The 71,674-nt window shown below is 53.9% G+C and overlaps 4 protein-coding genes across 5 annotated transcripts in view; all 4 read left to right on the top strand.

Annotated features, from left to right (window-relative positions):
• The window catches only part of LSM2 (LSM2 homolog, U6 small nuclear RNA and mRNA degradation associated), a 5,583-nt gene extending 2,095 nt beyond the window's left edge, over nt 1–3,488 (top strand). For both annotated transcript variants that reach the window (XM_032976389.2, XM_076053090.1), the window contains exons 2-5: nt 759–826; nt 1,246–1,276; nt 1,714–1,773; nt 2,338–3,488. In XM_032976389.2, coding sequence (XP_032832280.1) covers nt 759–826; nt 1,246–1,276; nt 1,714–1,773; nt 2,338–2,463 — 285 coding nt within the window. In that variant the 3' untranslated portion in view covers nt 2,464–3,488. The remainder of the gene's footprint in view (nt 1–758; nt 827–1,245; nt 1,277–1,713; nt 1,774–2,337) is intronic.
• Nucleotides 3,489–8,953: 5,465 nt separating this feature from the next.
• On the top strand, nt 8,954–14,503 carry NFKBIL1 (NFKB inhibitor like 1). Its single transcript, XM_032976488.2, has 5 exons — nt 8,954–9,424; nt 11,606–11,903; nt 12,439–12,548; nt 12,932–13,115; nt 13,303–14,503. The coding sequence occupies exons 2-5, from the start codon at nt 11,615–11,617 to the stop codon at nt 13,938–13,940; spliced, it is 1,221 nt and encodes a 406-aa protein (XP_032832379.2). The 5' UTR covers nt 8,954–9,424; nt 11,606–11,614; the 3' UTR covers nt 13,941–14,503.
• A 4,558-nt stretch (nt 14,504–19,061) lies between these two features.
• Nucleotides 19,062–31,240, top strand: HSPA5 (heat shock protein family A (Hsp70) member 5). Its single transcript, XM_032976551.2, has 9 exons — nt 19,062–19,334; nt 21,519–21,659; nt 23,023–23,254; nt 23,981–24,118; nt 24,242–24,354; nt 24,635–24,789; nt 25,434–25,669; nt 26,450–26,687; nt 27,883–31,240. Exons 2-9 carry the CDS (start codon nt 21,523–21,525, stop codon nt 28,623–28,625), a joined length of 1,992 nt encoding a protein of 663 aa, XP_032832442.1. The 5' UTR covers nt 19,062–19,334; nt 21,519–21,522; the 3' UTR covers nt 28,626–31,240.
• Nucleotides 31,241–42,720: 11,480 nt separating this feature from the next.
• On the top strand, nt 42,721–57,732 carry LOC116955430 (trypsin-2-like). The gene is made up of 5 exons (XM_032976505.2): nt 42,721–42,830; nt 46,027–46,189; nt 46,975–47,234; nt 47,687–47,820; nt 57,276–57,732. The coding sequence occupies exons 1-5, from the start codon at nt 42,791–42,793 to the stop codon at nt 57,423–57,425; spliced, it is 747 nt and encodes a 248-aa protein (XP_032832396.2). The 5' UTR covers nt 42,721–42,790; the 3' UTR covers nt 57,426–57,732.
• The last annotated feature ends 13,942 nt before the right edge of the window (nt 57,733–71,674 follow it).

Here is a 71,674-nt window from a genome sequence, read left to right on the forward strand (position 1 = left end):
TACCTGAAAATCCTGGCTCTGCCATTGTATGTGTGCGCCCTCTGCTCCCTCGGCTTGTCTGCCGTGTGTGTGTGCTGTTTGCTGCTGGTTGTGCGGCGGTTAGCGCACTGCACCACAAACCTGTTGAATAACAGTTCGATTCCCGGTCACGGCCACCAACACAAGTGAATATTATCTGCACCAATTCTGCGCCTGAATCGGTCGACTCGGCCTAAAATGAGTACTTGGTGCAATGTGTAAAACTTCACCAAAACTAAACAATTTAATGTTACCAGGTAAGGCCCACTGAGCTATGTATCTCTTTTTCAGAAGAGACTTGGCCACAAATGATCGCCCAACGAAGTGCCCTGTGGAAATTTATAGCAGCAGCCAAATACACTAAACGCATCTTGATTCTAAATGTGGAGGGAAAATCCAGATGGAGGACCCGCAGAAAAGTATATGCGACCATGGGGAGAGAGACACCGCAAACTCCAAATATACAGCAGGCATCAGGGTTATGATCGAACCCACAACCTCCTGTATACCAGGCAAGGTAGTTAACATCTCGCGGCGCCCGAACGATAGAGCCACAGCCAAATGAGGGAATGCACTGAGGGCATGGCCACTGTGGAGATGGAGCGATGGAATTGGCTCGAGTGTTTCAGCGATTTAGGCATCCTGAGGTGGTGTGTGAGAGGCGGAGATGGCTTGGGGAGGCCTTCATCCAGCAGGGGATAGGTCACGGCTGATGATGTGTGTGTGTGTGTGTCTCACAGTTGTTCTACTCATTCTTCAAGTCCCTGGTGGGCAAAGACGTGGTGGTGGAGCTCAAGAATGACCTCAGGTAACATCCAGGACCTGGGTTCGAATCCGGATATCAGCCACCCAACCACTGGTGAAACTGGGTTCTCAAGTGCAGCGAGTTGAAGGTCTCAGCTGGGTCACCAGTGACTCGCATAGAGACAGAGACCCATTAGACACACACAAACATGTGCACTTATACACAGACTGAGTTGTGATTAAACTGGGTTCATAAGTGTAGCGAATTGAGTCTCGGTCCGGTCACCAATGACCCACACAGAAACCCATAGAATCATATAGACACCCATATATTCACACACAGACTTTGTCACCCATAGCTTATACACAGGCCCACAGAACACATGGCTGGGCACAATGGGTATGTGTTGTGATGTAAGTAGTGTGTTGGTGATGGGCGTATGTGGTTTGTGTGTTGTAACACTGTCCTCTGTTCACCCACAGTATCTGTGGGACGCTACACTCCGTAGACCAGGTGAGTTTGTGTGCAACCAAATCGCCCTTAATGTGCCCAATCTCGTTCGGTCTCAGACGCTAATCAGGATTGAACCTACCGAGTACATTGGTGGGTGACCACCAGGGCTTGTCAGGTGTTGTGCACTAGGAGGGGATTAGTAGAGTTAGATCAGACGGGAGAGACAGTGAGTGGAGGGGATTAGGTGAGTGATATGAGAGGGAAGAGGTAGGAGAGTGCATGGAAGGGAGTAGAGTGAGGGGAGAGGTAGGAGAGTGCGTGGAGGGGAGTAGAGTGAGATGAGAGGGGAGAAGTAGGAGAGAGTCGTGGTTAGGAGTTGGCCGTTCACACTGGAGTGTTCTACTTTGTGGACTCACTCCCGATGAGGAACATTTATCCTGACGTAACTTGTGTGCTGTGACCATTGACCTAACCTGTGTGAGTCTCGCCCTCTGCAGTACCTTAACATCAAGCTGACCGACATCAGTGTCACTGACCCCGAGAAGTACCCACACATGGTGAGTGGTGACCCTTCACTCTCCCATTACTTTTTATTTATTCTGCTGTTTAGCTTTTTATTTTATTCAGAAGCGACCTTGCCACAAACGAGAGCTCAGTGAAGTGGCTTTATCGCAGCCAAATATTCTTAACGCGTGATGTTGATTCTAAATGTGGAGAGAAAAACCTGAGGACCCGAAAAAAATGCACGTGACCACGGAGAGACGCGCAAACTACAAATTTACAACAGGCATCAGAGTCGGGATCAAACCCATGAATGACCTCTATACCAGGCAAGGGAGTTAATAGCTATATAGCTCCAGTGGGCCTTACCTGGTAAAATAAAAAAATAGTAAATAGTTTAGCATGGAGGGCGATACACTCGCACAGATTAAATTGGGTTCTCAAATGTAGCGAGTTATTATTGCTGGAAAATTCATCACCATATTTTAATCCCACCCTCTACTCCCTCTTGCCTCCTCTGTCTCTCCTCTTTTCCCTCCTCTCTCCCCACCTCTCCCTCTTTCCCTCCCTCTTTCCCTCCCTCTATCATTCTCTCTCCCCCCCCCCCCTTGTCCCTGTAGCTCTCGGTGAAGAACTGCTTTATCCGGGGTTCCGTCGTCCGCTACGTGCAGCTCCCGGCAGACGAGGTGGACACGCAGCTCCTGCAGGACGCCGCGCGAAAGGAGGCCACACAGCAGAAGCAGTAGACACGGAGACGTGGAGACACGGAGACACGGGGACACGGGGACATGGGGACAGAGATATGGGGGCGATGAGATGCAGGGGACAGATACAGTGACGTGGGAACGAAGAGAGATGAGGACGTGGGGACGATGAGACACGGGGACAATGGTATGCGAGGACAAAGATATGGAGATGCAGGGACACGGACATGATGAGACATGGCCAAAACAAAGATGTGGGGACCCAGGGAATTATGGGACACAGGGATGATGAGACATGGGAACACAGGCATGTGGGGGCAGGGAGATGCAGAAATATGAGGACATAGAAACAAAGAGATAGGGGTAAGCGGGGAGACACGAGGAGACGGATACACGGACACATCTGGGCACAGTGCAGGGAGCACGGTGCCAGGTTGCGTGCGAGAGATTTGTGGGCAGGGGGTGGAGCGCCCTGAGGCATCCAGTTGTTGAGATGAGGTTGTGAGGGTCCAGAAGATCAGAGTCTCGATTGAGACCGAGCTGCAGGAGACCACCTTCAAGACCAATGTCTTCAGACTTGGTTCCTAGGCACAGTTTGTGGGCCGGGGCTGGGCCATGCTGAGATAATGGCCGTACTCAGGTGGCGGCCTTAGGACGGGGTGGTGACCTTTGCCTAGTTGTGGGAAGCTACAGACTGACAACAGTCACAACAACACCGAACACCGACACGACGCTTGCAGAGTGAGTAGGTAGTGAGTGACTGGAACCGGAGTGATTGGAACCAGAGTGACTGGAACCGTAGTCTCGACACAGCAGGGAGAGGCGAGTAAAGTTGGCCTCCCTGTGTCTTCTCAACGTCTCTTCTCCCCATGTCTCGCTGTGTCTTCTCCCTGTGTCTCGTTCCTGTGCCTCTCTGTGTCTCCCTCCCCCTTTCTCCTCCCCATGTCTCCTCTGTGGCTCCTCCCCGTGAATTGTAAGTGAATGTTCGTACGGAGTCGGTTTTTGTTTCGTTTGGTGCGGGTGTCATTTGTTTTGTTTTTTTATAAATAAAGGTGTACAGCACTGCTGCTGCCTGCCGTCCCCGTGTGGTATCGTATTTAGCGAGGACGCATCCCTCACCCGCGGCATCATCGGCTTACGTGGGAAGGCCTCGCCCGAAGTCTCAAAACGCATTTTCAGGAGGGCGCGGCTACATTGGTGGTTTTAGTTGTTTCATAATCATCAGCGGTGATCATTAATAAAGGTGAAGCAAACACTCCCACAGCACGTTAAACAATCATTTCCACCAACTGGCTTCCGTTCCTCCCCTAAAACAACCTCCATCTCTTCCCCCCGTGCCCATCATCCAGCTGCTACTGATAGTCCCTGTCTCCCAGTTACGACCAGGTCCCGCCCAACCCCTATCACTACCCAAACCTCTATCACTACCCTTATCTCACTACCCCAACCCCTATAACTGCCCCAACCCCTATCATTACCCCTATAACTACTCCATCTCACTACCCCAACCCCTGTCTTGCTACCCAACCCCTATCTCACTACCCCTATCACAACCCCATCTTACTACCCCAACCCCTATCTCAATACCCCTATATCACTACCATAACCCCTATCACTACCCCTTTCCCACTAGCCCAACCCCTATCTTACTACCCCTATCTCATCACCCCAACCCCTATCACTACCTCTATCTCACTACCTCAACCCCCATCACTACCCCATCTCCTATCACGACCCCAGCCCCATCACCTCCCCAATCTCACTACCCTAACCCCTATCATTACTGCAACCCCACTACCCCTATCTCATTACCCCAACCCCTTTCACTACCCCAACCCCTATCACTACCCCTATCTCACTATCTCAACCCCCATCACTCCCCCAACTCCTATCACTACCCCAGCCCCATCACCTCCCCAATCTCACTACCCTAACCTCTATCATTAACGCAACCCTTATCACTACTCAGCCCCCATCACTACCCTAGCCCCTAATACTACCCCCACCCATATCACTACCCCAACCACTTTTGTCATAACTACACCACTAATAATTACCCCACTCTTTATCTCAACCACTAACGTCTTATGTACAATTTTAAAATTGTAAAGCGCCTTGGAATAAGGCACTATTTAAATCTTTATAAGCTGAGTTGACTGGTGGTGATGATGGCGGAGCTGATATTGATTGTAACTACCGATAGTGTGTATGTATCTCTGAGTCTCTACGTATCTCTATGAGTCTTGCTATGGGGTTACTTTACGTTCCATAGTGTGGGTTGCATGGCCCCTATCGCATTGCTGTGGCTTGTGTATTTATTGAATGTCTATGTATTGCTATGAGTCTGTATATTTATGTGTCTCTGTGTTTACGATGTGGTCCATAGTGTGGGTTGCATGACTACAATCGCACGTCTGTGGCTTGTGTATTTAATATATCTATGAGTTTGTGTGTCTCTAAGTCTATACAGTGAGGGAAAAAAGTATTTGATCCCCTGATGATTTTGTACGTTTGCCCACTGACAAAGAAATGATCAGTCTATAATTTTAATGGTAGGTTTATTTGAACAGTGAGAGACAGAATAACAACAACAAAAATCCAGAATAACGCTGAGATTAGGAGCACTCTTAAAGGGAGTGCTCCTAATCTCAGCTTGTTACCTGTATGAAAGACACCTGTCCACAGAAGCAATCAATCAGATTCCAAACTCTCCACCACGGCCAAGACCAAAGAGCTCTCCAAGGATGTCAGGGACAAGATTGTAGACCTACACAAGGCTGGAATGGGCTACAAGACCATTGCCAAGCAGCTTGGTGAGAAGGTGACAACAGTTGGTGCGATTATTCGCAAATGGAAGAAACACAAAAGAACTGTCAATCTCACTCGGCCTGGGGCTCCATGCAAGATCTCACCTCGTGGAGTTGCAATAATTATGAGAACGGTGAGGAATCAGCCCAGAACTACACGGGAGGATCTTGTCAATGATCTCAAGGCAGCTGGGACCATAGTCACCAAGAAAACAATTGGTAACACACTACGCTGTGAAAGACTGAAATCCTGCAGCGCCCGCACGGTCCCCCTGCTCAAGAAAGCACATATACATGCCCGTCTGAAGTTTGCCAATGAACATCTGAATGATTCAGAGGACAACTGGGTGAAAGTGTTGTGGTCAGATGAGACCAAAATGGAGCTCTTAGGCATCAACTCAACTCGCCGTGTTTGGAGGAGGAGGAATGCTGCCTATGACCCCAAGAACACCATCCCCACCGTCAAACATGGAGGTGGAAACATTATCCTTTGGGGGTGTTTTTCTGCTAAGGGGACAGGACGATGGACGGGGCCATGTCCCGTCAAATCTTGGGTGAGAACCTCCTTCCCTCAGCCAGGGCATTGAAAATGGGTCGTGAATGGGTATTCCAGCATGACAATGACCCAAAACACACGGCCAAGGCAACAAAGGAGTGGCTCAAGAAGAAGCACATTAAGGTCCTGGAGTGGCCTAGTCTCCAGACCTTAATCCCATTGAAAATCTGTGGAGGGAGATGAAGGTTCGAGTTGCCAAATGTCAGCCTCGAAGCCTTAATGACTTGGAGAAGATCTGCAAAGAGGAGTGGGACAAAATCCCTCCTGAGATGTGTGCAAACCTGGTTGCCAACTACAAGAAACGTCTGACCTCTGTGATTGCCAACAAGGGTTTTGCCACCAAGTACTAAGTCATGTTTTGCAGAGGGGTCAAATACTTATTTCCCTCATTAAAATGCAAATAAATTTATAACATTTTTGACGTGCGTTTTTCTGGATTTTTTGTTGTTATTCTGTCTCTCACTGTTCAAATAAACCTACCATTAAAATTATAGACCGATCATTTCTTTGTCAGTGGGCAAACGTACAAAATCAGCAGGGGGTCAAATACTTTTTTTCCCTCACTGTATATCTCTATATCTATGAGTCTATCTTTTTAAGTCTTACTCTACAGTCCATAGTGTGGGCTGCGTGGCTGCAATTCCACTTCCGTGACTGTCTTCACGTTTTCGCTCATGAAGGAGAAGTAGTGCAGCATTGGCCTGCAGACGATGTTCTCATGCGGTCGATGGTTCCACCACCAGTGTGGTTGAGGAGGAGTGTCAAATCCAATGAAGACGGGCAAATGCCTGAAACGTTGCCTATTGCACGTAAAAATGTAAGGCCATACAAATGTTAAGGACTGCGCTGAGATATTTTATTTGTTCTTTCGCGCCACTGGCAACGCAGCAGCAGCAGCAACATTCTCAGGGTGGGGGGGGCACTTTTGCCCGATAAGACATCATTGCGAGAGATAGAAGCGAGAGTCTGACTGCGGCCGACGTAACAACAAAAATCGACGTTTCTCATACAGGACCCTACCCATCAAGCCCCCCCCCCCTCCGATTTCAACCTTCCCACGCCGCCAACAGTCGACCATCGACCGAACCAGACTTGGGGGGGGGGCGGGGGGGGGGCGTGTGGCCAATGCGGCTACCGGACGCTCCAATGGCGCCATCGAAGATTTGGCGGCCTGCGAGAGTGCGGCCATGAATCACAAACCATCAACCCCATCGTAAACACTCCTTTAAAGGAGGAATGGACAGAGATCCACTCTGCTTCTGAACCAGACAATTGAGTGGATTACAAATCTATAATGACATCTTTAATCTGCCGTTATTAGCAGCACAATGATGGGGGGGGGGGTGTTTTTTACACCTTGTGTATTGTTAAAGGGGACTGCACTAAAGGCCACCAGGGGCCGCTGGTGGCCAAGGAAGAACACAAATGACGTAATAGCAGCGAGGGGTTGGTGGATCACCACCACACATGGAGTTGCAAAACTCTCTTCTACCCTTGGGTGGGCGTCGAGAAGAAGGAGCCCGTGCCGCTGGCTCTGCCAGGAGGAGGCGGTCCAGCAAAAATATGGACGTCACCTGTACCAGATGTTGAACTTCTTTCGCACAGTACGTAGCTAACCGTGCTAATTGGAGATTCCGTCTATACGGGGATAGAGTGTTTCCCCGTCGCACGCGTGGGGTTTCTCCGGGTGCTCCGCTTTCCTCCCACACGTGTAAACGCTCATTAACTTATTGTTTTATATTTTTATTATTTTATTGTTTCCCTTCTACGTGACTTTACCGAAAGAACCAAGAATATGAATCCCTGCAGTTACGAAAGCTTTAAATCAAAACTCATTAACTGGTCGATAACACCTTAATATATGGCAACGTGTTGGCAAATGTTAACTGCCTCGTCTGGCATACAGGATGTTGTGGGTTCGATTCCAACCCTGACGCATGCTGAATATATTTGGAGTTTGCGTGTTTTTCCTCATGGTTCTCGTGGATTTTTCTCCGGGTCCTCCAGTGTTTCCTTCCACATTTAGAATCAACATCACGCATTTAGAGTCTTTGGCTGCTGATATATTTCCACGTGATGATGATGAGAAGCCACTTCATTGAGCTATCATTTATGATTGCCAGGTCGCTTCTGAAAAAGAGCTACACAGCAGAGTGGGCCTTACCTGGTAAAAGAAAAATAGTTTAGTTTTTAGTTTATATTTCGCGGACTGCAGAACGTGGACAAATATTGGTCGTGCCGGTTCCTCACCGCGTGGCTACTCTCTGCCTTTCCGACTCCTCCGTCCGTGGTTCCTGAGCAACTGTGCAGATGCCGGTAAAGTAACATCTTCATATACAGAGGACGCAGAGCTTGGTGGAAATGGGAATCTGGCCACCACGTGGCTGCTGCCTTCCTGCTCCTCGTCCGTGGTTCCTCCTCCAGGCGCCTCCTCTGAGTCGTCCCCACTCTCCCCGAGAGCGAGGAGTGTATATCATAATATTAATGTATTATTGCTTTATAATAGCACTGTAACGTGACGTTTACCATGTAGGCTTTCGCGACCAATATCCATAACACATGTTCTTTTTGGGGGGGTTGATTGCGTGAATATAAACGTCGTTAAACCCGCCAGCAACCGACACAGCCAATTGGTTAGGTTTGTCACGTAAACAGAACATGGCAATTCGTTACTAGTACAGCACACCAGTGTGTTGGAGAGCCAAGCCATAACGTTTACAATAACCCAACCGTCAATGGATTCCCATTGACATTTATATGCATTCAGTAATCCTCCCCCACTTTGCTCAATACGTGCTCACAAGTGATGTTATCGCATCTACCCCTCTATTTAAGGAACGAAACAGGGGGATTTCTCCACAAATCTGGCTGTCGCCTGATGAAGCTGGTTGTAATTACTGGCGAAACGTCGTACTTGAGATTGTCAAAGTCGTGGCTTGGCTCTCCAACACACAACCGGTGTGCTGTACTAGTAACGAACTGGCATGTTCTGCTTACGTGACAAACTTACTAATTGGCTGTGTCGGGTGGTGGCGGGTTTAACGACACATATTTACGTGATCTAACCCAAAAAAAACCTGTATTATGGATGTTTTGGTTTCGGTTAGATCGCATCAATATAAATGTGTCATTAAACCCGCCACCACCCGATACAGCCAATTAGTGAGACCTCAATTTAAGGCCGAAACGGCAGGAGGATTTATCCACAGTTCTGGCAGTCACCTGACGATGCAGGCTGCTGTTGTAATTACCGGCGAAACGCTCCGGCACTCGGATTGTAAATGTGGGTTCACCCTCCAACACACCGGTTAGTGCTGAAATAGGAACTAATCGGCACGTTTTGTTTTACGTGGTAAACCTGAAATAATTGGCTGTGGCGAGATTAACGACACATTGACGCGATCTAGTCCCCCCAATAAAACCTCTTGTATAATCATGTGATGAATGGATTCGTCCAACACGCTCCACCCCCACCGCCTGCTGATTTAATGGTACGGTCCGACCCGGAAGTGGTCCACGTCGCCCGGGGTGCGCGAGGGAGCTCCCTTGGCGCTGCTTCATCCACTGCTGGACGGCGGCCTCCTCCACTCCCCCCACGCGTTGGGAGAGAGGGGTTGTTTGGCCATACTTCACCACTCCGGTCAGTACGGGTTGTTGGTGAACAATTGGGGGAGAAGGAGGTACAGTGATAAAATAAAACCAAGACATCCTGCGGCGGGGGGGGGGGGGTGGCAGCACCACGCCCGGCCGCCTTTGTCTCCCCAGTGGCGATGTTTGTACACACCGCACTAGGTACTACTCATTTGAGGCTGAGTCGACCTAGGGGAGGCCCAGGACCGGTTCAGATCATCGTCACTGGGTGTTGGTGGAGAACCGGGTTCGTAGCGCAGCGCGCTAGCCGCTACGCTCCCCAGAGATACACACACGTGACGAGGTTCACACACGTGACGAGGTTCACACACGTGACGAGGTTCACACACGTGACGAGGTTCACACACGTGACGAGGCTCACACACGTGACGAGGTTCACACACGTGACGAGGTTCACACACGTGACGAGGTACACACACGTGACTAGGTTCACACACGTGGCGAGGTTCACACACGTGGCGAGGTTCACACACGTGACGAGGTGCACACACGTGACGAGGTTCACACACGTGACGAGGTTCACACACGTGACGAGGCTCACACACGTGACGAGGTTCACACACGTGACGAGGTGCACACACGTGACGAGGTTCACACACGTGACGAGGTTCACACACGTGACGAGGTTCACACACGTGGCGAGGTTCACACACGTGGCGAGGTTCACACACGTGACGAGGTTCACACACGTGACGAGGTGCACACACGTGACGAGGTTCACACACGTGACGAGGTTCACACACGTGACGAGGTTCACACACGTGACGAGGTTCACACACGTGACGAGGTTCACACACGTGACGAGGTTCACACACGTGACGAGATTGCCACGGTGTTGTTGGTATGGTCCGCCTCGTACGATTTGCAAACGAAACTTGCAAGCGAAGAGCGGACCGCGACGTGATATTCATTGCATCAATTCGTGTGCGTCTTCTTTGGTTCTTTTGGTAAAGTCACCACGTAGAATGAGAATAAAATAATAAATTGATAATAAAATAACACAATAATATTCTCACGACGTTTCGGCCACAACACAAGCGGCCTTCATCAGGTGAAGGGACGAGACTGGTCTGGTAGGACAGCGCTGTCCTACCAGACAGAATATTATTGTGTTATTTTATTATCAATTTATTATTTTATTCTCATTCTACGTGACTTCACCGAAAGAACCAAAGAAGGTGAATCATTGCAGTCACGAAAGCTTTAAATCGAAATTCGCGTGCGGTTTGTAAGGCCGTGGTGACACAGACCTATTTCATTTGTAAAGGTTTATAATCCCTTGTTCATCGGGACGTCCTTTTGATTTACTTCCATGTCTCAACAGCGTTTACGGAGATCACGTGACGTGAGGGTTCTGCCTTTGTAGTGAGGGTCGAGGAGGCGCCTCGGCCCCACCATGTGGAGTGACGTCACCCGCTAATTATTATTAATGAGGAGGGGGGGGGTGGTCCATGTGGGTGACGTCATCTGCTCATGATTATTAATGAGGGGGGGGGCTGGTCGACGTGGAGTGACGTCATGCGCGGGACACACAGACATTCTTGAATCGTGCATACCGTGCGTATTCATTTTTCAAATGATTCGGCGTGTGTATCACGAATGTGGAATGATGGTTGTGTCCCCGTGTCTCATGAACAGCAGTTGCATGACCTGTTCTAACCCTGCTGTCTTCTCCGCACTGTCTCAGTGTCGCAATGTCAACCTCATCGCTCCATCCCAGTCTCTCCGCACCTCTCGCTGCTGTTCCCTTGACTCTATCTCCATGTCTCTGTATTTATTGTCCTCGTGTCTCCCCATGTCCCTGTAACTCACCGTGCTTGTGTCACCGCGTCTTACAATGTCTCCCCGTGCTCTCCCCGTGTCCTCGCGTCTCTCCGCGCACCCCCGCGTCTCCCCGTGTCCTCCCGCGTGTCTCCCCGCGTCCCCCCGTGTCCTCCCGCGTGTCTCCCCGCGTCTCCTCGTGTCTCCCCGCGTCCCCCCGTGTCCTCCCGCGTGTCTCCCCGCGTCTCCTCGTGTCTCCCCGCGTCCCCCCGTGTCCTCCCGCGTGTCTCCCCGCGTCTCCTCGTGTCTCCCCGCGTCCCCCCGTGTCTGCTCGTTCTCTCCGCGTTTCCTCGCGTCTCCCCTTACCTCCCCGTGACTCCGCCCCCCCCCCCCCCCCCCCCCTGTGCAGGCCGTCTCGATGGGAGTTCCCCGCCGGCTGCTGCGCCGTCTGCGCCGCTGGGCGCGCCGCGGCTCGCGCCGCCGCCTCCGCTCGCTGCTGCGGCGCCACCCGGAGATCTGCGGGGCGGGGGCCGGGGGGAGCTCGGCGGCGGGGGCGGCCCTGATCTCGGCGAGCCGCCGGGGCCACGCGTCCGTGGTGCGGCTTCTACTGCGCCGCGGCGTGGATGGGTCGGCGGCGAGGGGTCGCGGCGGGGAGACGGCGGCGCACGCAGTGGTGCACAGGGCGCTGAGACGGCCCACGGACAAGGGTGCGGGGAGCTCGGGGAGAGACACCAGGGGGGACATGGGGGGAGACGTCATGGAGACCAGGGTTCAGAGACACACGGGGAGGGACACGGGGGATACACGGAACACGACGGGGACGTGGGTGGGGATGCATGGGGGACACGGGGGGACACGTGGACATGCCCGTGGCAGCTCTGCGTTGTGCGTGCGTGTTCACCGGCAGCTGTAGGAGCGGGTCGCTGTCGTGTTTAATGCAGCACTGCACTGCAAATGCGGCAGGAGCCCGAGTTCGATTCCCGCTCACGGCCACCACCAACCCCAGTGACGATTATCATCTGAAGGGGTCCTGGGCCTCCCCTAGATGGACTCAGCCTCAAACGAGTACCCGGTGCGGTGCGTAAACATCGCCACTTGGGGAGACGAAGGCGGCCGGGCGTTGTGTTGGCCACCCACCCCCTCGCATGCCGTTATCGGCCTTCACAGGTGCTACTCACCAACAGCACTTGCCCTAACAGTGTGTTGAGGCCACATGGGAGACCTTTGTTTGTCGTGCCACAGGCTGCCTCCGCGTGATCGCCGTGCTGCGCAAGTACTGCCCGGACTGCCTCCAGGTGCGCAACCTGGACGGCATCACCGCGGCACACCTCCTGGCTCGCCTGCCTCACCAGGTGTGCCCCCCCCCCTCCCCCCCCCTCCTCACCCCCCTCCCCACTCCCTTCCACTCCCCTCCCTATCCCCTCCTCCCCCAACCCATCTCCCCGTTGCTTCCTTCCTGCTGTGTCACACTCAACACTTTTCTCCTTATCCTCCTCCTCCTCCTCATGTCTATCACCTCCTCCCCCCTTCTCCCTGTGTCTCCCACCTCCTACTCCTCTTCTTCCTTTCCCGCCTCCCTATGTCTCCCACCTCCTCCCCCATCCTCCTCTTCCCCTTCCCTCCCCACGTCTCTCACCTCCTCCCCCCTCTTCCTCCTCATCTTCCTCCTCATCCTTCCCCCACCCCACCCCCGCTTCTCTCCGCGTGTCCCATTACCTCCCGCCTCCACCACCAGGACGGGCTTGCGGAGCAGCGGGAAGAGGCGGTGTCGCTGGTGGGGGCCGTGCTGGGCGAGCGTGTTGGTTGGGGCTCCGAGGAGGAGGGGCCGTGGGGAAGCCGCGGGGAGGACTCCGCGTGGCTGCGCCGCATGCGGGACGAGTGTGAGGACGAGTACAACTCTGCCTGGGGGCGCTACGAGGGTGAGACACCCACTCCCTCGCCCCGCTGTATGCGACCACCCGTCCGTGGGCCTCTCTGTGCGAGTCTGTGGGTCATCGAGTGATGGGTCTGCGAGTCTCTGTGCGAGCCTGTCGGTCTCTCCGCGTGATGGGTCTGCGGGTCACTCGCACCTCCTCCATGCCTCTCTTCACTTTCGCTCCGACCCAGGCGACTTCGAGGCGGCGGACGGCAACGGCTCCGAGCCCGAGACCTTCGAGGGCTGGGTTCAGCGCCTGGCCCGGGAGCAGCGCGAGCGCTGCCGCCCGGGCCCCAGCGCCGCCGAGCTCCGGCGCCGGCGGCTCCGCGAGGAGAGCGAGCGGCGCGAGGAGCGCTGGCGGCAGGAGCTGCGAGCGACGCTCGCCACGGAGCGCTCGGAGCGCCAGCGGCGCGCAGCCGCGGCCTCCTCCGCCGCGGCCGACGCCGCCGCCGCCGCCAAGGAGTCGTACGAGCGCCGGCTCCTGGCCGCGGCGGAGAAGCTGGCGCGGTCGGCCGAGCGCGCTGCCGATTCAGCCGGAGGCGGGGCGCAGCGGCAGGGGGAGCTGCGGTACGATGACATCCCGTGGCCGGCGCCGCACGGCACCGCCGAGGAGATGGCGGCGGTGCTGGCGCACGGCGTGGACCGGACGGAGGAGGGAGGTGCCCCCTACAGGCGCCACCTACGCCGCCAGCTCGTGTTGTGGCACCCGGACAAGTTCGAACAGCGGTTTGGCGCAAGGCTGCACGTGGCCGAGCGGGAGGGCGTCCTGCGCACCGTCAAGGAGCTGTCGCAGGCACTCAACAGGCTCATGGGGGGCATCGCCACGTGATAGCGGTGGTGGCGATGGTGATGAGGAAGATGGTGGTAACGGTGGAAGTGATGGTGGTGATGATGGTAGTGGTGATGATGAAGTCGGTGGTGGTGATGATGATGATGAAGGTGATGATGGTGAGTTGTGGTGCAGCGGTTTAGCACGCTGCACTACGAACCGGGCGACCCGGGTTCGATTCCCACTCACGGCCAACACCAGTGATTATTATCTGAATTGGTCCTGGGCCTCCCCTAGGTCAACTCGCCTTCGAACAAGTACCTAGTTTGGAGTGTAAACATCGTCACTGGGGAGACAAAGGCAGCTGGGAGTAGTGCTGGCCACTCACCTCGTGTGCTGTGCTGGCCTTCATAGGTACTACTTGTTCACTTGCCCCAACGGTATGTTAAGGCTACAGGGGGGATCTTTGTGTGAATGCGTCGGGTCACACCACTCCTCTTTGCACGAACACACGTCACAATATTACTAAATGTAAATTATCTGAAAGGCTGAAAAATGTACAAACATACCCTTCAAATGTTGAAACTCCAACAATTTTAATACAAAGATTATCCTGATGTGTACACACGTGTCTGTGAATGTGTGTGAGACTATATTCTTAGCTCTTTCGGTAAAGTCACGTTGAAGGGAAACAATAATATATATATAAAACAATAAAAATTTTCACGACGTTTCGACTATAACACAAACGGTCATCATCAGGTGTGAAAACCAACGGCAAGAAACAAAAAAGTATTTAATTAATTGGAAGGTGTCTATATTTATTTAAAGTTGCACATTTTGATGTGACGTCACATTTATCACCCCCCCTCGTCACACATCGTCACAAATGTCTGACCCCCCCTCCCCTAGGTGCATGACGTCATTTATGGACGGTCCCTTAGCCGCCGTAGCTGCTGCGTTCACTCTGGCGATGGTCCGTGATGTTCGTGTCCAGGGAATCTCTGTGCCGTGCTACTCGCTCAACTAAAACTAAACTACTTTTTATTTTACCAAACTGAACTATTTTTTATTTTAACCAGGCAAGGCCCATTGAGCTACGTAGCTCTTTTTCAGAAGCGACCTGCCCACAAATGACAGCTCAACGAAGTGGCTTGTCATCATGTGGAACATTTACAGCCGCCAATACTCGCATTGATTCTCAATACCGAGGGAAAACCCGGAGATGGTGATGATGAAACATCCACAGGGAGAGAGAGACACGCAAACTCCAAAAATACAGCAAGCGTCAGAGTTGGGATGGAACTCACGACCTCCTGTAAACCAGGCGAGGTAGTTAACATCTAGCCACCGTGATGATGATGAGAGAGAAAGCAGGTGGAAGAGTTGGGATCGAACCCACGACCTCATGTACATCAGGCGAGGTAGTTAACATCATCTAGCCACCATGATGATGAGAGACACGCAAACTCCAAATATACAGCAAGTGGGAGAGTTGGGATCGAACCCACGACCTGCATACCAGGCGAGGTAGTTAACATCTAGCCACTGTGATGATGAGAGAGAGACACGCAAACTCCGAATACACAGCAGGTGGGAGAGTTGGGATCAAACCCACGACCCCCTGTATACCAGGCGAGGTAGTTAACATCTCCTAGCCACTGTCATGACGAGAGAGAGACACGCAAACTCCAAATATACAGCAGGTGGGAGAGTTGGGATCGAATCCACGACCTCCTGTATACCAGACGAGGTAGTTAACATCTAGCCACCATGATGATGATGAGAGAGAAAGCAGGTGGAAGAGTTGGGATCGAACCCACGACCTCATGTACATCAGGCGAGGTAGTTAACATCATCTAGCCACCATGATGATGAGAGACACGCAAACTCCAAATATACAGCAAGTGGGAGAGTTGGGATCGAACCCACGACCTGCATACCAGGCGAGGTAGTTAACATCTAGCCACTGTGATGATGAGAGAGAGACACGCAAACTCCGAATACACAGCAGGTGGGAGAGTTGGGATCAAACCCACGACCCCCTGTATACCAGGCGAGGTAGTTAACATCTCCTAGCCACTGTCATGACGAGAGAGAGACACGCAAACTCCAAATATACAGCAGGTGGGAGAGTTGGGATCGAATCCACGACCTCCTGTATACCAGACGAGGTAGTTAACATCTAGCCACCATGATGATGAGAGACAAGCAAACTCCAAATACACAGCAGATGGGAGAGTTGGGATCGAACCCACGACCTCCTATATACCAGGCGAGGTAGTTAACATCTAGCCACTGTGATGATGAGAGAGGCAGCATGTGGGAGAGTTGGGATCGAACCCACGACCTCCTGTATACCAGGCGAGGTAGTTAACATCCCCTAGCCACCGTGATGATGAGAGAGACACACAAACTCCAAATATACAGCAGGTGGGAGAGTTGGGATCGAACCCACGACCTGTATACCAGGCGAGGTAGTTAACATCCTAGCCACCGTGATGATGATGAGAGACACACAAACTCCAAATATACAGCAGGTGGGAGAGTTCGGATGGAACCCACGACCTCCTGTATACCACGCGAGGTAGTTAACATCTAGCCACCATGATGATGATGAGAGAGACACACAAACTCCAAATATACAGCAGGTGGGAGAGTTGGGATGGAACCCACGACCTCCTGTATACCACGCGAGGTAGTTAACATCTCCTAGCCACTGTGATGATGAGAGAAGCAGCAGGTGGGAGAGTTGGGATCGAACCCACGACCTCCTGTATACCAAGCGAGGTAGTTAACATCTCCTAGCCACCATGATGATGATGAGAGAGACACACAAACTCCAAATATACAGCAGGTGGGAGAGTTGGGATGGAACCCACGACCTCCTGTATACCAGGCGAGGTAGTTAACATCTCCTAGCCACCGTGATGAGAGAGAGAGATACAGCAGGTGGGAGAGTTGGGATGGAACCCACGACCTCCTGTATACCAGGCGAGGTAGTTAACATTTCCTAGCCACCGTGATGATGAGAGAGAGAGATACAGCAGGTGGGAGAGTTGGGATGGAACCCACGACCTCCTGTATACCAGGCGAGGTAGTTAACATCTCATAGCCACCGTGATGATGAGAGAGATACAGCAGGTGGGAGAGTTGGGATGGAACCCACGACCTCCTGTAAACCAGGCGAGGTAGTCAACATCTCCTAGCCACCGTGATGATGAGAGAGAGATACAGCAGGTGGGAGAGTTGGGATGGAACCCACGACCTCCTGTATACCAGGCGAGGTAGTTAACATCTCATAGCCACCGTGATGATGAGAGAGAGAGATACAGCAGGTGGGAGAGTTGGGATGGAACCCACGACCTCCTGTAAACCAGGCGAGGTAGTCAACATCTCCTAGCCACCGTGATGATGAGAGAGAGATACAGCAGGTGGGAGAGTTGGGATGGAACCCACGACCTCCTGTATACCAGGCGAGGTAGTTAACATCTCATAGCCACTGTGATGATGAGAGAGAGAGATACAGCAGGTGGGAGAGTTGGGATGGAACCCACGACCTCCTGTAAACCAGGCGAGGTAGTCAACATCTCCTAGCCACCATGATGATGAGAGAGATACAGCAGGTGGGAGAGTTGGGATGGAACCCACGACCTCCTGTATACCAGGCGAGGTAGTTAACATCTCATAGCCACCGTGATGATGAGAGAGAGAGATACAGCAGGTGGGAGAGTTGGGATGGAACCCACGACCTCCTGTAAACCAGGCCAGGTAGTTAAGATCTCATAGCCACCGCAGTCGGTTCGGTTGCCCCGGTGACCGATGGTGAAACCCGCCGGCAACGTGTGTGACGTCATCGCGCGTGACGTCATCTCACAAGGAAACTTCCCCCGGAGTCCAACATTTGCATGAATCCGTGATATTCGGCTCCGTGTTGTGTTATGGGCCATCGGGGCCGATACCGATTCTTACAAAGACAAAGATGCACCCGTGTAGCCTCAACAGACTGTTGGGGCAAGTGCTGTTCGCGAGCACGCACGCACGCACCCACGAGGTTCCGACACGGCACTACCACCACGTTAACGACACATCGCATCCGGTTATCATTTGAGGCTGAGTCGACCTAGGGGGAGGGGGGGAGGGCACAGAACCGGTTCAAACGATCGTCACCGGTGTTGGTGACTCGATCGGGTTCGCCGGGTTTGTAAGCGCAGCGCGCTAACCGCTGCGCCACCGCTCAACCCGCGCCGATTGATCGGGCCCCAGTACACAAACCGAGCGTCGCATCAAATCGCCAATGAATGAACGAGGCGCCTGCGTTAAGATTCGCGAGATGATTTTTGTTTATTATCCATCGGGTTCGAGGGGGGTAATGGGGCGGGGAGTTCGTGGGAATGCCGACAGCAGAAAGGGACATGTTACGTGCGCTGCTAATGTTAAATAACAGCGGGGGGGGGGGGGGGAAACAATTCTGATACGTTCATTCGTGCTAAAAATAGATTTGTACATTTATATCCTGCAGCGGAAGATTACTGCTGCCGGATGCAGCAAACTACATTTGCAAATCTTTAATCCTTAAGCCGTGTCCGTAGTCGTTGTAGTATCGATAGTTCAATGTGAATGCGCGGTGTGATTGAAGGCCCTCCTGTGCGTTGTGTTGGGGTGGTGTGGGACCGCTGCTGCTGCTGCCTTGCCGTGCGTTCATTTTAGTGTCCACAAATGGGACAGGCAACGTCCATGTATTTATACATTCTAGCGACTTCCTGACCTATCGTTTGCACTCCTATGGTTGTTTGTATTGTGTTTGTTGTTGTAACTTTCTGAGACCCCCCCCACCACCACCTTGCCCCACACTGAACATCTGTGCGGAAAGCAAAGAGCTTCACAGCTTATCGGATTTCTACTCCTGCAGTCTAAATCAAGATTCCGATTCGCCGACCAACAACAACGACGACGAATCGAATCGATCGTCGTGCGCTGGACCAATCAGCGGCGTCCGCGAGGGCAACGCCGAACGGTTCCCCCCCCCTTGCCCCTTGGCCCGCCTCGCCGCTTGAGCCAATGGGAGGCGTCCACGAGCTTTGGTGCCCCTCGACCAATTGGGCGCGTCCACAGCGGCGACTCGACCGTCGGGGGCCAATGGGAGGCGTCCACGCGCCTCCGCCTGCAAGTATATAAAGCGAGCGGCAACGGGGAGGAGGTGCCCGTCCGTCATTCGCAGAGCAACGTAGAGAGTTGAACCTTGCTCGTGGTGGTGGAGGAGGCTTCGTGGTCCCGTGAGCGCTAAGTGATAATTGCCAATCAGGTGATAACCGACCGGTGGGGGTTGTGTGTAGGTCTCCATTTGACGAAGGCGGTTTAAATCCGTTGGGAAGGGGCTAAGGCGAGCCGGGCGAAGACGAGGCCAAGTCTACGGTACAGCCAAGGAGCGGGTGTCGCCATAACCCAACTGAGGTGAGTGTCAGCGACAGTGGTGATTCGTCCGCGTCAGCCATGTTCTATCCACTGCTGGGTGAAGTCCCTAAGCTTCACCCCCGCCAAGCCGATAACCGCGTCTCTTAAAATATCCTGTGGGTTGTTAATCCAACCCCTCCAAATGGCAAGCTGCGCGCGAGTAGGACAAGGTCGGTAGGCGTCTCTTGCGTGTCTTAACGTCTGGCGACGAAACGAGCGGCGCTCAACGGTAGCCGCGTGGCTACCGTTGAGCGCCGCTCGTTTCGGAGACGTCAAATGGACGCTGACTTCTGGGAGTCGATTCGCCGAATTCTGTGAAAAGAACGAGTCGATTCCTCCGCTTCACGCGCCCATCTCCACCGTTCGCAGCGGTGTTGCGCGAATCGTGGATTCGCGCAAAAGTTATCGGAAGCCGATTCGCGCCTTGGCGGTTTTTAAAGCTAAGCAGTATTTGGGCTTGGCTGCGGCTTGGATGGGCGATCACTTTGCATGCGTAACAGTTGCTACAGGCTGCGGTGTCGCGTTGATGGGCTGTAGCAGTGGAGCGGGTAAGCTGTGCGCAGTACTCCACTGCTGCCATCTTAAGTTCGCTGCCTTCGCCAAAGCACGCTGTGACCGGCGTGGTGAGGTCTCGTTAATTGGCATCGCCACCCCCCCCCCCCGAAACCGAAACGGCGAATTATAAATGACTAAATTTCGATTTAAAGCTTTCGTGACTGCAAGGATTCATCCTCTTTGGTTCTTTCGGTAAAGTCACGTAGAATGAGAATAAAATAATAAATTGATAAAATAATTTTAACACAATAATATTCTCACGACGTTTCGGCCACAGCACAAGCGGAATAAAATAATAAATTGATATAAATGACTACGTAACGGATGTCTTGTTTTACATACGGGTCAGGCTACCTTCCCCTCCCCGGGTTGCGCTAACCCCCCCACCCCCCCGGGTTGCGCTAACTCCCCCACCCCCCCGGGTTACGCTAACTCCCTCCCCCGGGTTACGCGAACTCCCCCCACCCCCTTCCGGGTTACGCTAACGCTCCCCCGGGTTACGCTAACGCTCCCCCCGGGTTACGCTAACGCTCCCCCCCGGGTTACGCTAACTCAACCTACACCACACTATGCACAATGCTAGCCAAGCCACTACACTAATACATTGAAAACTAATTTCTGCAGTAGAACTACTTGCTGTGTTTAGTGCCCCCCCCCGCACCTCCGATTAGCACGGTTGGCTACGTACGGAGCAAAAGAAGTTCAGTATACAGTAGTACATGCCTGGCGCACCTATTACAACGCAAAGCGCAGTGTGGAGCCTGGTGTGTGACTGTCGCCAGGGTTTTATATTTTACCACAAGGCCGTAATTATAATATATATTGAGGGGGGACACATCTCCCAATATTCAAATATGCTCAATGGCCCCCCCCCCAATATATTGCTAGAAAATAGATTTGTTTATACGATTGTGGTTATGGTTGTACTTTATTAATCCCTAATCTCGGCCATTACATACAATGAAACAAGAAAAGGTAAAAAAAGAGCAATGTAATACAATACACTATTAGACATTGTAAAAAATAAATAAAAAGTCCATCAAATGTATTAGTGATTTTTTTATATTTTAGGCAGGAAATTAGTTTTCAAATTTAGATAATCTTCTGGGGGGGGGGGACCCCCAGGAGGATTTGGTCTCCCCCAATGCTGACTCCATGGCTACGACCTTGTTTTACCAGGCAAGGTCCGCCGAGCTGTGTAGTTCTTTCAGAAGTGCTGTTCGCGAAAAAATGATCGCTCAACGAAGTGGGTTACGTGAACATTTTATAGCAGCCAAATACTAGTAAACGCGTGATGTTGATTTCTAAGTGTGGAGGGGATAAACCGGAGGGCCCGGGGGAAAAATCCACGCGACCACGGGGGAGAGGACAGGAGACAACGAGCGACTATGCAGCAGGCGTCAGGGTCGCGGTCAAACCTACGACCACCCGCATGCACCAGGGCAAGGGATAACATCTCGCCCTGTAAAAAAAAAGTGTCCTCACCCGGCACACCACATCCAGTACACCTCATCGCCAAGGACCGTGGCTTCTACTGCTCGTGTGCGCACGGTTGGCTTCGTACGGTGTGAAAGAAGTTTAGCGTGCATGCAGAGCGCTAAACGAGGCCCTCGTCGTCTGTGCCCGCAGAGCGATGGCGCCAGGGAGGGTGGCGCTGGTGGTGGCGGTGGCGGTGTGCTGCGTGGCGCTGTGCCGCGCAGCCGAGGACGACAAGGAGAAGGAGAACATGGGCACGGTGATCGGCATCGACCTGGGCACCACCTACTCGTGGTGAGGGTGCCAGCGCACGCGCACTAACACTCAAACACGTGTACGTTAAAAAAAAAAGAATGCAAATAAGTCGAGGTTTTACCCTTTCTGACAATAAAACGGCTGTCAAGATATTTTCAATGCATCGAGTCTGCATTGACCACACGTGCTTGTGGTAAAATATGCAAACAAACATGCTCTGATAATAATGTACGCATTGTCTTTGAAACTGATTGGCCAACACCAGAGGCTGCCTTCTTATAATGGCCTTGTCTTGGGGTTAGACCAGAGAATGCCAAACTCAAGCGGTACCAAATCAATTCAAGTGTTGGAGCATTTATATCGCGGGGTTGAGCAGTTACATCTACGAGACCTTTTTGTCCGTGCTTGTGCACTTGCAGTCACTGATGCACTCCTCTGCACACCTAAGCGCAGCACAGCTGTGTGATGTGCAGTCTGCGCACACGACCCTGAATACGTGTTCTTGCATTGGCTCCTTGGCCCGTACGTGTGTGAGAGAATCTGGGCACCACGTACTCGTGGAAAAGGGCCCGGTGCCAGCACGCGCACACAAAGACAAACATCCCCTGTTGTAGCCTTAACAGGCTGTTGGGGCGAGTGCTGTTAGCGAGTAGCACCTCTGAAGGTCGGTATGGCACAAAGAGGAAGGGGGTGAGTGGCCAGCACCACGCCCGGGGACGCCTTAGTCTCCCGAGTGGCGATGTTTACACATCCCACCAGGTACTCATTTGAGGCCCAGTTTATCTGGGGGATGCCCATAACCGATTCGGTTATGAGTATCTACCAGGTTCGTAGCACCGTGTGCTGACCTATTGGACAACCGGCCCCAACATACACGCTCTCAAACACGTGTGCGTGTTCCCTCGCCACACACTCGTGTTTAGTCGCACCCTCGGTCACTGATGCACCCCTACAGACACGTGCACTGTGCAGCGCACCGAAGTGCAAAGCCAGCCGTGCGAGCGCTTGCTGCAAACGTGCACGATCGTGAATATTCTCATAGCTTTAACTAATTTTCCATTCAATCCATTCATTTCCCGTCATCAATTTAATCATCACAGATTTCCCCCCCCCCCCCCCCCCCTGTTGCTTCCCGTCTTTTCACCGTATCTCCACCATTCCATTCATACAACATACACGTATCGTTACGTACCGGTCTTTGATTCTCTGTAAACGCCTCGGTTAAGGTGTCGTATAAATGACGATAAGACAATGCACACGCATTATTCTGGATTCTCTCAACGCTCGCGCGCACGTCGGAGCACGCGGGAGAACAAATGGAACGCGCGCCTGGTGAGATGTGCTTCGTGGAATCTACACACGCACGCCTCATTCCGTACGCTCTCCTCCCTCAATCCGGCAGCGTGGGCGTCTTCAAGAACGGCCGCGTGGAGATAATCGCCAACGACCAGGGGAACCGCATCACGCCGTCGTACGTCGCCTTCACGGCCGAGGGGGAGCGTCTCATCGGCGACGCCGCCAAGAACCAGCTGACCTCCAACCCCGAGAACACCGTGTTCGACGCCAAGCGGCTCATTGGGCGCTCGTGGACGGACCCCACCGTGCAGCACGACATCAAGTTCTGGCCCTTCACGGTGCGTGGGTGTCGGTAGTTTTCGCCGTGCTCAATGCCCGCCCCCAACCCCCTCCCCCGCATTGTCACCGGTTTTGCTGCAGTCCCTGCCACCCCTCGTACAATTGCACAAGGTTAACGTGTAGTGGCAGGGCTTTTTGGGGGGTTTTTGAGTTGGATCGCGTAAATATAAAGGTGTCATTGAGAGCGATCTTTGGATCCCTTCGGCCCAAGTGATGATGATTCCGCTGCTATGTATGTGTGGAAGTTATTTTCGTGTGTAGCGGTTGGCACGCTGCGCTACAAACCCGGGGACACCCAAGTTCGATTCCCGCTCACGGCCGCCAATACAAATGACGATTTTCTGAAATGGTCCTGGGCCTCCTCTAGGTCTTCTCGGCCTCGAATGAGTACCTGGTGCTGTGTGTGAACATCGCCACTATTGAGACAAAGGCGGCCAGGCGTGGTTCTGTTCACCCACCCCCGAGTACCATGCTGGCCCTCATCGGTGCTACTTGCTAACAGCACTTGCCCCATCAGTCTGTTCAGGCCATGTGGGGAATCTTTGTTTGAAACGTATTTCACACGGCATGGGTGAGGTGTGGATTGGTGGTTAATGGTGGTGGTTCTGCCTACGGTACCCAATTGGACATCGGTGAAAAAGGGCTTAATCGCTCATCGGATTTCTCCCAGGTTAAAAAAATATATCATTCTGGTTCCCACCCCCTCTCTCTCTGCTGCCCTGCAGGTTCTGGAGAAGAAGGGGAAACCCCACATCCAGGTTGAGGTGATAGCCGGCGAGTCCAAGACCTTCGCCCCGGAGGAGATCTCAGCCATGGTGCTCACCAAGATGAAGGAGACGGCCGAGGCCTACTTGGGCAAGAAGGTGCGACGCGCATGACGACGCTCCGGGCAAACCTCCCGTTCTGTGTGGGGGGGGGGGGTTGGGGAGCACGAGCGGTGCGTCTCGATCGTCAAGTCGCTCACGACGCTTTGTTGTCGTCCGCAGGTGACCCACGCGGTGGTGACCGTGCCCGCCTACTTCAACGACGCCCAGCGACAGGCCACCAAGGATGCTGGCACCATCGCCGGCCTCAACGTGCTGCGCATCATCAATGAGCCGTACGCAACACATGGGGGTGGGGGGGCGGGCACACGCGGGTTGGTGCCTTTTTATAGAAACTATACAATGGGGTGCCATGGTGGTGGGGTCGGATACCGGCCAAAACACTGAGTGCGAGTTTTTGGCTGGTATCAGTCGACCTCTCGTGACTGATTCTAAAATTGACCCAAATGAGCGCTGACCGGCGAACGCGGGAGAAGCGGGACTCCCACTCGCCCACCCCCATCCACCCCGCTGATGGCCCTGCCGGCTCTTGCCCGTCCATCCCCGTGCATGCAGGACTGCGGCGGCCATCGCCTACGGGCTGGACAAGAAGGAGGGCGAGAAGAACATCCTGGTGTTCGACCTGGGTGGGGGCACCTTTGACGTGTCGCTGCTCACCATCGACCACGGCGTGTTTGAGGTGGTGGCCACCAACGGAGACACCCATCTTGGTGAGCAGAGTGCCACGCCCCTTGCCGCACCCACCCACTTTCTCCTCTGCCACACGCTTTACCCTACCACCACCACTGTGACCTGCTGGTAGTTGCCCAGCTGGTGGTCCGCGTTCTTAATATTGCTGGGTGTAGGCCGTGGGGAATGGGGTGCCGCTGTCTGTGGCTAGATGTTAACGGCCTCGCGTGAAATTTTCTCCAGGTACTCCGGTTAGTCCTACATTTAGAATCAACGTCACGAATTTGTCTGCCGCTATCAATTTCCTCAAGATAAGCCACTTCGTTGAGATATAATCTGTGGCCAGGTTTCTTCAAAAATAGTGTTGCACAACTCGGTGGGACTTGTTTGGTAAAATAAGAAAGTGTAGTAGTGTCAGAAGATGCATTGTAAATCGATCAAACAGTAGCGTTATATAAACATTGTACATTGAGACTGTCGTAAACCAGAGACTGCCCTTTACAGGCAGGTCCTCGATACGAACGTTCCACACTTAAACGAACGAACCCGCCACGAGTCGTCGTCGTCGTCATTTCTGACTTTCTACGAACGTTTGGCTCCGTAACCTTTTTATGAACCGAACTGCCGGAGTTGCCAGCGCACCGACCTGACCGCGGCTCTCCCACCCCGCCCTCCGGACCCGCAGGTGGCGAGGACTTTGACCAGCGCGTGATGGAGCACTTCATCAAGCTGTACAAGAAGAAGACTGGCAAGGATGTGCGCAAGGACCACCGGGCAGTGCAGAAGCTCCGCCGCGAGGTGGAGAAGGCAAAGCGCACGCTCTCCACGCAGCACCAGGCGCGCATTGACATCGAGTCCTTCTACGACGGTGACGACTTCTCCGAGACGCTCACGCGCGCAAAGTTCGAGGAGCTCAACATGGTGAGGAGGGGAGGGTCGGCGGTGTATGTGTGGCGGTGTCTGTGTGCGCTACGTGTAACTGTGTGTGCTGTGTAATTATGTAGGCGAGTGTAGTAGTAGTGGTTTTCGCGCTGCACTAAAAGGTTCAATTCCCACTCGCGGCCAATGCCAGTGACGATTATCTGAACTGATCCTGGGTCTCCCCTAGGTCGGCTCTGCCTCAAATGAGTGTGAACATCGCTACTTGGGATGCAAAGGTGGTCTGGCGTGGTGCAGGCCACCCCAGCCCCTCAGGCATCTTTTATAGGTGCTTGCTAACAGCACTTGCCCCGACAGTTGAAGGCTGTAAGGGGAATCTGTCCTTCATGCCGGGTGCCACAGTGGCTATGAAATGTTAACTACCTCTCCTGGTATACAGGAAGGAGGTCGTGAGTTTGATCCCGGCCCTGACGCCTGCTATATAGTTGCATGTTCTCACTGTGGTTGTGGGGATTTCTCTCCTGGTCCTCTGTTTTTTCCCTCCATTTTAGAAACACGTTTTTTTAGGAATTGGCCACTAAAAAATGTCCACCTGATTTTGATGAGAAGCCAGTTCGTTCAGCTATCATGTGTAATAGCCAGATTGCTTCTGAAAAAGAGCTATATAGCTCGATGGGGGTCTTGCCTGGTAAAATAAAAAATGGAAGTCTTTAGCTTCATTGTCGAGCTATATGCTGAATAACCGTGGTATATGGAGCGGCTCCCTGCACCGTACCGACTTCCTAACCTTGGCCTTGCCACTGCTGTGCCCGTGCCCCGCAGGACCTGTTCCGCTCGACGATGAAGCCGGTGCAGAAGGTGATGGAGGACTCGGACCTGAAGAAGACCGACATCGACGAGATCGTGCTGGTGGGCGGCTCGACGCGCATCCCCAAGATCCAGCAGCTGGTGAAGGAGCTGTTCAACGGCAAGGAGCCCTCGCGCGGCATCAACCCTGACGAGGCGGTGGCCTACGGCGCCGCCGTGCAGGCTGGCGTGCTGTCCGGGGAGGACAACACCGGTACGTGTCTGTAGGGGGGGTGCAAGTGGTGCATCTGCCAGCCATCTCGGTCAACCCCATGGCACCTGGGTCTGTCCCGTGACCTGCCAGCGGGCACCTAGCCTGACACAAGTTCCGTGGTGACGTCACCGCCACTTGGTGGCGAATGGCGGTTGTTTTTGTTGTAGTGTAAACTTGCATTGAGCGCGGTTGGCTCCATACGGCACCAAAGAAGCTCAACAAACATGCGTGGCACTGACACAAATGCGGGCACACAAAGACAAAGATCCCCTGTGTTAGCCTTAGCAGACTGTTGGGGTAAGTGCTGTTAGCAGCACCTAAGGAAGGGCTGGCACAGTGCACGAGGGGGTAGGTGGCCAGCAACCACGCCTGGCCGCCTTTGTCTCTCCAGTGGTGATGTTATCACTTCACACGAGATACTAATGTGAAGCTTAGTCGACCTAGGCGAGGCCCAGGATCGGTTCATATTTGCCGCTCTTATTAGCCTTGAGCAGGAATTGAACTTTGGTGGGCCGGGTTTGTAGTGCAATGCGCTCACCATTGCGCCCTGCTTCCCCACATGCACACGCGCTTGTCTTTGGTTATTCTCGATGTACGTGTACAGATTTTTAGTTCATTCACGGGTAGGTGGGTAGCCCTTGCACAGGGTTGGGGCTGGCTGCGTGTACACGGTTAGGGTTGGAGATTCGTGCCTACGTCCGTGAACAACTCCGGCGTGTGCACATGTACATGTGGGGGTTGGGCTGCTGCACGTGTACGTGTGGCTATATTTGGTTAGGCGCAGCATTGCAATCCATGTGGCCAAACGTGGCACCGCGCTTTTCTTAAACACGATGGGTGCTGCCCAATCAAAACGCACGCTCGCGTACCTGCGTTGCCTCCTGCTGTCCGTCGCGGGTGCCGCGGTGGCTCGGAGATATTCACCGCCTCACCTGGTATATACAGTAGGTCGTGGGTTCTATCCCGACCCTGACGCCAGCTGTATATTTGAAGTTTGCAAGCGTCTCTCCCTGGATCCTTTCCCTCCGCATTTGTTCGCGCAGTTTTTGGCTGCTGCTATAAATTGAGCTGTTTGTTATAGCCAGGTTGCTTCTGAAAAGGAGCGCCTGAAGCTCGGTGGGCTTTACCTGGTAAAATAAAAAATGTTTTTCTTAGTTTTATTGTCGTCACTCTCTCCTGCCGTACGCTGCTGCAGGCGACCTGGTGCTGCTGGACGTGTGCCCCCTGACCCTGGGCATCGAGACGGTGGGTGGCGTCATGACCAAGCTGATCCCCCGCAACACCGTGGTGCCCACCAAGAAGTCGCAGATCTTCTCGACGGCCGCCGACAACCAGCCCACCGTCACCATCCAGGTGTTTGAGGGCGAGCGCCCCATGACCAAGGACAACCACCTGCTGGGCAAGTTCGACCTGACGGGTATCCCGCCAGCCCCGCGCGGGGTCCCCCAGATCGAGGTGACCTTCGAGATCGACGTCAACGGCATCCTTCGCGTGTCCGCCGAGGACAAGGGCACGGGCAACAAGAACAAGATCACCATCACCAACGACCAGAACCGCCTGACGCCCGAGGAGATTGAGAGGATGGTGTCGGACGCGGAGCGCTTTGCCGACGACGACAAGCGAGTGAAGGAGCGTGTGGAGGCGCGCAACGAGCTGGAGAGCTACGCCTACTCGCTCAAAAACCAGATCGGCGACAAGGAGAAGCTGGGCGGCAAGCTGTCGGACGAGGACCGCGAGACCGTCGAGAAGGCCGTGGAGGACAAGATCGCCTGGCTCGAGGGCCACCAGGAGGCTGACACGGACGACTTCAAGGCGCAGAAGAAGGAGCTGGAGGAGGTGGTGCAGCCCATCGTGAGCAAGCTGTACGGCGGAGCGGGGGCCGGTCCCGGTGGGGAGGACGAGGGGGGAGAGGAAGGGGGGGACAAGGACGAGCTGTGAGGCGGTGATGGCGGGAGGCGGAGTAGGAACGACATCCCCGGCGATCGCCACCACCTCTCCGTCGGCCAACCACGACCTCTCTGGACTCTGTAAAGTTTACGCTGTGTTTGTTGCCTTTTTTTTTGTCGTTCAATGATTTTGAGCTGGAGAGAGACTGTGCCCCCCCCACACCCCTACATTGGTTTGGGTTCATCGGATATTTAAACCCTGCCTGTGTTGGGCCCATAGCACTTGCGGTGGGGTGGACCCCCTAGAGCTGCTTGTGGTGGGCTCAAATCTGCATGTGGTGTGGGTCATGCCACCCAGGAGACGGTGGTGGTGCCAGTGCCGGCTTTGCCCCCTTCTTCTTCCCCCACCTCTTTCCCTTGTTCAGCCGGGGATTCGTCAAACGCGAGTTTGTCGGAGCAGCACCGCCGTATGGTCACCAAGCGGCCCGGCCTCTCCCGGTGTGCTCCAAGGTGCCCAGGATAGAGAGGGGTGGGGGGGGGCTATGGTGGGGTTGCGTTATTGAGAGGATTCCTCGGTTTAAGTTATTGCAGCAGCGACGGCGACCGTTCAGACCGATGCAGTGGGGGACTCGACGGCAAAACCGAGAATAAACGGAAACGCGAGAGGCCCGCGTGTGACCCGTGTTTTTTTACAAGCGCCCGGTCTGCCTTCGGTGCAATTCTGATGCTCCACACTGCAACAACCCCGATTCTAAAATCTTTATTGCGACTGCATTAGTGAATCCGATGAGTTGCCAATGAAGCTAGTTTTTTTTTTTTCAAACGGTGAGTTACAACGGCAAGCAATGCAAAAAACCCGATGGGTGTACAAAATAGAGAAGATGGTCGGAAAGTTGCGACGAAGACGATTCGTTGTATACATTCTGTTCTATAACGTGGCAGTAGTGGCATTCCTGCAGAACACCGCGTTATGGCATAATCGCGTAACAAATAACATAGAGCAAAGCAGTCTGCGATAGCACGTGATGCGTAATGCAGGCCGGACAAACACCGAGGGTGCTGTGGGGTGGATCCAGCAGCATCCCAGTGTCTGACGTTACGCCGAGGCGGCTGTATTACAACCACTTAGTCCTACCCGCGCGACGTAGTTCTTGTCGCTCTATCGTGTTTATATAGCCAATTTGCGTTTATTAAAACACGCGATTATAGAACAGACTGTCGGATGCATCAAGATTGCACGAGGCAGTCCCAGACAACACCCAAGCGCAACTGGGTCCCGTGTTGAACGTATGGAGTGTCGCTTCACATTGGGGGTCAAGCCGCTCGTGCTTGCGTCTCCTACGCAGTGTGCGCGACGATCCTTGGGCATGCTTGTGCTGTGTGTAACGGCCTCGTCTACGCTACAACGCGGGGCTGGTGAGGAATCCTTGAGCGTCGCCTCCGCAAACGCATTTGTCCTGTCACGCACATGGCCTGGTATCCCGCTATACTGTAAATCGGCTGTGATCCATCCACTGCTGGATGAAGGGCCCCCACCCCAAGCTCTCACCACCTCTCGCAATCCCACGATTTGTAAAAAAAATAATCCACCCGACCAGCTGCTCTGTGCACACGAGCAGATTTTTAACACGGCTCCATCTCCCTTACAACCCTTGCCATATATGACGAGTGAACACTGGGCTGTTGCCTGTACTGAATAAGAGTAACCAGCCAAACATTTTAGTGGTGTAATAACCCAGCCACTTGGCCTCCCAGGCTGGTGTGCTTTTTTTTGGCAAGTCCTTCTGCACGCAAACACCGCTCTGGTGATGTGGGCAAGGCAGTTTGGGGACACTGCAGTTGCCAGCCTGCAGACATTGCGACGGGCCGTCTTATATTTACGAGGATATTTGTTCAGGAGAGGGTTTTTGGGGTTGAACGAAAAATCTATTATTTGGGGGGGGGGGGGGGGGTACTGGAGACGTGGGGAAGTAACGGTGACCAACCGGCGAGTGTCTGTCGGGGTGAAGTGTTGGAATAATTTTACTTTGGGTTTCCCCTCGTGCTTTTTGCCGTTTGTAAAAAAACATTGCAACAGTTGCGACGCGGTTTAATTTGTGAAGATTAGAACGCAGGCGTGTGTTTTAACTTTGCGTGTCACCACTAACAATTGCACACATTTTCTGTCTCTGCTGTTTGGCGGAAGAAGAGCGTTTTTGTCCATTTTCCCACGGTGCCCCCCACACTCCCTTCCTCCCCCTGAGGTCTGGGCCCAGTCGCTTTTCCATGGCCAGGCCCCACCGGGTTACCCCACGAGATTTCTCCAATTATACCGGTTGGCCGTGGAAATCAATTCCGGTGCCACCCACGCCTCGCTTCCCCCAGAGTCTTGCTCCGTTCTGGCTCAAGCGTCTGCTCCTGGCCCCACGGGCTCCTGGTGCCACCACCCCCTGTGCCCCTCCACCCCCCTCCCCCAGGCGAGGGGGGTGGGGGGGGTTATTTATGCTCTGCGCTACCGCTTGGAATTCTCCCCTGCCGCCTTTGTTTTCCCTCTACTGCCTCATTTTTGCGAGGTCCACACGCGCCCCCCCCCCCCCCACTACTGATCTGCGTGCGCCCTCTGCCGTCGGCCGAGTGCGTTCTGTCAAACCCCGGAATTGTCAAAAGTAAAGTTTTTACAGAAATCGCTCCCTCGGCTTGTCCACCGTGTGTGTGCGTGGTGTTTGTGTGCGTGGTGTTTGTGTGCGTGGTGTTTGGTGTTTGTGTGCGTGGTGTTTGTGTGCGTGGTGTTTGCTGCTTGTTGTGGGGAGTTGCACGGCTGTTCGCGCACTGCACTACAATCCTGGCAAGCCACGGTTCGAGTTCTGCTCACGGCCACCAACACCGCTGACGATTGTCTGCACCGATCCTGCCCCTCTCCACCGTTGACTCGGCCTCATGAGTGCTTGGTGCGGTGTGCAAAACCTCGCCAAATCAACTTTTATTTTAGCAGGTGTAAGGGCCCACTGAGCTCTGTGTAGCGCTCTTTCGAAGTGATCTGGCTGCCACAAGTTACAGCTCGACAAAGTGGCTTACGTGGAACATGGCAGCCAAATGAAACGCTTGTTTCGAAATGTGGAGGGAAAAACTGGGGGACCCGGAGAATAATCTCGTGCGACCACGGGAAGAACATGCCAACTCCAAATATACAGGCATCGGTTTTTTATTCTTTTGGTAAGTCACGTAGAAAGAAAAAATAATATAATTCGACGTTTCGATTGCAACAAGCAACCATCAGAACTAAATTTGAGAGACATGGAGACAGACAAGCAGAGAGACACAACAGAGACCAAATGCCTCTGTGTCGAGGCCTTAGAGAGGTGGGTCTGCTAGAGGAGAGAAATCCACGTCACTGAAACCACCCCGAAGCGACAGGGAGAGAAAGATCGAATGGCCCTATGAGAGCCTGGCACATTTTACAGAGAAATCGGCAGTTTGAGAACTAAATTTAGCAATTTTTTGGGAAATGTAATGCAATGCAAAAGTTGGCTAACAGTTGACGCATAGCCTGGTTCATTACGATCTCCGAAGATTGCTAAAATTAGACGTGTGAAATTTGACAGATGTGTGCATTGCATTACATTTCCAAAAAAATGCTACATTTTGTTTTCTTAAACTGCCTATTTCTAAAATGTACCAGGCTCTCATCGGTCCATTCGATCTTTCTCGCCCTCTGTCGCTTCGGGGTGGTTTCAGTGGCGTGATAATTTCTCTGCTCCAGCAGCTGCTCCAACAGACCCACCTCTATCTCTGCACCCCCCCTCTCTCTAAGGCCTCGACACAGGCATTGGGTCTCTGTGTGTCTATGTTGTGTCTCATTCAGTTCTACCTGATGACGGTTGCTTGTGTTGCAATCGAAACGTCGGATTCTATTTAATTTATTTTCTTTCTACGTGACTACCGAAAGAACCATAGAGTAATTCCTACAGTCACGAAAGCTTCAAATCAAGTTTAATACAGGCATCAGGTTGGGATAGATCCCACGAACTGTAAACCAGGCGAGGACGTTAACATCTTTCCATCGTGGCACCCCGAACACGGTGGGAGGAGGTGGAGGCATTCCAGCTGTGGAAATTCGCCACTCCATTACCCCCTACATGATAATCAGGCTCATCAAATACCTCCACGCAAAATCACTGCCGTTTTCCGTCAACAGCCGTACGACGATTAAGGCCTCAATAGTCTCACTGAGACCCAATCCACTCGCATAGAAATTAACAGCCTCGCACTGGGATCTATAACTTTGCATACAGACCCATAGACACGCACAGATCGAGAGATTCACATACATTTTGCAGCAGACAAAGTATATATTCGCAAAGGCAGCTGCCCTACGTAAAGCGACATCACTGATTCGATTTGAAAGTGAAACCTCAACACGCCCATCAACAATCCTCATCGTGTGGTTGATATTTGATGCCTAGTCGAAGCAGTGGTTCCACATCGAGATGGTTGATGAGCCAGATGACTGCGCCTCGAGTATCGGAGTGGTGAATCATCTGGATGAGACCTATGGGTCTCTGATGTGAGTATATGGGCATCTATGTAAGTCTATAAGCATGGGTTTCTGTGCGAGTATGGTTCTCTGTGAATATCGGTATCTGTGTGAGTCTATAGGTCTCGCGCCACCCGCTTCACTGTGTACGTTAAAGAACCCGTGATGTCATTTACAAAGAGCAGGGGGATCGCGTGCAGCAGCAGTAGCATCGCCCCCTACCGCCAGACTAGCGCACACACGGGCAACTGCCACTGGGGGTGCCCCTTAGGCTTGACCACACAAGCAACAGCAACATCATCCCCTACCGCCAGACTAACGCAGACACGGGCAGCTACCACTGGGGGTTCCCCTAGGCTTAACCACACAGAAGCAGCAGCAACATCGCCTCCTACCGCCAGACTAACGCACAGGGGCAGCTGCCACTGGGGGTGCCCCTAGGCTTAACCACACAGACGCAGCGGCAGAAATACCAACGTCACCCCCTCCTGCAAAACTCCCGCAGGCTGCGTGCGTCTCGCGTGGTTCCCTTGCTCCTGTGTCACGATCGCGCCATTGACCCCCCCCCACCTCCCCCCCTAAGTTGTAAATTCGTCATCGGCTCGTCAACCAAACCTCAGGGGCTCGTACCCCCCCCCCTCTCCCATGGGGACAATGGTTTGGTCTGAGTGTAAAACCCTCACACCTGGACATTCTCCCTGTGAGGTCACGGGGGTCGTGGGAAGGTGTGTGGTGGTGAGCAGGGGTCGACTGCGCAAATCAACAGTGACCTGGGTTCGATTCCTGGATGTGGCAAACATCAGCATTGGCGGGGGGGGGGGGGGCAATGAATTCGTTCTAAGCATCCCCCCTGAGTCGACAGTCTCGTATGAGTGCCTGGTACAAAGTGTAGACATAGACACTGGGGAGACAAAGGTGGCTGAGCAGAGCGAGGGCCACACCACCGACTCTCACCACTCACCAGTATTGCCAACTCTGAGTTGGAAAACCCAGGACGTATCAATAGAGGAAGACGAATATTTCCCAATTCCAGTAGAGGTGGCAACTCAATTTAATTTGTTCTCTTGAGTGCTACATTGTTAATATTGTGATAGAATGACAACAAAAACTCAACACGGCGTTTTGGGCAACGACCCTTCTCAATAGCGCATAGCAGCGACTTCCTCAACACCAGGACGAACTTCGGGAAAATTTAACCGGTGACAACCCTACTTACCACTCATTCATTCAGCCACCCACTCACTCACGCACTTAGTCACTAACGCATCTTCCATTCATTCACCCAATAATAGCCACCATTTGCTTCTAAGTGGCAGTGACATCACCAACGGCGCTTGTGCCAGGTTAGGTGCACTTTGAGTTCACGTAAAGTGTCAAAAGCTGGCTGGTAGGAGGCCACTCACTTGTGGGGGCCGACATCCGCCTCCCCACTCCCCCCTCCTCCTCGTCGGTCGCCTCTCGCCGGGCCCCCTCCGATCAGGTGATCGGCCCCCCTGTGCCAGCGCCCTCTCTGAGCGACATAGCTAATTGGCTGGCTCACCACCGCCCGGGGTTATCTCGCACACACCCACGTACACCACCACCAATACGAAGGCGGCTGTGTGCACGCGCGCGCCCCTGCAGGTGCTCGTTTTACACAGTCTAGTGCTAAAGAAAACGGCGGTGTGAATATGTGTAGGGGTGCTATGGGGAATAAACACATGGCACGGGAAGGTGTGGTTCACCCACACCTTGGTGGCTACAACAACGTCCGCTAAGGCTCCAGTGGGTATAAAGTGCGGGGAGCCAGGGAGCTCGGGGCAGAGTGTGGGGCCCGAGGCTGAAGCAACCAGTGAAGAAAGAAGGCCAGCTAGGTGAGACCCTGGAACTCCTGTGACCGCTGCCCTTTTCAGGGCCGGCACAGCAAGCCAGTGGTGCGGCCCCAGAGCCCCAGAGTCAGAGTCCTTCTAAGGGCCGGTCTGGTCGGCGGGGTGCCGAGATCTGTGCCTAACCAGGGCCGGATCTGATAGCCTCCCTTAGAGCCCTACCAGGAGGAACTGGGAGCCTAGAGCTTAGGCTAGAGAGCCTGGGGTGTGTTCCTGAGTTATACGGGTGGAGGGGCCGCTACCCCTTCTAGTGTAACCCTTGTTAAGGTTTAAATAAATAGTGCTGCTTCTATTCTGCCGTCTCCGTGTCCTGGAACCCACTACAACTGGTGTCAGAAGTGGTCTTAAAATGGACACAAGGAGTACAAACCGATCACAGGAACCCCAGGAGGAGGACGGCTCGCCTGGGATTGCGCCAGAGGCCGCGGCCGACGATCCTGGGATGTCCCAGACGCCCCAACAGCAGCCGCCGCTGGAGGAGTGGCCGCCGATGAAGGACGGGTTGCAGGCGGCTCACTCTCGACTGGCTGAGCTGCTGTATGCCGCGGCTTCCACGCTGGAGGAAATCAACCGCGCGGGGCTGCGGGCGCAAAGGCGGCAGAGAGACGAACGCCGTTCTACGGCCATTCCCGCCGAAACACAGCCACCAGATTTCGGATTTGCCGCCATGACAGTGTCCGCCACGGCGATTGGAGGGTCGCAGCTCCACGTGGACGCTGTGGGCCAATCAGCGGTGGTGACGTCATCACCAACGGACGCCCGCTGTCAGGACCAATCGGCGGCCGCATCGTCATCACCTGCGCGACCGCCGATGGGTGTCCCCAGCCCCTCAAACACCGGTGGAGAGGCCGGAAATGGCGCGCGGCACCTCTCAGAGACGAAGCCATCGTTTCAACAACGCCTGCCGGTGTTGAAGGAGTTCGTTTCAGACGGCGGCGACTGGGGGGCCTTTCAACGCCGCTTTCTCGCTCATCAAGAGATGGCCGGCTGGACGGACAACGAGGCGTTGAGTGCGCTACTGGCCATGCTGGACGATGACGCCCTTGCTATGCTCATCACAGCTCCCAGATCAACGCGATCTACACTACAGTCGGCGCTCCAGGTCCTCACCATAGTCTACGGGCCATCGTCGGACTGCCGCAAACTCTTCCACGAGCGGTGCAGGGGCCAGAAGGAGCCACCGCTGGCGTATCGCACGGCTCTCCTGGCCCTCGCAAAAGCGGCTTTCCCGCGGATGGACGGCGAAGGGGTGGACGCGATGGTGACGGAGAAGCTCCTGGTGTTGGCCCAGGAGCTACAGATCGTCATCGTCGCAGAGGACGACGCGGACATGTGCTCCTTGCGGGCAGCAAGACACATCCACGCGCACCTGATAGCGCAGCGTCGATCACCTCTCGTCCCCAAGGGCGCAGCTGCGGTGTGCGCTGGGACGCCGACCATCCCCCCCTCCGAGGAGGTCTTCGCGGCGGGTCGCCCGGTGGAGTGGAGATCCGGAGGGAGGCCGGCTCGGACCACACCGGATCGCCAGGAGCACCCCAAGGCGCTCATCACGTGCTACAACTGTGGCCGCAAGGGCCACGTGGCTGCGGAATGCCGGGCGCCTCGTCAACGACAGCCGGGACGGTCGGACGGCGCTCCAGCCTACAGGCCTCCGCATCGCAACCCGGCAAGTCGCGGCACCCCACATGCTCGGCCTGTGCACACACCTGTCCCCACCTCGCGCGTTTCGGTGTACGGGCCTCGGGGTACGCCCATTGGTTTGTTGGGTGGCGGCGGGGTCGAGAGGGTGCTCGGACCGGGGCAGTGGACGGAATTGGCCCACCGCATTGTTGCTGCGTCGGCAGGCTCGTCCGTGGTCGCGGGTCGCATTGACGGGGTCGAGGTGCGTATCCTCGTCGATACGGGAGCTTCGGCGACCATTGTGTCAGACTTGATTTATAATATTCTTCCCGTTCAAAGCCGCCCCTTGCTCCCAGTCACCGTTCCGTGTTACGCAGCGAACGGGGGTTCGCTGGGTATCATAGGCCAAATTCGAGCACAAATTTGCATTGGCGATATCAAACTCTCCGGGCCGATATTAGTCTCGTCCTCGCTGGCGGTTCCGTGCTTGTTGGGGACGGACTTTTTGGGCAAAATGCCGATTAAAATTCTAATTGATCAGGGTTGCATCGAGCTTCCCTCGGGCCGACGGGTAACATTCCTGCCTTCCCCTGTCACCTCAAGGGCAGCGTGCGCGTCGATACAAGCGTTCGTCACTCGGACGGTGCGTGTACCTCCCGGGGCGCAAATGCTCGTGCCCCTTCGCTTGCGTCGGCCTTTCGTGCCCGGTGTTCTGGACCAGGGAATTCTGTTAGGGCCCTCGAGGGCTGGGGAAAACGGGCTGGATCTGGTGGCCGCTCAAACGCTCGTTAAGGGGAGCGATGACCCGTTTATCCTCGTCCTTAACGTTGGCGTACAGACGGCCGTCGTTCCTCAGGGAACTGTGCTCGCGCACGCGACACCGGTCCCCGTGGTAGACACGGTTATGGGTAATGTGGGGACCGATCCTCTGACTCAACCGCATTCTGAGGGGGACGATAGTTGGATGGACACACTATGTTCGGGCACGAGTGATCTGTCCGACTCCCAGCGTGCCGGCCTACGCACCCTTCTGACGGAATTTTCCGATGTTTTTAGTAAACACAAATATGACATTGGGTGCACGAAATTGTTGCGTCACCACATTGACACGGGTGACAATGCCCCGGTACGCCAGAATCCTTTTCGGTTAAGTCCGGCCGAAAAAGATCATGTCAAATTGGCAGTGGATGACATGCTGGCTGCAGACATTATAGCCCCTTCCACCAGTCCATGGGGAGCACCCATAGTGCTTGTCAAAAAGCACGATGGGTCCTTGTGATTCTGTGTGGATTTTCGCCGCCTTAATAAGATCTCCGTGGCCGACGCGTATCCACTTCCCCGGATGGACGAATCTCTGGATGCTCTGGCTGGCGCACGTTTTTTTTCTACGTTGGACTTGTTATCCGGATTCTGGCAACTCCCATTGGATGATGAGTCCAAGCCAAAGACTGCGTTTCGCACACCACACGGCCTATTCCAATTTAACCGGTTACCTATGGGATTACACTCCGCTCCGGCGACATTTCAGCGCCTTATGGAACTGGTTTTGGCTGGCTTACAGTGGAACGTCTGTTTGATCTATCTGGATGACGTCATCGTGTTCAGCAAGACATTTGACGAACACCTTTTGCGCTTGCGCGCCGTGTTCCTCAAAATGCGTGCTGCGAATTTGAAATTTAAGCCGCAAAAGTGCCACCTGCTACGGGAATCCGTACGCTATTTGGGGCACATTGTCAGCCGCTCGGGCATATCCACCGATCCCGCAAAGACGCAGTGTGTCAACTCCTGGCCAACCCCCACCTCGGTGGCTGAGGTCAGGAGTTTCATTGGATTTGCGTCTTATTACCGGCGGTTCGTCGCGGATTTCGCGACCATTGCTAAGCCCTTACACGCTCTGACGGCGAAGGGAGTGAAATTTCACTGGGGCCAGGAGGAGGAGGTCGCTTTTTGTTCCCTTCGCGACGCTCTCGTGCGGGCCCCTCCATTGAGCTACCCCGATTTTTCGGAACCCTTCCTGCTCGATACAGACGCCAGCAATACGGGCATTGGGGGTGTGCTCTCACAGGTGATCTGTGGTGTGGAACGCATCGTGGCTTATGGCAGTAGGGTTTTGTCTCCGGCGGAACAGAGATACTGCGTCACGCGTCGGGAACTCTTGGCTATTGTATTTTTTATGCAACAGTATCGCCCATACCTGTACGGTCGGCATTTCACTGTCCGTACGGACCATGCGGCATTACAATATGCCTTGCGGGTGACACAGCCTTCGGGGCAATTGTCCCGATGGCTCGAAATCCTTCAGGATTATGATTTCACGACCACATATCGGAAGGGTGCTCGGCACACTAATGCGGATGCGCTGTCTCGCCTGCCGCCCGCCTCAGATTGCGCTTGTCTCAGGGGATCGGGGCGTTGTAAGCCGCCAGAGGATAGCCCCCCCTTAGATATCCCGGTTCTCGCTGCTGCCACTGAGGACCCCTTGCCTGAGGGTCCTGTCGGGGAGGGAGGTGCGGACTCCTTGCTGGGGTTGTCCGTTGCGGAATGGGGGCGCCTCCAGATGGAGGACGCATCCCTCCTCGCGTTGCGTTGTCGCGCAGGGGGTTCCGTGCGGGGGGTCGCGGGGATTGATTCGTACGGGCTGCTCCAGGGGCTCCTAATGCATTGGGATGGGAGGGCCTGCCGTCACAGGCTTGTGGTGCCATCCGCTTTGCGGGGTAAGGCCGTTTGGGCCGCACACGAGCGACTTTTGCACCTGGGGACCCACAAGACCCTTGCCGTGCTCCAGCTGGATTTCTTCTGGCCGGGTATGGCAAGGGATGTGGATGACCTCCTGGGTGCATGCACTCAGTGCGCCCAACGAAAACCACCAGCGAAAGGCGCCTGCCCACCGCTACAATCTATCACGGTCTCTCGGGTTAACGAACTCGTCGCACTCGATATATTGGGGCCCTTCCCTGCGACCCCTAGGGGTAACAAGTACCTGCTGGTTGGCGTGGAATATTTCACCCGATGGCCTATGGCATGGCCTCTTGCTAACCAGTCAGCAGCAGCCGTTGCCGAGGCCTTTGTCCAGGGCTATGTCCTCGACAAGGGTGCTCCCGAACGGCTGCTGACTGACCAAGGGAAGAACTTCTCTGGCGTCCTTCTGCACGAGGTGTGTGCGCTTCTTGGTACGAAAAAGATTCGCACTTCCCCCTATCACCCACAAACCGATGGCATGGTGGAGCGGCTGCATAGGACGCTCACATCTATGTTGTGTCACCAGGTGTGTGACTCCCAGACCGATTGGGACCTTCACATTCCGGGGGTTTTGGCCGCCTATAGAATGGCTCCTCACGCGGCAACCGGCTTCTCGCCGTTCTTTTTGATGTACGGTCGCGACGTTGACCCACCAATTGCGAATCAGCTCCGCGTCTCGGAAACCAGCAGAAAATCGAAATTGGCCGACCACGTTAAATTTAATATCCTGAGGTTGACCGAGGCGCGGGAGGCAGCGGCCCAAAACTCTTCCTCTCGGCAGAAGGCCAACGAGAGGTTGCGATCGCGCCAATCACGCACACATGCGTGGAAGCCAGGCGATCAAGCCTGGCTGCACTGCCCTCAGGTGCCGTTGGCGACCTCGGCGAAATTGTTGCGGCCTTGGAGGGGCCCTGTGGTTATTGTGAAGGTTATGCGGCCGCAGTGCGTTCGTATCCAGTGGGGGAAACGCCGCTGGTACGTACACCCCTTGCGTCTGAAGCCGTTTGTGGCGCCGCGCGTCCCTCCACCACATTACACAGGCCGAGCATGTGATGTCTCCGCTGACTCCCGGACGGCGTCTTCGTCACCTGCCCTTGATGCTTCGCTAACTGTTCCACCTTCAGGCGCCTCAAGAATGACGGCTTCCAGCGCGCCTGCGCCACCCGGTGGGGACGGAGTTTGCCCTTCCGGGGTGACGGAAGACGGTGCACCTGCACAGCCGGTGCCCACTGCCGGGCCGACCGGACCCTCCCCCTACGATGGACCCGCAAATCGGACTCGCGCCAAAATGCGCCGCTTGTTGTAAAAATGGTTCTTGTTACTCTTGTTGTTCACTGTTAAGTTTTCTTGCTGCGTTGATGGGGGGGGGGGGGGGTACAATGTATATGTGTATATAGTGTAATTTTGTATAGGTGGGTTGGGTTATTTATTGGGGTGTTCGTTCTTATGAGGCACGCACGGGTGGGGGTTTGTTGTGTTTATTGTTCGAGTATTGTTGCAGCCGGGACGGCTGCGGGTTACACGGGAGGGGGTGATGTAGGGGTGCTATGGGGAATAAACACATGGCACGGGAAGGTGTGGTTCACCCACACCTTGGTGGCTACAACAACGTCCGCTAAGGCTCCAGTGGGTATAAAGTGCGGGGAGCCAGGGAGCTCAGGGCAGAGTGTGGGGCCCGAGGCTGAAGCAACCAGTGAAGAAAGAAGGCCAGCTAGGTGAGACCCTGGAACTCCTGTGACCGCTGCCCTTTTCAGGGCCGGCACAGCAAGCCAGTGGTGCGGCCCCAGAGCCCCAGAGTCAGAGTCCTTCTAAGGGCCGGTCTGGTCGGCGGGGTGCCGAGATCTGTGCCTAACCAGGGCCGGATCTGATAGCCTCCCTTAGAGCCCTACCAGGAGGAACTGGGAGCCTAGAGCTTAGGCTAGAGAGCCTGGGGTGTGTTCCTGAGTTATACGGGTGGAGGGGCCGCTACCCCTTCTAGTGTAACCCTTGTTAAGGTTTAAATAAATAGTGCTGCTTCTATTCTGCCGTCTCCGTGTCCTGGAACCCACTACATATGCGGGGGGTTAAGCCCTAATCCGCTTGCACGCAAAGGCGAGCTCTAAACGGCTGCGTGAATTTGCGCACGCGCCTCGCCGTTAATGCGAGGCGCGAGCTCTGGCGACCGTGTACGTTTTAATACACGCGCGCCGAACACACACCCTCAAATTACCAACACCACGCCGAAGTTCCACCCACACTCAGAAATCACACTGCACCGATACTCTGTACTAAATTGTATTAATGGTGACAATACACACTACCTGGAGGGGGAAGAAGGACTCAGCCTCACTCTGCCTACGATCCCAGTCACTCAAGCGTCCTACCACGTACCTCGAAGCTGGACTCACGGCGTCGCACGGACGCTGTGAGAGTCGGAGGGAGAAGGACGGGAGAAAAAGCTTTACCTATCAATGCCTCGTAGCAGCACTCGCTGGCATCACACGGAGGCTGTGAGCGGCTCAAGGAGGCAGGACGGCGGGGAAGTGGGTCTCGACGGTCCGGAAGTTTAAGACAACCGCCCGAAATCGTCCCGGGCTGCTCTTTTTATTCTCTTAACTTCAAAGGCCCGGGGTGCCATTGTACCGCGCGGCCAATCGTGCGCTTCCCCAGTGGTTACCGTCCCCACCCCCCACCCCCCCCCCCCTGTTACCGTGTCTTCCCTCAAGTGCTATGTCGCTGCGGGCTGCGGGCAGCGAGCGGCGGCGGCCCCCCATTGTCCCTTTGTCTGGAAGAGCTCTCGCGCTGCCCTTCTTGCTCAATGTTCCGTCCTCTGTTCTCCCCCCCCGAGTTGTACCTCATTGCGGTTGGCCCAGGGAACCTTTTCTTTCTGCACCCATACAATGTCACCTGCCCTACGGGAGTCGGCCAATCTCCTGGCACCGGGAAACCGTGGGACTTTCCCTTTAGGGGCCCTTCGGACTAAAACCCGATGTGCCAGGCGACCCCCCGCCAGGACACGACGTGGGTGCGCTGCGTGCGGGTTGTGTGTTTAGGGCAGGGGCCGGGGAGGGAATCACGGCGCTTGCGGAGTTTGCTCCGTGTTCGTGGCACCACACACTCACTCAGCCACTCACGCAATCACCCTCTATGCTGCACTCAAACACTTATTCACCCAGCCACCTACCTACCCGCCTACTCCCTTAAGCACCCCAAGACCTGTAGACAACTTCGCAGGACAGCAACCACCTCGTTCAAGAAGAATGACGAATCGTGGAAAACGGGGAGAGGTGGCAACACCAGGACCACCTCGTGGGAGCCAACGTCTCCCTCTTGCACCTGTGCGGGTGGGAGAAGGGGGCAGGAGGCAGGGTACAGATGGAGGCGGTGATAAAGGAGCAAGGTCACGGAGATAAGCGCGGATATAAGAGGCGATTGCTAGGCGACGGCGCACATCAGTCGCCTGTTGCCTCGACCGCGGTCAGCATCTCTCTCTCTCTCGCCATGATCTATCTACTGCTCGCCGCCCTCGTGGGTGGTGCCGGTAAGTGCCGTGCAGCAGCGATGGCGCGCCCACTCCTGCGTGAACGACCGCGTCCCCACGACGAGCGACCTGGCAGTACAGTCCGTCCTCCTACAACGTGGCGGTAGTAGTTGAGTTCCTGAAGACCACTGCATTGTGGGAAAAATCTCGTTATGATAAGCGTTGATTCAATGGGGAATCAAGGGTTTAGGGGGTAGTAGGTTTCAAAAACACGAACAAGACTGATAATGTGTCATATTATTGTTCATTTTACGTGTTCTTTTACAATTACTGTGTTTTAGTTTGATAATATAATTAATAATATAACCCGAAAATGAGTGAAAATGTAGTTACAGTGTTAGTCGTGAAGCTGCTCAGTGTAATTCAAAGAAAAAAAGTTATACGCAAAGTGAGACAAATGAGAAAGGGTAGCGCACAGTCCACGATAACGCGTGAGATGCGTACGCAGGCTGAACAAAGCATCCCAATTGCCTTGTGTGATGATACTAAGCCGTACGACCGCTTACTCCTACCTGCGCGATGTAGTTCCGTTCACTAAATCTGTTTACACTCCAGCGCTGTCCTGCAGACAGTCTCGTCCCCTTCACCTGATGAAGGCCGCTTGTGTTGTGGCCGAAACGTCGTGAGAATATTATTGTGTTATTTTATTTTATCAATTTATTATTTTAGTCTCATTCTACGTGACTTTAACCGAAAGAACCAAAGAAGATGAATCCTTGCAGTCACGAAAGCTTTAAATCGAGAGAGAGACTTGGCACAGCAAACCACGCGATGGACAATTATCTGGGCTGTGGCCACATCGCCTGGAAAGTGCCCAATGTCAGAAAACTAGGCAGGTTTGAGGCTGCGCAGAGCTTGGCAGGCGACCCGCTCGGCGTAGCGGGTGCTGTCGGCTGCTTCTGCGGAGATCAGTTGAGGGCAGCCGCTGCTCTGCGCTCTCTCTCCACCTTCACCGATGTGCACTCCCCAGCTGGGTGATTGAGCTACGTGACCTCGCCGTTGCTCGCCGTGTCCCACCGTGGATACCGTGTCCACGTAATCCACCGTGTGTCCCTGTATCTCCATGTCATCACGTATCTCCTCCACGTGTCTGTATGTATCTCCACGTGTCTGTATGTATCTCCACGTGTCTGTATGTATCGCCACCTGTCTGTATGTATCTCCACATGGCTGTATGTATCTCCACGTGGCTGTATGTATCGCCACCTGCCTGTATGTATCTCCACATGGCTGTATGTATCTCCACGTGGCTGTATGTATCTCCACGTGTTTGTATGTACCTCCACGTGTACTTGTATGTATCTCCACGTGTCTGTATGTATGTCCACGTGTCTGTATGTATCTCCACGTATCTGTATGTACCTCCACGTGTACTTGTATGTATCTCCACGTGTCTGTATGTATCTCCACGTGTCTCTATGTATCTCCACGTATCTGTATGTATCTCCACGTGTCTGTATCTATCTCCACGTGTCTGTGTGTAATTCCACGTGTCTGTACGTATGTCCACGTGTCTGTATGTATCCCCACGTGTCTGTATGTATCTCCACGTATCTCTATTTATCTCCAAGTGTCTGTATGTATCTCCACGTGTCTCTATGTATCTCCACATGTCTCTATTTATCTCCACATGTCTCTATGTATCTCCACGTGTCTCTATGTATCTCCACGTGTCTCTATTTATCTCCACGTGTCTGTATGTATCTCCACGTGTCTCGATGTATCTACACGCGTCTCTATGTATCTTTACGTGTCTGTATGTATCTCCAGGTGTCTGTATGTATCTCCACGTGTCTCTATGTATCTCCACGTGTCTCAATGTATCTACACGCGTCTCTATGTATCTCCACGTGTCTCTATGTATCTCCAGGTGTCTGTATGTATCTCCACGTGTCTGTATGTATCTACACGTGTCTATATATCTCTACGTGTCTCTATGTATCTCCACGTGTCTGTATGTATCTCCAGGTGTCTGTATGTATCTCCACGTGTCTGTATGTATCTCCACGTGTCTGTATGTATCTCCACGTGTCTCTATGTATCTCCACGTGTCTCTATGTATCTCTACGTGTCTGTATGTATCTACACGTGTCTCTATGTATGTCCACGTGTCTGTATGTATCTCCACGTGTGTGTATATATCTACACGTGTCTCTATGTATCTCCACGTGTCTCTATTTATCTCCACGTGTCTGTATGTATCTCCACGTGTTTCTATGTATCTCCACGTGTCTCTATGCATCTCTACGTGTCTGTATGTATCTCCACGTGTCTCTATGTATCTCCAAGTGTCTCTATTTATCTCCACGTGTCTGTATGTATCTGCACGTGTCTCTATTTATCTCCACGTGTCTGTATGTATCTCCACGTGTCTCTTTTTATCTACACGTGTCTGTATGTATCTCCAAGTGTCTCTATTTATTTCCACGTGTCTCTATTTATCTCCACGTGTCTCTATGTATCTCCACGTGTCTCTATTTATCTACACGTGTCTGTATGTATCTCCACGTGTCTCTATTTATCTCCAAGTGTCTGTATCTATCTCCACGTGTCTCTATGTATCTCCACGTGTCTCTATGCATCTCTACGTGTCTGTATGTATCTCCACGTGTCTCTATGTATCTCCAAGTGTCTCTATGTATCTCCACGTGTCTGTATGTATCTGCACGTGTCTCTATTTATCTCCACGTGTCTGTATGTATCTCCACGTGTCTCTATTTATCTACACGTGTCCGTATGTATCTCCACGTGTCTCTATTTATCTCCACGTGTCTGTATGTATCTCCACGTGTCTCTATTTATCTCCACGTGTCTGTATGTATCTACACGTGTCTCTATGTATCTCCACGTATCTCTATGCATCTCTATGTGTCTGTATGTATCTCCATGTGTCTGTATGTATCTCCACGTGTCTGTATGTATCTCCACGTGTCTCTATGTATCTCCACGTGTCTCTATGCATCTCCACGTGTCTCTATGTATCTCCACGTGTCTCTATGTATCTCCACGTGTCTCTATGCATCTCCACGTGTCTCTATGTATATCCACGTGTCTGTACGTATCTCCACGTGTCTGTATGTATCTCCACGTGTCTCTATGTATCTCTACATGTCTGTATGTATCTCCACGTGTCTGGATGTATCTCCACGTGTCTGTATGTATCTCCACGTGTCTCTGTCCACGTGTCTCCTCCCAGTGGCGGCTCCCTTGGGAGGAGGAGGAGACCACATTGTGGGTGGCGTGGAGTGCGTGCCCCACTCCCAGGCGTGGCAGGTGTCCCTCAACATCGGCTACCACTTCTGTGGCGGCTCCCTCATCAGCGACGAGTGGGTCGTGTCCGCCGCTCACTGCTACCAGACGTGAGTGGGGGGCGGGTGAGGTGTGGTGAGGTGTGGTGAGGTGTGGTGAAAGCGTGCGGTCTGGCATGTGGTGAGGTGTATTCACAATAGGTCAGGTGGTGAGGAGCATGGTGAGTATTATGGTGAGGTGTGAGGAGAGGTGTCGTCACAGTAGGCCACATGGTGAGGTGTGAGGTGTCGTCACAGTAGACCACATGGTGAGGTGTGAGGTGTCGTCACAGTAGACCACGTGGTGAGGTGTGAAGTGTCGTCAGAGTAGACCACATGGTGAGGTGTCGTCACAGTAGACCACGTGGTGAGGTGTGAAGTGTCGTCAGAGTAGACCACATGGTGAGGTGTCGTCACAGTAGACCACATGGTGAGGTGTGAGGTGTCGTCACAGTAGGCCACGTGGTGAGGTGTGAAGTGTCGTCAGAGTAGACCGCATGGTGAGGTGTGAAGTGTCGTCAGAGTAGACCACGTGGTGAGGTGTGAGGCATCGTCAGAGTAGACCACATGGTGAGGTGTGAGGTGTCGTCACAGTAGACCACGTGGTGAGGTGTGAAGTGTCGTCAGAGTAGACCACATGGTGAGGTGTCGTCACAGTAGACCACGTGGTGAGGTGTGAGGTGTCGTCACAGTAGGCCACATGGTGAGGTGTGAGGTGTCATCACAGTAGACCACGTGGTGAGGTGTGAGGTGTCGTCACAGTAGACCACGTGGTGAGGCGCGGGTGGTGAGGCATGTGGTGTGTTGTGGTGAGCTCGTCCGCGTCTACCCCCCTCCACCCGCCTGTCCCCCCTCAGCGCGTCCCGTATCTCCGTGCGCATCGGCGAGCACAACATCTTCGCTAGCGAGGGCACCGAACAGTGGATCCAGGCCTCCAAGGCGATCCGCCACCCGGGCTACGTCTCCAGCACCATCGACAACGACATCATGCTGGTGAAGCTGGCCAAGCCGGCCACGCTCAACGCCTACGCGCAGCCCGTGGCCCTGCCCACCGCCTGCGCAGCCGTGGGCGTCATGTGCACCATCTCGGGCTGGGGCGAGACCGAGACTCCCATAGGTACAAGTACACGTGTCTCCATACACGTGTCTCCATCCACGTGTCTCTCCATCCACGTGTCTCCTCACCATGTCTCCATACACGTGTCTCCATCCACCTGTCTGTCCACCAACGTGTCTCCTCACCGTGTCTCCATACACGCGTCTCCATCCACGCGTCTCCTTACCGTGTCTCCATCCACGTGTCTCCATCCACGTGTCTCTCCATCCACGTGTCTCCTCATCGTGTCTCCATACACGTGTCTCCATCCACCTGTCTCTCCATCCACGTGTTTCCTCACCGTGTCTCCATACACGTGTCTCCATCCACGCGTCTCCTCACCGTGTCTCCATCCACGTGTCTCCATCCACGTGTCTCCATCCACGTGTCTCCATCCACGTTGTCTCCATTCTCCTCACCGTGTCTCCTCACTCTGTCTCTTCAACGCCCCCCCCCTACCCCCGGGTCCCCAGGCAGCCCGGACGTGCTGATGTGCGTGGAGGCGCCGGTGCTGAGCGTGGCGGACTGCGAGTCCGGCTACCCGGGAGACATCACGGACAACATGGTGTGCCTGGGATACATGGAGGGAGGCAAGGACTCGTGCCAGGTGCTCGCCTACCCCGCTCACTTACCTCAACTCAACTACCCCACTCTCATCTACCCCAATATCTTACCCCACTCACCTACCTCACTCACCTACCCCCACTCACCTACCCCACTCACCTACCCCACTCTCACCTACCTCACTCACCTACCCCACTCACCTACCACACTTTCACCTACCACACTCTCACCTACCCCACTCACCTACCCCACTCACCTACCACACTTTCACCTACCACACTCTCATCTACCCCACTCACCTACCCCACTTTCAACTACCACACTCTCACCTGCCCCACTCACCTACCCCAACTCACCTACCTCACTCACCTACCCCACTCACCTACCCTCACTCACCTACCCCACTCACCGACACCACTCTCAACTACCTCACTCACCTACCACACTCACCTACCTCACTCACCGACACCACTCTCAACTACCCCACTCACCAACCCCAACTCACCTACCTCACTCACCTACCCCACTCACCTACCCCCACTCACCTACCCCACTCGCCTACCCTCACTCACCTACCCCGCTCTCACCTACCCAACTCACCTATCTCACTCACCTACAACACTCTCACTGCCCAACTCACCTACCTCACTCACCTACCGCACTCACCTACCCCCAATCACCTACCCCCACTCACCTATCACACTCACCTACCCCACTCATCTACCCCAACTCACCTACCCCACTCACCTACCCCACTCTCACCGACCTCACTCAACTACCCCACTCACCTACCCCACTTTCACCTACCACAATCTCACCTACCCCCACTCACCTACTACACTAACTGCCACCCTACTACCCCCACTTGCTGCACTACCAACCTACTACCCCACTTGCTGCACTGCCACCCAACTACCCCACTCTCACCTACCCCACTCACCTACCCGACTCACTTACCCCAACTCACCTACCCCACTCGCTTATCCCACTCTCACCTACCTCACTTACCTACCTCACACATCGACACCACTCTAAACCTACCCCACTCACCTACCCCAACTCACCTACCTCACTCACCTACCCCACTCACCTACCCCCACTCACCTACCCCCACTCACCTACCCTACTCGCCTACCGCCACTCACCTACCCCACTCACCTCGCCACTCTCACCTACCCCACTCACCTACCCCACTCACCTACCCCACTCACTTACCCCAACTCACCTACCCCACTCACCTACCCCACTCTCACCTGCCCCACTCACCTACCCCACTCACCTACCCCACTCACCTACCCCACTTTCACCTACCACACTCTCACCTACCCCCACTCACCTACCCCACTCACCTACCCCACTAACTTACCCCAACTCACCAACCCCACTCACCCCACTCTCACCTACCTCACTCACCTACCTCACACATCGACACCACTCTCACCTACCCCACTCACCTACCCCAACTCACCTACCTCACTCACCTACCCCACTCACCTACCCCCACTCACCTTCCCCACTCACCTACCCCACTCACCTACCCCACTCACCTACCCCACTCTTATCTACCCGACTCACCTACCCCACACACCTGCACCACTCTCACCTACCCCACTCACCTACCCCACTCACCTACCCCATTCACCTCCCTCACTCACCTCCTTACTCACCTACCCCACTCACCTACCCCCACTCACCTACCCTCACTCACCTACCCAACTCGCCTACCCCCATTCACCTACCCCACTCACCTACCCCACTCTCACCTACCTCACTCACCTACCCCACTTTAACCTACCACACTCTCACCTACCCCCACTCACCTAACCAACTCACCTAACCCACCCTCACCTACCCCACTATCACCTACCCAACTCTCACCTACCACACTCTCACCTACCCCACTCACCTACCCCACTAACCTACACCAACTCACCTACTCCACTCACCTACCCCACTATCACAGACCCCACTCTCACCTACCTCACTCACCTACACCACTCACCTACCCTGCTCTCCTACCCTACTCACCTATCCCCACTCACTTACCCCACTCACCGACCCCACTCTTACCTACCCCACTCACCTACCTCACTCACCTACACCAACTCACCTACCCCACTTTATTACCTCACTCACCTACCTCACTCACCTACCCCACGCTCACCTACCCCACTCTCTTACCCCACTCACCTACCCCACTCTCACCTACCCCACTCACCTATCTCACTCACTTACCCCTCAATCACCTACCCCATTCTGCTACACTACTCACCTACCCCACTTTTACCTACCCCACTCTCACCTACCCCATTCACCTACTCACCTCATCTATCCAACTCTCACCTACCTCACTCATCTACCTCACTCTCGCCTACCGCACTCACCTACCCCACTCACACAATCAACTCACCTATCCCCAACTCACCTACCCCACTCACCTACACCACTCACCTACCCCACTCTCACCTACCTCACTCACCTACCCACTTTCACCTATCCCACTATCACCTACCCCCACTCACCTACCCCACTCACCTACCCCAATCATCTACCCCACTCTCACCTACCCCACAATAACCTACCCAGCTCTCACCTAACACACTCCCACCTACCCCAGTCACCTACCCCACTCACCTACACAAACTCACCTACCCCACTCGCCTACCCCCACTCACCTACCCCACTATCACAGACCTCACTCTCACCTACCCCACTCACCTACACCACTCTCACCTACCCCACTCACCTACCCCACACTCCTACCCCACTCACCTACCCCACTCACCTACACCAACTCACCTACCCCACTCTCTTACCCCACTCACCTACCCCACTCACCAACCCCACTCTCTTACCCCACTCACCTACCCCCACTCACCAACCCCACTCTCTTACCCCACTCACCTACCCACTCTCACCTACCCCACTCCCTTATCTCATTCACCTACCCCACCCACCCAATCCACTCACCTATCCCCAACTTACCTATCCCCAACTCACCTACCCCACTCATCCAACGTTTTTACAATGTGAGAGGAAACCAGAGAAGCACCAGGGGAGGGGCATCACCATTTGCTGCACTGCAACCCTACTACGCCACTTGTTGTACTGCCACCCTACTACCCCACTTGCTGCACTGCCACCCTACTACCCCACTTGCTGCACTGCCACCCTACTACCCCACTTGTTGTACTGCCACCCTGCTACCCCACTTGTTGTACTGCCACCCTACTAACCCACTTGCTGCACTGCCACCCTACTAACCCACTTGCTGCACTGCCACCCTACTAACCCACTTACTGCACTGCCACCCTACTACCCCACTTGCTGCACTGCCACCCTACTACCTCACTTGTTGTACTGCCACCCTACTACCCCACTTGCTGCACTGCCACCCTACTACACAACTTGTTGTACTGCCACCCTACTACCTCACTTGTTGCACTGCCACCCTACTACCCCACTTGCTGCACTGCCACCCTACTACCCCACTTGTTGTACTGCCACCCTACTACTCCACTTGTTGCACTGCCACCCTACTACACCACTTGTTGTACTGCCACCCTAATACCCCACTTGCTGCACTGCCACCCTACTACCCCACTTGCTGCACTGCCACCCTACTACGCCACTTGTTGTACTGCCACGCTACTACCCCACTTGCTGCACTGCCACCCTACTACCCCACTTGCTGCACTGCCACCCTACTACGCCACTTGTTGTACTGCCACCCTACTACCCCACTTGTTGTACTGCCACCCTACTAACCCACTTGCTGCACTGCCACCCTACTAACCCACTTGCTGCACTGCCATCCTACTAACCCACTTGCTGCACTGCCACCCTACTACCCCACTTGTTGTACTGCCACCCTACTACCCCACTTGTTGCACTGCCACCCTACTACCCCACTTGCTGCACTGCCACCCTACTACCCCACTTGCTGCACTGCCACCCTACTACCCCACTTGCTGCACTGCTACCCTACTACCCCACTTGCTGCACTGCCACCCTACTACCCCACTTGTTGAACTGCCACCCTACTACCCCACTTGTTGCACTGCCACCCTACTACCCCACTTGCTGCACTGCTACCCTACTACCCCACTTGCTGCACTGCCACCCTACTACCCCACTTGTTGAACTGCCACCCTACTACCCCACTTGTTGAACTGCCACCCTACTACCCCACTTGCTGCACTGCTACCCTACTACCCCACTTGCTGCACTGCCACCCTACTACCCCACTTGCTGCACTGCCACCCTAATACCCCACTTGTTGCACTGCCACCCTACTACCCCACTTGCTGCACTGCCACCCTACTACCCCACTTGCTGTAGTGCTACCCTACTATCCCACTTGTTGCACTGCCACCCTACTAACCCACTTGCTGCACTGCCACCCTACTACCCCACTTGCTGCACTGCCACCCTACTACCCCACTTGCTGCAATGCTACCCTACTACCCCACTTGCTGCACTGCCACCCTACTACCCCACTTGCTGCACTGCCACCCTACTACCCCACTTGCTGCACTGCCACCCTACTACCCCACTTGCTGCACTGCCACGCTACTACCCCACTTGTTGTACTGCCACCCTACTACCCCACTTGTTGTACTGCCACCCTACTACCCCACATGCTGCACTGCCACCCTACTACCCCACTTGCTGCACTGCCACCCTACTACGCCACTTGCTGCACTGCCACCCTACTACCCCACTTGTTGTACTGCCACCCTACTACCCCACTTGCTGCACTGCCACCCTACTACCCCACTTGCTGCACTGCCACCCTAATACCCCACTTGTTGCACTGCCACCCTACTACCCCACTTGCTGCACTGCCACCCTACTACCCCACTTGCTGTAGTGCTACCCTACTATCCCACTTGTTGCACTGCCACCCTACTAACCCACTTGCTGCACTGCCACCCTACTACCCCACTTGCTGCACTGCCACCCTACTACCCCACTTGCTGCAATGCTACCCTACTACCCCACTTGCTGCACTGCCACCCTACTACCCCACTTGCTGCACTGCCACCCTACTACCCCACTTGCTGCACTGCCACCCTACTACCCCACTTGCTGCACTGCCACGCTACTACCCCACTTGTTGTACTGCCACCCTACTACCCCACTTGTTGTACTGCCACCCTACTACCCCACATGCTGCACTGCCACCCTACTACCCCACTTGCTGCACTGCCACCCTACTACGCCACTTGCTGCACTGCCACCCTACTACCCCACTTGTTGCACTGCCACCCTACTACCCCACTTGCTGCACTGCCACCCTACTACCCCACTTGTTGTACTGCCACCCTACTACGCCACTTGCTGCACTGCCACCCTACTACCCCACTTGTTGCACTGCCACCCTACTACCCCACTTGCTGCACTGCCACCCTACTACCCCACTTGCTGCACTGCCACCCTACTACCCCACTTGTTGTACTGCCACCCTACTACGCCACTTGCTGCACTGCCACCCTACTACCCCACTTGCTGCACTGCCACCCTACTACCTCACTTGCTGCACTGCCACCCTACTACCCCACTTGCTGCACTGCCACCCTACTACGCCACTTGCTGCACTGCTACCCTACTACCCCACTTGCTGCACTGCCACCCTACTACGCCACTTGCTGCACTGCCACCCTACTACCCCACTTGCTGCACTGCCACCCTACTACCTCACTTGCTGCACTGCCACCCTACTACCCCACTTGCTGCACTGCCACCCTACCACGCCACTTGCTGCACTGCTACCCTACTACCCCACTTGCTGCACTGCCACCCTACTACGCCACTTGCTGCACTGCTACCCTACTACGCCACTTGCTGCACTGCCACCCTACTACCTCACTTGCTGCACTGCCACCCTACTACGCCACTTGCTGCACTGCCACCCTACTACCCCACTTGGTGCACTGCCACCCTACTACGCCACTTGCTGCACTGCCACCCTACTACCCCACTTGTTGTACTGCCACCCTACTAACCCACTTGCTGCACTGCCACCCTACTAACCCACTTGCTGCACTGCCACCCTACTAACCCACTTACTGCACTGCCACCCTACTACCCCACTTGCTGCACTGCCACCCTACTACCTCACTTGTTGTACTGCCACCCTACTACCCCACTTGCTGCACTGCCACCCTACTACACAACTTGTTGTACTGCCACCCTACTACCTCACTTGTTGCACTGCCACCCTACTACCCCACTTGCTGCACTGCCACCCTACTACCCCACTTGTTGTACTGCCACCCTACTACTCCACTTGTTGCACTGCCACCCTACTACACCACTTGTTGTACTGCCACCCTAATACCCCACTTGCTGCACTGCCACCCTACTACCCCACTTGCTGCACTGCCACCCTACTACGCCACTTGTTGTACTGCCACGCTACTACCCCACTTGCTGCACTGCCACCCTACTACCCCACTTGCTGCACTGCCACCCTACTACGCCACTTGTTGTACTGCCACCCTACTACCCCACTTGTTGTACTGCCACCCTACTAACCCACTTGCTGCACTGCCACCCTACTAACCCACTTGCTGCACTGCCATCCTACTAACCCACTTGCTGCACTGCCACCCTACTACCCCACTTGTTGTACTGCCACCCTACTACCCCACTTGTTGCACTGCCACCCTACTACCCCACTTGCTGCACTGCCACCCTACTACCCCACTTGCTGCACTGCCACCCTACTACCCCACTTGCTGCACTGCTACCCTACTACCCCACTTGCTGCACTGCCACCCTACTACCCCACTTGTTGAACTGCCACCCTACTACCCCACTTGTTGCACTGCCACCCTACTACCCCACTTGCTGCACTGCTACCCTACTACCCCACTTGCTGCACTGCCACCCTACTACCCCACTTGTTGAACTGCCACCCTACTACCCCACTTGTTGAACTGCCACCCTACTACCCCACTTGCTGCACTGCTACCCTACTACCCCACTTGCTGCACTGCCACCCTACTACCCCACTTGCTGCACTGCCACCCTAATACCCAACTTGTTGCACTGCCACCCTACTACCCCACTTGCTGCACTGCCACCCTACTACCCCACTTGCTGTAGTGCTACCCTACTATCCCACTTGTTGCACTGCCACCCTACTAACCCACTTGCTGCACTGCCACCCTACTACCCCACTTGCTGCACTGCCACCCTACTACCCCACTTGCTGCAATGCTACCCTACTACCCCACTTGCTGCACTGCCACCCTACTACCCCACTTGCTGCACTGCCACCCTACTACCCCACTTGCTGCACTGCCACCCTACTATCCCACTTGCTGCACTGCCACGCTACTACCCCACTTGTTGTACTGCCACCCTACTACCCCACTTCTTGTACTGCCACCCTACTACCCCACATGCTGCACTGCCACCCTACTACCCCACTTGCTGCACTGCCACCCTACTACGCCACTTGCTGCACTGCCACCCTACTACCCCACTTGTTGCACTGCCACCCTACTACCCCACTTGCTGCACTGCCACCCTACTACCCCACTTGTTGTACTGCCACCCTACTACGCCACTTGCTGCACTGCCACCCTACTACCCCACTTGTTGCACTGCCACCCTACTACCCCACTTGCTGCACTGCCACCCTACTACCCCACTTGCTGCACTGCCACCCTACTACCCCACTTGTTGTACTGCCACCCTACTACGCCACTTGCTGCACTGCCACCCTACTACCCCACTTGCTGCACTGCCACCCTACTACCTCACTTGCTGCACTGCCACCCTACTACCCCACTTGCTGCACTGCCACCCTACTACGCCACTTGCTGCACTGCTACCCTACTACCCCACTTGCTGCACTGCCACCCTACTACGCCACTTGCTGCACTGCCACCCTACTACCCCACTTGCTGCACTGCCACCCTACTACCTCACTTGCTGCACTGCCACCCTACTACCCCACTTGCTGCACTGCCACCCTACTACGCCACTTGCTGCACTGCTACCCTACTACCCCACTTGCTGCACTGCCACCCTACTACGCCACTTGCTGCACTGCTACCCTACTACGCCACTTGCTGCACTGCCACCCTACTACCTCACTTGCTGCACTGCCACCCTACTACGCCACTTGCTGCACTGCCACCCTACTACCCCACTTGCTGCACTGCCACCCTACTACGCCACTTGCTGCACTGCCACCCTACTACCCCACTTGCTGCACTGCCACCCTACTACCCCACTTGTTGAACTGCCACCCTACTACCCCACTTGTTGTACTGCCACCCTACTACGCCACTTGCTGCACTGCCACCCTACTACCCCACTTGTTGAACTGCCACCCTACTACCCCACTTGTTGCACTGCCACCCTACTACCCCACTTGCTGCACTGCCACCCTACTACCCCACTTGTTGTACTGCCACCCTACTACCCCACTTGCTGCACTGCCATCCTACTACCCCACTTGCTGCACTGCCACCCTACTACCCCACTTGCTGCACTGCCACCCTACTACCCCACTTGCTGCACTGCCACCCTACTACCCCACTTGTTGTACTGCCACCCTACTACCCCACTTGTTGCACTGCCACCCTACTACCCCACTTGCTGCACTGCCACCCTACTACCCCACTTGCTGCACTGCCACCCTACTACCCCACTTGCTGCACTGCTACTCTACTACCCCACTTGTTGTACTGCCACCCTACTACGCCACTTGCTGCACTGCCACCCTACTACCCCACTTGCTGCACTGCCACCCTACTACCCCACTTGCTGCACTGCCACCCTACTACGCCACTTGCTGCACTGCTACCCTACTACCCCACTTGCTGCACTGCCACCCTACTACCCCACTTGCTGCACTGCCACCCTACTACGCCACTTGCTGCACTGCTACCCTACTACGCCACTTGCTGCACTGCCACCCTACTACCCCACTTGTTGAACTGCCACCCTACTACGCCACTTGCTGCACTGCCACCCTACTACCCCACTTGTTGTACTGCCACCCTACTACCCCACTTGCTGCACTGCCACCCTACTACCCCACTTGCTGCACTACCACCCTACTACCCCACTTGTTGTACTGCCACCCTACTACCCCACTTGTTGTACTGCCACCCTACTACCCCACTTGTTGTACTGCCACCCTACTACCCCACTTGCTGCACTGCCACCCTACTACCCCACTTGCTGCACTGCCACCCTACTACCCCACTTGCTGCACTACCACCCTACTACCCCACTTGCTGCACTGCTACTCTACTACCCCACTTGTTGTACTGCCACCCTACTACCCCACTTGCTGCACTGCCATCCTACTACCCCACTTGCTGCACTGCCATCCTACTACCCAACTTGCTGCACTACCACCGTAACCGGAATCTGTGCTCGATCCCCAAACCCTCGCGTGGGGCACAGCCACCGGCGCCCGGCTTAATGCGCCCCCCCTCCCCTCAAATCCCCTCTCCCCGCTGGGTGCAGGGAGACTCCGGAGGCCCCGTGGTGTGCAACGGGGAGCTGCAGGGCATCGTGTCGTGGGGACGCAGCTGTGCGGAACCCAACTACCCGGGAGTCTACACCAAGGTGTGCAACTACAACGCCTGGATCGCCGACACCATGAGCGCCAACTAGGCATGCGGGCACCACATGGGAACCATCTACACCGACAGCATGAGAAACATCTACACCGACCGCATGAGAACCATCTACACCGACAGCATGGGTACCAAACACACGGATACCATGAGAACCAACCACACGGACTTTTTTTTTTGAGGCTGAGGTGATCGAGAGGAGGCCCATGACCGGTTCAGATCATTGTTACTGCTCGTCGTGGCCGTACACACACACGCGCGCTCACACGCACGGAAGCACACGTTGCGTCTCTGAGTTCACGTGGCCGCTGTTCACTTGTCGATAATAAAAACCTCACAACCGCCGTGTCGTACTGAGCGTGAGTCGATCCTTTCTCTCCGTCCCCTTTTTAGTTGAAAACCCCTACAAGGGGGTTGATTTTACTGAACGTGCCGATGATTCTGCCCAATGAAGAATCCCAACGGTGTTTCCACACGGGCGATTGAGTGCCACAGCAACGGAGCAACTCTGCCAGCGCTGCCATCCCCTCGCACCCCCCCCCCCCCCCCACACGAATGCACGCACACCCCCACTAAACATACACACGCACCCACGTAGGGTCTCGTGGGGGTGTCACCTGGTACCATGGGTTTTTACCCGAGGAGCCCTAGTGGGGACGTCCCACGATTTCCCAGTGCCAGGATATTGGCCGACCACCCCCCCCCCCCCCCCCCCCAGGCCGAATAACATTGCGGCCCCGTGAATTAGCTTCAAATTGTATGGGCACGACGAGCTCACTGAGCAAACTGCAGTTGAGAACACCCCCAGCTCAGGGAAATAGGGCCTTGGGAAGCAAAATTAGCAGCGAGCAGCGACTAGTCTATTCCTATTCAATCCCTGGCTGGACCCTCACTCTGCTTCTCACCTCGCGGACGCGCTTACAGTGTCGCACAGACGCGGTGGGAGCCGGAGGGACGAGAGCCCGAGAGGTCTCTGAATGGGGTCGAGTTGTAGCAGCACTCGCCCACGTCGCCCGGACGCTGCGGGCGGCTGGGAGTCCGACCGTGTGGCTCAACGTCTGCAGAAGCACTGACTAACGTTTTTCCCCTCCCTTTGTCTCCTCCGAATCCAAAAATCCAGGGTCACGTGGTGTTACCCTGCCGGCCAATCGGGCGCCTATCTTTCGATTTGAAACCGATGCCCCGCCCCCTACCTGACGCGGCGATCGCCGGAGCGCCTTCACCCATTGTTTGCGCACCCGTTCTCCCCCCCCCGGACTCAACCGGTTTCATCGGGGTGGCCGTCCCGTAAGCACGCAGGAATTTCCCTTCCCACCTCGTATGTGCTGCTCACTGAGCGTTTGCCCTCCAAGGCCCTATTCCCCTGTGCTGGGGGTGTTCTCACTGCGGTTTGCTCGGTGAGCTCGTCGTGCCCATACAATTTGAAGCTAATTCACGGGGCCGCAATGTTATTTGGCCTGGGGGGGGGGGGGGTCGGCCAATATCCTGGTACTGGGAAATTGTGGGACGTCCCCACTAGGGGCCCCTCCGGTAAAAAACCATGGTACCAGGTGACCCCCCCCACGAGACCCTACGTGGGTGCGTGTGTGTGTTTAGTGGGGGTGTGCATGCGTTCATGTGGGGGGGGGGGGTGCGAGGGGATAGCAGCGCTGGCAGAGTTGCTCTGTTGCTGTGGCACCACACGATCTCTTGTTGTTGTTTGTTGTTGTGTGTGGGTTAGAACGCATAATTGCAACATCTGAATCTCCTCCAATCTGCCCCCCACCACCACCACCACGCCCTCGACCTGCGCAGAGGCCACAATTGGCACGAAAGTCCCTTCTACCCAAAGTAGCCCGCCAATTCCTTCCCAGTCGCAACCTCAGAAGAGCCCCTTCGCTCCCCCTCCCCTCCTCCGTGTTGTCAATAAAACCGCTGGTCGCTGTGTCCGCGGGTCGCTGTGTCCGCGGGTCGCTGTGTCCGCGGGTCGCTGTGTCCGCGGGTCGCTGTGTCCGCGGGTCGCTGTGTCCGCGGGTCGCTCCGCGGGTCGCTGTGCGGGTCGCTGTGTCCGCGGGTCGCTGTGTCCGCGGGTCGCTGTGTCCGCGGGTCGCTGTGTCCGCGGGTCGCTGTGTTCGCGGGTCGCTGTGTCCGCGGGTCGCTGTGTCCGCGGATCGCTGCACCGTTTTGTAGCATCACCCCCCCCCTCCCCCCGTAGATGTCGCACTCAGAAAGACAACATATCGCGCCGTCATTTCGCACCGTACCTTTGACCAACCCTGTGTCGTACCGCGCAAGTGCGGCCAACACGCTTCGTGCATTTGTGTCGTGACGAAGAAAAGAAAGCCTAGAAAATAAGTTGGTAGGTGACAAGAGGCTTACAGTTTGATTGTTTTGCTTGCTTTATGCTCCTTACTCTTTAGACAACTTTATATTTTTAATCTTCTGTAAATATTTTGAATTTTTTTTCTCGAATTCACAAAAAAACATTGAATATCCACCATCGCAGAATTTCTAAATGTTGATTAAACACTCAAAATAATCATCCGTTACCAATCGGCCAGTAACGGATATGTTAAATTCTTACATCCGCATTTAAAGATAGGGGATTACAATGATCATCAGAAATGAAGAGACTTAGCTTCCGATTAATTGATCACCTGAGTTTATGAAAACATATCGTACCGTACTCAAGAACCCCCCCAAAAAAAATCTCTTACGGTACCGTAATCTCGTACTGTAGCGCAGGGCAAAACTCGCTGCTGCCTCCCCTCCACCGTTTCAAATCCAATCCGAGCTCATAGCGCACTCGGCTGCTGTACCTGCTGCAGCTGTTTCACGCACCCCACATGCTATTCCCTTCCGCAAACCCCATGGTGGTGGCTGTTGTTGTTGTACTCAGTCCATCGAGTTCACAATGTGACAGCAGTGACAACAGTGACAGCTGTTACAGCTGTGACAGACAGCTGTGTCAGACAGCTGTGACAGACAGCTGTGACAGACAGCTGTGATATACAGCTGTGACAGAGAGCTGTGACAGACAGCTGTGATATGCAGCTGTGTCAGACAGCTGTGATATACAGCTGTGACAGACAGCTGTGTCAGACAGCTGTGATATACAGCTGTGACAGACAGCTGTTTCAGACAGCTGTGACAGACAGCTGTGTCAGACAGCTGTGACAGACAGCTGTGACAGACAGCCGTGATATACGGCTGTGTCAGACAGCTGTGATATACAGCTGTGACAGACAGCTGTGTCAGACAGCTGTGACAGACAGCTGTGTCAGACAGCTGTGTCAGACAGCTGTGACAGACAGCTGTGATATACAGCTGTGTCAGACAGCTGTGATATACAGCTGTGACAGACAGCTGTGATATACAGCTGTGACAGACAGCTGTGTCAGACAGCTGTTTCAGACAGCTGTGATATACAGCTGTGACAGACAGCTGTGTCAGACAGCTGTGACAGACAGCTTTGTCAGACAGCTGTGACAGACAGCTGTGACAGACAGCCGTGATATACGGCTGTGTCAGACAGCTGTGATATACAGCTGTGACAGACAGCTGTGTCAGACAGCTGTGATATACAGCTGTGTCAGACAGCTGTGTCAGACAGCTGTGACAGACAGCTGTGACAGACAGCTGTGTCAGACAGCTGTGACAGACAGCTGTGACAGACAGCTGTGATATGCAGCTATGTCAGACAGCTGTGATATACAGATGTGTCAGACAGCTGTGTCAGACAGCTGCGACAGACAGCTGTGTCAGACAGCTGTAACAGACAGCTGTGACAGACAGCTGTGATATACAGCTGTGTCAGACAGCTGTGATATACAGCTATGACAGACAGCTGTGTCAGACAGCTGTAACAGGCAGCTGTGACAGACAGCTGTGACAGACAACTGTGATATACAGCTGTGTCAGACAGCTGTGATATACAGCTGTGTCAGACAGCGGTGTCAGACAGCTGTGACAGACAGCTGTGATAGACAGCTGTGATATACAGCTGTGACAGACAGCTGTGATATACAGCTGTGACAGACAGCTGTGATATACAGCTGTGTCAGACAGCTGTGTCAGACAGCTGTGATATACAGCTGTGACAGACAGCTGTGATATACAGCTGTGTCAGACAGCTGTGTCAGACAGCTGTGACATACAGCTGTGTCAAGACAGCTGTGATATACAGCTGTAACAGACAGCTGTGACAGACAGCTGTGTCAGACAGCTGTGACAGACAGCTGCGTCAGACAGCTGTGATATACAACTGTGACAGAGAGCTGTGACAGACAGCTGTGTCAGACAGCTGTTACAGACAGCTGTAACAGACAGCTGTGACAGACAGCTGTGACAGACAGCTGTGACAGACAGCTGTGACAGACAGCTGTAACAGGCAGCTGTGTTAGACAGCTGTAACAGACAGCTGTGACAGACAGCTGTGACAGACAGCTGTCAGACAGCTGTAACAGACAGCTGTGACAGACAGCTGTGATATACAGCTGTGACAGACAGCTGTGATATACAGCTGTGACAGACAGCTGTGACAGACAGCTGTGATATGCAGCTGTGACAGACAGCTGTGTCAGACAGCTGTGACAGGCAGCTGTCAGACAGCTGTAACGGACAGCTGTGACAGACAGCTGTGATATACAGCTGTGACAGAGAGCTGTGATATACAGCTGTGACAGACAGCTGTGACAGACAGCTATGTCAGACAGCTGTAACAGACAGCTGTGACAGACAGCTGTGACAGACAGCTGTCACAGCTGTGTCAGACAGCGGTGATATACAGCTGTGACAGACAGCTGTGACAGACAGCTGTGATATACAGCTGTGTCAGACAGCTGTGATAGACAGCTGTGATATACAGCTGTGTCAGACAGCTGTGTCAGACAGCTGTGACAGATAGCTGTGATAGACAGCTGTGATATACAGCTGTGACAGACAGCTGTGATATATAGCTGTGTCAGACAGCTGTGACAGACAGCTGTGATATACAGCTGTGACAGACAGCTGTGATATACAGCTGTGTCAGACAGCTGTGACAGACAGCTGTGATATACAGCTGTGACAGACAGCTGTGTCAGACAGCTGTGTCAGACAGCTGTGTCAGACAGCTGTGACATACAGCTGTGTCAAGACAGCTGTGATATACAGCTGTAACAGACAGCTGTGACAGACAGCTGTGTCAGACAGCTGTGACAGACAGCTGCGTCAGACAGCTGTGATATACAACTGTGACAGAGAGCTGTGACAGACAGCTGTGTCAGACAGCTGTTACAGACAGCTGTAACAGACAGCTGTGACAGACAGCTGTGACAGACAGCTGTGACAGACAGCTGTGACAGACAGCTGTAACAGGCAGCTGTGTTAGACAGCTGTAACAGACAGCTGTGACAGACAGCTGTGACAGACAGCTGTCAGACAGCTGTAACAGACAGCTGTGACAGACAGCTGTGATATACAGCTGTGACAGACAGCTGTGATATACAGCTGTGACAGACAGCTGTGACAGACAGCTGTGATATGCAGCTGTGACAGACAGCTGTGTCAGACAGCTGTGACAGGCAGCTGTCAGACAGCTGTAACGGACAGCTGTGACAGACAGCTGTGACAGACAGCTGTGATATACAGCTGTGACAGAGAGCTGTGATATACAGCTGTGACAGACAGCTGTGACAGACAGCTATGTCAGACAGCTGTAACAGACAGCTGTGACAGACAGCTGTGACAGACAGCTGTGACAGACAGCTGTCACAGCTGTGTCAGACAGCGGTGATATACAGCTGTGACAGACAGCTGTGACAGACAGCTGTGATATACAGCTGTGTCAGACAGCTGTGATAGACAGCTGTGATATACAGCTGTGTCAGACAGCTGTGTCAGACAGCTGTGACAGATAGCTGTGATAGACAGCTGTGATATACAGCTGTGACAGACAGCTGTGATATACAGCTGTGTCAGACAGCTGTGACAGACAGCTGTGATATACAGCTGTGACAGACAGCTGTGATATACAGCTGTGTCAGACAGCTGTGTCAGACAGCTGTGACATACAGCTGTGTCAAGACAGCTGTGATATACAGCTGCAACAGACAGCTGTGACAGACAGCTGTGTCAGACAGCTGTGACAGACAGCTGTGTCAGACAGCTGTGATATACAACTGTGACAGAGAGCTGTGACAGACAGCTGTGTCAGACAGCTGTTACAGACAGCTGTGACAGACAGCTGTGACAGACAGCTGTGACAGACAGCTGTGTCAGACAGCTGTTACAGACAGCTGTAACAGACAGCTGTGACAGACAGCTGTGACAGACAGCTGTAACAGGCAGCTGTGTTAGACAGCTGTAACAGACAGCTGTGACAGACAGCTGTGACAGACAGCTGTCAGACAGCTGTAACAGACAGCTGTGACAGACAGCTGTGATATACAGCTGTGACAGACAGCTGTGATATACAGCTGTGACAGACAGCTGTGACAGACAGCTGTGATATGCAGCTGTGACAGACAGCTGTGTCAGACAGCTGTGACAGGCAGCTGTCAGACAGCTGTAACGGACAGCTGTGACAGACAGCTGTGACAGACAGCTGTGATATACAGCTGTGACAGAGCTGTGATATACAGCTGTGACAGACAGCTGTGACAGACAGCTATGTCAGACAGCTGTAACAGACAGCTGTGACAGACAGCTGTGACAGACAGCTGTGACAGACAGCTGTCACAGCTGTGTCAGACAGCGGTGATATACAGCTGTGACAGACAGCTGTGACAGACAGCTGTGATATACAGCTGTGTCAGACAGCTGTGATAGACAGCTGTGATATACAGCTGTGTCAGACAGCTGTGTCAGACAGCTGTGACAGACAGCTGTGATAGACAGCTGTGATATACAGCTGTGACAGACAGCTGTGATATACAGCTGTGTCAGACAGCTGTGACAGACAGCTGTGATATACAGCTGTGACAGACAGCTGTGATATACAGCTGTGTCAGACAGCTGTGTCAGACAGCTGTGACATACAGCTGTGTCAAGACAGCTGTGATATACAGCTGTAACAGACAGCTGTGACAGACAGCTGTGTCAGACAGCTGTGACAGACAGCTGTGTCAGACAGCTGTGATATACAACTGTGACAGAGAGCTGTGACAGACAGCTGTGTCAGACAGCTGTTACAGACAGCTGTGACAGACAGCTGTGACAGACAGCTGTGACAGACAGCTGTAACAGGCAGCTGTGACAGACAGCTGTGTCAGACAGCTGTGTCAGACAGCTGTAACAGACAGCTGTGTCAGACAGCTGTGTCAGACAGCTGTAACAGACAGCTGTGTTAGACAGCTGTAACAGACAGCTGTGACAGACAGCTGTGACAGACAGCTGTCAGACAGCTGTAACAGACAGCTGTGACAGACAGCTGTGATATACAGCTGTGACAGACAGCTGTGACAGACAGCTGTGATATGCAGCTGTGACAGACAGCTGTGTCAGACAGCTGTGACAGGCAGCTGTCAGACAGCTGTAACAGACAGCTGTGACAGACAGCTGTGACAGACAGCTGTGATATACAGCTGTGACAGAGAGCTGTGATATACAGCTGTGACAGACAGCTGTGACAGACAGCTATGTCAGACAGCTGTAACAGACAGCTGTGACAGACAGCTGTGACAGACAGCTGTCACAGCTGTGTCAGACAGCGGTGATATACAGCTGTGACAGACAGCTGTGATTTAGAGCTGTGACAGACAGCTGTGTCAGACAGCTGTGAGAGACAGCTGTGATATACAGCTGTGACAGACGGCTGTGATATACAGCTGTGTCAGACAGCTGTGATATACAGCTGTGACGGACAGCTGTGACAGCTGTCTGTCACAGCTGTGTGTCAGACAGCTGTGACAGACAGCTGTAACATACAGCTGTGATATACAGCTGTGACAGACAGCTGTGACAGACAGCTGTGATATACAGCTGTGACAGACAGCTGTGACAGACAGCTGTCACAGGTGACAGAGAGCTGTGACAGACAACTGTCACAGGTGACAGACAGCTGTGACAGACAGCTGTCACAGGTGACAGACAGCTGTTACAGCTGTGGCAGACAGGTGTGACAGTGACGGTCGCGGTGAGACCAGAGGACGGGGTCTGCTCGCGTTAAGCACGAGGCTGTTTCGTATAATGGGGTTTTGCCTAACTGGTAACCAAATGAAAACCCGGTCGAAACCGGTTACCGATTACCGGTTTCTACGGCCCATTACAGACATGTCTGTAGCGATGCGCACATTCCTCGCCTCGGGAATAATTAATGGGCTCAACCGCATTCAGTCCAAGAAACGTTGAGGTCTGATCACCAAACTGAGAGTCGACCAGTGCTGTGTTTTGTAAATTTAATCCACATGGTGCAAAGGCCTGGGCATTGCTCTTCAAGCCGATTCGGAACGTTTTTTTAGGTTAGATCGCGTAATTTATAAATGTGTCGTTAAACCCGCCACCACCCGACACAGCAAATCAGTAAGGTTTTGTCACCTAAGCAGAACGTGGCCAGTTCGTTACTTGTACAGCAACACCGCGTGTGTGTTGGAGAGCCAAGCCACAACATGTACAATCTGACTACGACATTTACGCCAGTAATGACGACGAGCTTCATCAGGCGACAGCCTTCGTCAGAAATGTCACCGTTGCACCTGCGACCGGTCTCCGAGCGATTGGTAGCTTAGAGACGGCTGTGCTGTCACCTTGTGGACCACGTCGCCCCGTCTCGATGCGCCAACTCCAGCAGCAAATTGCGCTCACTTCAGTTGGCGGTCGAAATTCGAAGTTATTTTTTTTCAGTTCATTTATTAGGTATAGCCCTGTGAGCCATGCGGCTCTTGAATCGGGTGCAACCGCAACAAACAAAAACATGAACAAGAAACATCTTAAAGTGACTACGCGCAAAATAAGAAAAATCCAGGTAAAAACAGCAAAGTCTTCCTGAAAAAAAGCACCGTATATCAACGCTGTGTGTAAAAAATCCAAGTGGGATTTAAGTCAATAACAACCAAAATACAATTTAGATTAAAGTTATCAGTCTAACTCTGTACTACAACAAACAAATATGGCTAAACCAAAACTTTTCGAAATCACTAACATAGAGCTATAAAAAACAATGTAACAGTGATCGCAATGATGGCTGCGACCTCTCTCAAAGGAGGCGCCGCCCCTGTGGTCGCTCCCGCCTCCCCGCCCCCCGTGATTCGTGGATCAAACACATCACTGGACACACCGGTGTATGGCAGCAAGAGCAGTTTATCCGAATGGCGTCGCAAGAGGTCACACGTTTGGCGCAACGCCCCTTGCGTGATGAATGAATGTGGTGGGAAGCGGTGGTGTAGCGGTAAGCGCGCTGCTGTTCAAATCCCACGACCCCAGTTCCGATTTACACTCACGGCCAACACCGGTGACGATTATCTAAACCGGTCCTGGGCCTCACATAGGTCGACGCAGCCTCAAATGAGTACCTGTTGCGGTGCGTAAACATCGCCACTGGGTAGACAAAGGCGGCCGGGCCTGGTGCTGGCTGCTCACCCCCTCGTGTACCGTGCCGGCCTTCATAGGTGCTCGCTAACAACACTTGCCCCAACAGTCTGTTAAGGCTACAAACTGGGATCTTTGTATCGTGTGGACCTCTGTGAGCTGAGAAACGAAGCCACCTGACGCTCGGCGCGCAGAGGTTAGGCCAAGTTACCGCTCCAGAGCAGCCTCTGTTGTAGGCCGCGTCCACGGCAGTGGCACTGAGCGAGCAACAGTTTCAGGGGCTGCGCCACAAGTTCCTAACTGGGGGACACGGGCGAATGTAACCACGTGGCAAGTCAGGCCTGTCGCCGTGCGGTTTGTACTGTGAGTGCACGTGTCAATTGCAGCGCATTCATTAGCAACGTCCCGCGGGAGTTGGCTACCGGGTTCCGGCTTTCAGAAGCAGTAACCAATTCTGAACACGGTTACCGGTTCACAGGTTACCAAGCCGGTCGTAAAATTATTTTTCTCACCTGAACCCCGAACCCCGCTCGGAGCCAGATGATTTACCACAAACTCATTAATAGTAATTATTTTGTGAATATTTCAATACGGTTCTTTCATTCGGGAACACTTTCCGCAAATCTGGAACGCGCCCGTTATAACGCGGAAGGTGCACCGTAATAGCGCGGAAACCAGCACCATTATAACGCGGTTTTTCAGTGGTCGACGACGAACTATTTTCTTGAGCTACTCACCCACTCGCCCACCCACGCAATCGCCCATTCACTCACTCACCCACTCCCTCGCCCAGCCACCCACTCACTCACTCGCCCAGCCACCCACTCACTCACTCGCCCAGCCACCCACTCACTCGCCCAGCCACCCACTCACTCACTCGCCCAGCCACCCACTCACTCACTCGCCCAGCCACCCACTCACTCGCCCAGCCACCCACTCACTCGCCCAGCCACCCACTCACTCACTCGCCCAGCCACCCACTCGCTACCCATCCACTCACCCACCCACTCACTCCCCAAACTGCGCAGGTCACATCACTTCTGTTTCCACTTCTTCCCAAGCAGTGTCCGCACTTTGGACTTCCTCTCTTCCAGCATCATAATCGTCTCTCTCCCTCTCTCCCAAGCTGTCATAGTAACAATAATAGCCCTGCTCAATTTAAAAAACGAGTTAACTGCTATTTATTTATTACAAAAGGCGTCATCTGGTCCAACACCAGTGGAGACTAGGCTCTAAGAAAAGCCGTCTCAGGTGTGGACCAATCAATTTCAAGGACAGTGCATATCATTAGAGTTGTCTCTTTTTTGTTTGCATTTTGACTGCTTGTGTTGTGGTTGTTGCAAACATGATCCCTTGTATAAAGGTGTCAGTTTTGGTGCCAGATAAAAGGGTAAAAACCTATTACTATATCTTGCTACTGGCAAAGGAGGTCTCAAAACAAACAAAAAACAAATTTTCTGTTCCAAGGGCGGCCAGCGGAGGTCGCCAAAGCCATGAGCGCACTCCCGGCTTGTTGAAGAGAATTCGCGAATCGAAATGCGGCAGCTGCCCTGGTTATTATCGCGGTGTTAACCTCTAGCAGTGGAACATAAGAGACGCTGTGACGGCATTCGCAAGCATTTGACAGAAAAACATAAAAAAACACAAATGAATCAGCCAGTTGGAATCTACATAGCAATTATCGCGCCCTTAAGTGCAAACAATTGACAGGACCCTCCTAGAATAGAGTCGTGAGACCCAAGTGAGGCTTTCCAGGTTGAACACGTGGCTAGCTGCGCTACAAACCCGACACCCTGAGTTCGATTCCTTGGCAACTTGCAAAACGAATAATGCAGATAACAAATCAAACGAAGCACGTATTGGCAAATTCTCAAACTGCTGTTACCTGGGGGCTCATCTTTGCATTTGTGTGGAGAACACGGGAGGTGTGAGAGAGAAAGTGACCGGGAGTAATCCTGCGGTGTGACTTTACAATTACCGTGGCAACAATAACAATTCCACCACCACCAACAACATCAATAATGTCAACAACATCAACGACACCAACAACACCAACAACATCATGACCAGCAACAAAAAAAAACATCATAAACAACATCAACACGATCAATAACAATATCACCAACAACAAACCCAGCTCAGTGGACATGCCGAAGACCGTACCAGCAATGTTAAGATCGGCCTCTCAGCTAAGTTCTTTAGTACAGTATTTGTTATACATTTGCAGTGACACCAGACACAGCAGTCTTCAACAAATAGGAGTCTTTATTTATTCCAGCACGAGACACGGGCTTCAAGGATTCCCTTCACTCGAAGCGTCCCAAATTTTCTCACTTTCCCTTTTATATATCCCTCAATCCCCTTTCCCGAAGGTTCCTTAATAATGATAATAATGCAATTTGTAATGCGCGCAAATTTGCAGATGGAACGGCCGCAAACTCAGAGGCGCGAAGCCGAGCACAGAGTCACTCCAAAGTCAGGTTGTAGAGGTGAGTTAAGTGTCTCTTGAAGGAGACGACGGAGGCGATGCTGCGAATGTGCAGAGGGGATGGACGGCGTTCCAGACTGTGGGGGCAGCCACCGAGAAGCGGCGCATAGCCGTGACCGTCCTGGATCTTGGTATAAAGAGGAGGTCGTGAGTTGCACTGTGAAGGTATCTGCCGTGTGCTATGCTGTCAAGTCGTCAATAGTGAACAGAGGTAAAGGGGGCAGGCAGATGTGAAGGCGCGGTGGCAGAGGCAGGCCATGTTGTATGTGACCCTGCTGGCGATGGGGAGCCAGTGGAGGGCACGGAGAGAGGCAAGTGAGTCGAGCCGAGGATGAGTGCGGCCAATAACGACGCGTGCACGGTTGTTTTTAAGTCTTTGAAGTTTTTTGAGGTTGCCACAGGAGGACTGGACCTGCTTTCCCTCCATCCAATCACCTTCCACTTTTCATGACGGATTCCAACCGTCTATCCTGTCAATCACATCCTCCATTTCTCGCTATTTCCATGTTGTATTTTTCCTCCAATGCCTTCAATTCCCTGCCTCCAACCATTTGTTTTACTTCCTGACTTGTCCGTGTCATACACGCCGTGTCCTTAACGTCGGGTGAGTATTTTCAGTTGTGACTGAACCACTACATCACCCCCCTCCCCTTTGAAGAAAAAGCTGTCCCGGCTCATTCCAGAAGAAGAAAAAAACAGCGACCAGCAATAACAAGAATGAAAACGCACCAGGAGAATGCAATATTTACCGAAAACGATGACATGACAATGTTGGCGCACCTTCGCAACATGATGCCTGCATATACACGGTGAAATCATAACAACCCAATAATCTGAACACACTGACTCCGTGTCCGCATAAGTGATTGAGTGACTGCCTGGTCTCAGTGTGTGCCGGCAGAAATTAGTAGTGCTGAAGACAAAATAAAATCATGAAGTTATCGACAGACAGCCTGGCACTGGCAAACAACAAAATGTACGTCCCCACGATTTATCAACAACAATTTACGAACAAGACCGCGGGCGTGGCGAGTTTGCACTGTTCTGGAGCAGCGCTCGCGCCACTGAGCACACCGTGCACAGGTCCTCGTCGCTGGACCAGCGTTGGCTGAAGAGGCTTGCGGCAGGCGGTCTCTTATTAAGCTCGTTGCTGGGGGCGGTACAGGAGCAGGCAAAGGTGAAACAGGCCCTGGAGGCAGCTGCTGTGGCGTATCGGACACCCCTGACCCCGGCGGAATAGGGCATAGAGACGAGGCGCATGCGTGGGGATTAACGTAAAGTTTAAGGCGGGACAAGTGCACATAGCACCGATGCCATCCTGACTGCACGTGCACACACTGCAGTCGAATTACCTCATTGAACAGGACTGTGCCTTGTCATGGGCGATGTAAATTGGGGGAGGTCCCTACTGGAAGTTGTGGGCAATGCGGCCAAGCCTCATCACCCAGAGTCCAAGGGAGTGTATAAACTACCTTTTAGTTATTTTGTTCCTTAGCCGCCTGCACTTTTGCAGAATTTGCCATTGCTGCTGTCTGTGCCTCTTGGCATCGGTCGAGCGTGACCTGCAAGGTAGTAGACCGGCTAGGCGCTCTCGTAAAGGTTTTCACGAGCTGATCCTCAATGGGAGGTTCGGGCTCACGACCATACATCAGATAGAAAGGGGAAAATCCCACGGAAGCATGAGGAGCAAGCCTATAGGCTGCCAACACTCCGGGAACATGGAGATTACAATCAGTTTGGTGTCGAGTCAAAGGCATGGCAGAGCATGGCTGCGTGGTCCTGTTTGGCCGTTCCCCCATACCATCCACCTGAGGGTGGTAAGGGGAAGCCCGGATTTTCTTTGTACCCAATGCATCAGAGACCTCCCACAAGAGTTTAGATGAAAAATGTCGACCTTGGTCAGTGAGGGGCTGTTCTAGAGGACCTTCATCCATCACGTAGCCATGAATAAAAGCTTCAGTCATTGATGTGGCTGTTTGATCAGGTTGTGGCCAAACCATTGACTACATCGTAAACTATTCTACTCCCACCAATATATATTTATTCCCCATTGTTGTGCATGGGAAAGGCGCAATAATGTCGATAGTGACCATTTTAAATGTTTTGGAGAAATGAATAGACTGCTTGGGTGGCTGTGATTTTTGCGCTGGGGGCTTGCGACATGCACACTCAGTGCTATCAGAGACCACATTATACACGTCCGCAGACATACATACTTGGCCAGAACTAATTTCGCTCTAAGGTCAATGGCGTTTTGCAGGTGACCCAAATTCAGCAGCTGTGTAGCATGAACCTCCAGAGTCAAACTGCCA

Source organism: Petromyzon marinus, chromosome 59 (genome assembly GCF_048934315.1).
Source record: "Petromyzon marinus isolate PM22_M1 ecotype Great Lakes invasive population chromosome 59, UKy_Petmar_22M1.pri1.0, whole genome shotgun sequence".
NCBI classification, from domain to species: Eukaryota; Metazoa; Chordata; class Hyperoartia; order Petromyzontiformes; family Petromyzontidae; genus Petromyzon; species Petromyzon marinus.

Coding starts and splice junctions, on each gene's coding strand:
- LOC116955430 (XM_032976505.2), top strand. CDS start 42,791: ATGATCTATCTACTGCTCGCCGCCCTCGTGGGTGGTGCCG. Junction 42,831..46,026: donor CGCCCTCGTGGGTGGTGCCG/GTAAGTGCCGTG, acceptor GTCTCCTCCCAG/TGGCGGCTCCCTTGGGAGGA. Junction 46,190..46,974: donor GCCGCTCACTGCTACCAGAC/GTGAGTGGGGGG, acceptor GTCCCCCCTCAG/CGCGTCCCGTATCTCCGTGC.
- HSPA5 (XM_032976551.2), top strand. CDS start 21,523: ATGGCGCCAGGGAGGGTGGCGCTGGTGGTGGCGGTGGCGGTGTGCTGC. Junction 21,660..23,022: donor CTGGGCACCACCTACTCGTG/GTGAGGGTGCCA, acceptor TCAATCCGGCAG/CGTGGGCGTCTTCAAGAACG. Junction 24,119..24,241: donor AGGCCTACTTGGGCAAGAAG/GTGCGACGCGCA, acceptor TGTCGTCCGCAG/GTGACCCACGCGGTGGTGAC.
- NFKBIL1 (XM_032976488.2), top strand. CDS start 11,615: ATGGGAGTTCCCCGCCGGCTGCTGCGCCGTCTGCGCCGCTGGGCGCGC. Junction 11,904..12,438: donor GAGACGGCCCACGGACAAGG/GTGCGGGGAGCT, acceptor GTCGTGCCACAG/GCTGCCTCCGCGTGATCGCC. Junction 12,549..12,931: donor TGGCTCGCCTGCCTCACCAG/GTGTGCCCCCCC, acceptor CTCCACCACCAG/GACGGGCTTGCGGAGCAGCG.